This window comes from Odocoileus virginianus, chromosome 1 (assembly GCF_023699985.2).
Source record: "Odocoileus virginianus isolate 20LAN1187 ecotype Illinois chromosome 1, Ovbor_1.2, whole genome shotgun sequence".
NCBI lineage: Eukaryota > Metazoa > Chordata > Mammalia > Artiodactyla > Cervidae > Odocoileus > Odocoileus virginianus.
The window spans coordinates 62028213-62100301 of NC_069674.1; the positions used below are offsets into that span (position 1 = coordinate 62028213).

The following is a 72089-nucleotide window of genomic DNA, read 5'->3' on the forward strand; positions in this document are numbered from 1 at the left end:
TGAATGAAAAGGTAAGTAAACTTTGAATTATATTATTAACTAATTGCTTAACACAACCAAAATCTGAATGGGATGCTAGGGGAAATGAATATGTAGGATTAGATGTTTTTCCAAAGAATAAAGAGGATTATTGTAGGAGATGACATCCCTGGTAGCTCAGACAGTAAAGAATCTGCCTGCAATGTGGGACACTGGGGTTTGATCCCTGGGATAGGAAAATCCCTTGGAGAAGGGAATGGCAACCCACTCCAGTATTCTTGCCTGGAGAATTCCATGGACAGAGGAGCTGTCAGGCTGTACTTTATGGGGTCACAGAGTCAGACATGGCTGAGTGACCGACACTTTCACTTTCAGAGGAGATGAAGAAGGACTACAAGTCATACTCCATGACTCTGGTACTTAACATCTTTAAACCTCAGACAGTGCGTACCGCATGGAACTACGATGAAGGTAAAGTAAAATGTTTAAAGCTTCGGGCACAGTGCTTGGTGTTTTATAACTTGTCGCTCAATCTCAGATATTTCAATGTTGTTTTGATTCCTCTGGGCACTCAAAGAAATTATAGACCAAGGATCAACTTAAGGAGCGTAGCGATATCAGTAAGTCTTGTGATTTGTAGGGGCTGCTCTTTCTCAGTTGTGATCCCGTCTTCTGGCTATGAACTTTGCTCAAGGGAGCAGCACAGGGAGGAGCACCTCAGCCCTGAGGTCAGGCCGACCTTCGTGGCCCCAGCTGCGACTCCCATGAGCTGGAGGTTAATGACAGCGACGATGCTGGGCGTTTGGAGGGGAGAATTGCCCTGGGCAGAAATAAAGCTAACCTCAGCGGGGAGGAGACGGGAGGTGTGAGGAAATTCTCTCTGAAGATGAGACTTGGGCTCATTCCAGGGGGAAATGGGAACCTTTTCCTGTCAAGACAGAAGTGTGGCTTCCTGGGTGAAAAGGAAAGGGTTCCACTCCATGATTTTTGGGGGACGTATTCGAAAACAAAGTCAATGTGATTCAAATCACAGGGCACCTCTGAGTGAATGAAGTGGAATACTCGTAGAATTTTGAGTTGGCAACAAAGAGCATTCTTCCCAATATCCTAGTAGAGACAGGGATCATTATCAAGACTTTCTAAGGCTCTCTTCAAGCCTGCCATTAGCTCCCTGACCATCTGGTCTACCCCGTAACATCTCAACCCCCAGCTACTCAGTTCAGTACTCCACTGACTCTGGAACGCATGCTTTTCACTCCTTTCATATCAGGATTCTGGGCCTTGCTTCCAATTCTTCCTCCCCACAGCAGCCAGAGTACTTTCTAAAACAAAGCCTGAAGGTCTTATTTCCTTGTTAAAATGCCAATCCTTGGCTTTCCAGAGCTTTCAGGAAACAGTTTTCACTGGCTGCTAATATCACAATCCTGCAACATGGAAATGTGTATATATTACTTTTCTCTCCACCTTTCTGCACCACATAAACAGTTTTTCCTCTGTTCTTCTCCTACCTGGTGTATTTCACTCATCTTTCAGTAATTGCTCCTGCAGTCTTTTGGACCTTTTCCCCATCATCCATAAACTAGGTTAGATGCTCCTCCTCTGCCTACTGAATCCCCAGTGCCCCTGCTTACCACCAACCTTCCCAGGTCTCATTATCTTTTTATGTGTCCTTATCACTCATGGGTTTCTGTGTGCCTCAAGGGTCTTATTTATTTTATGTAGACAGTATCAGGTACTTGGTAAGTGGTGGGAAGGTTTTCCTAGATAAAAAGACAAATGAATGAATGCCTCATCGCTTGAGCCAGAATACATGCTGAAAAATCAGCCTCTGTTTAAGATGGTTTTCTATGAAATCCAGGATTTTTTTTTCCGTGGGTCTGACCTTCACAGGTTCTTGTTTCTTGGGTCTGACCTTCACAGGTTCACTTGTTTGTCTCCCCATATGTCTTTTTTTCTAATTATTTATGGCAGCAAGCCTTTTCAGTCATTCTAGATTTGATTTCCTTAATTTATCCTTACTCCCATCCTTAGGATATTTATTGTGTAGCCAAAAGGGCAAAGGGAAATTTTTATGCAGGTCATGCCTTCACCTGAATAAGAATTCTTCATGGCAATGAAGTCAGCCTCCTTCTAAAGAGATTAAAAGCCTTATATCTAGAGAGTCATTTAATAAGATGTGAACATTCATATGTTGTCTTGCTGACTTTTAAAGGTAATTAAAGTTGTAAGTCGGCTAACAGTGAAGGTTCTTCATTGATAAGGAATGATTGTTGTTCAGAAACACTCTGGAAGGTGACTAGTTAGAGAAGAAACTGTCCCAAAATCTACCAAGCAAGTATCTGTGACATAACCAGGCAGCAAGCTCATAAATCAAATTTATCTCACACAGTCATCATGCTCAGTGAAGTTTTGAAGGTTAAACATTTCGGTTCTTAATTTCTTTTATTATTTTAAGTCAGATTATGTATAGATTTTGGTTAAAGGATTAGATATATTGCTAAATCAATAACATTTTTACCTATGAGATAAAAATTTAAAATATTGAGTTTTAAAAATACTTAGGGAAGATATCTATTTTTATCCTTGTTATTGGTAAAGGAACAATCAGAAACTATAGGATTTCATGATTTATTGGTCTTAAGAGATAGTGATTAAAGGCTGTTTCTTTGCCACTATCTTTAGAATAGTGTATTTATACTGCTGTCCCCATTCACAGCTCGTGTTGTCATAATAATTGATAAAGTGTTTATAATACATCTTTAAAAAAAAAAAGTAATGTTGATTTCCTCCCTCCACTCCCTTTCCTGTCCATTCCCCTCATGGTTTTCCATTCTTTAAGTCTCTCTCTAGAAGTGTACCCTGAAATGGAGAAGTGAAACAAATATTCTGTAATAATCAAGCAATTTTTTCTTCTATTGTGCCAATTTATTTTTAACTAGAATTTTCCTTGTATTTTCCCTCAGTTGTGTCCTTCCCACTGTTAATGTTAGCAAAAGCTGAGAATATTGAAAAAAGCTTAACACATCTGGTTGCCACTTTCTGGGAATGTAAAAGTCTACCATGCCTTTTCAAATATTCTGCTTTGGGTATTATTCATTTACTTTTTAATTATTAGCATTTGTATCTTTTCCCCTTATCCTTACATGTTACTTAAACATTCAAAGGAAATATTCCCTCACTGCCAATCTGAAGAGCTTCTTTTTGAAGACATGAGCAGCATGGGGAGCCCCAGCATATGCTGAATTGAGCCAATCTAAATAGTTGGCAGTTGGCTGCTGTCAGAAGTAATTTTAAATCATACTGTATTTGCTTTTCAAAAACAAGTGAAACATGTATTAGTAGCTTTTCCCCAAACAGTGCTCATAGGAGTCTCTTAATTTATAACTGTGCCAATTTTTTTCATTTATCTATATAAGTATTTCCTTACAGTAAACCTTGAGATTTGTGTGATGCAATATAATTGGAGAAGGAGAGATACTTCACAAAGTGGAAGCATGTGACCAGGTGCTGAATGCTTTGGAGAATTTCCATGCATCCATCACCTCAGATCGGGCTGAATCCCAGGGAGCTTCTGTCTTCAAAACTGAAGTCTTTGCATTTAACCAGCAACCAACTGGAAAGTTTTTGTGGCTTTTTTATTAATTTTAAATTTTTAAATTATCAGAGTTCCCCAGTTATTTTTTTCTTCTTTTTAAAATTACATATCAGAACAAAAGAGATACCTACTCTTATAGACATGCATATACTTTAAAGTAGCACAGAATGGGATGAAATACCTCAATCTTTGTTGCTGCAGTCTCTTCCTTTTAGTAATTTTGCTTTAGGCTCAGAACTTAGCTTTCTGATAATCATGTTGGTACCCAATTTTATTTTAATGTATAAATTAACATTTCTCATTTACCTGGTTGAAGAATAATATTAAGCACTGGAAGTTTTTAGAAGAAATGGATAGAAGTACAAGTGGGTCTTTCCAAGTTAATTTTGCTTTACATTAGGCTCATAGTCTCAGGAAATTGATCATGGATGTCCATTTCAATCGGAGTTCGGTTTGTTTTAGACTGACCAAAAGTTGCTACCTTCTAGTAACTAACTAGCAAGTCATCCTGAAAAAGTAGATCACCCCAGTGATTTCTCTGAGAGATAATTCAAATGTCCAAATGCGAGCTTTTTGATTTTCACCTAAAAGACTCAGGATTAAATCCAGGTTTTTACTATTTTGAAGGATACCAAGTCTATTGTTCTAAGGTAAAATGTCTTTATTTTAAAAATAGGTGTCAGTAAAAATGGGCCTATCCGTTTTGATAAGTACGGGGTAATTCCTTTCCTGGTGATATGTGACAATCACGAACATTTCTCCTGATATCTTTATGTGTTGATGAATTAGCCAATTTGCACTGGTAAGCCATGTCTGATCCAGTTATTTCAGTCACCTTAATAATCAATGCAGATCACTGCATCATCGATTCAGCAGTAGAGATGGGAATTAATCATAAAGACAGTTCCTGGGCTGTGGTCAAATGCTCTGCCCACAAATAGATGTGGTCTCATGACAAGGATTCTTTTCACGGGACTGCTTCTCAAGTTCCTCCTTTTTGGTCTTCCTTCTGTTGGTGTAGCTACACTCCAGTTCAAGTATGAAAACATCATAAGCAACATTGTGTTGATGACATCACACTTGGATGACAACTGATTTGAACTTTAGGATAGATAACCTGGTTTTTTAAAAAACCATCCAAAATAATAGTTTTAAAAATATTAAGTCTTTACAATGACTTGATAGGCTTTTTTTTCCCTTTCCTGATCTGTGAAAATAGTTGATAGTAAATACTTGCTAAGCATGCAGACACACTTGTACAAACACGCTTGATCTGTTTGATAACTTCCATTGTTTTTGACAGACAATATATTTGAAATACAGAATTGGTGATTTTCTAAAGATTCTTTTTTCTCAAGTTTGTGGTCTTCCTGGGGCTAACACTTTTTGTATGGCTTTTCCTCCAGTGCCTGCAAGGGTAATTGTTGCCTGAATCTTTGCATGGCCACATATACTGTCAGGTGACCTTTAGGCCCGCTGGCACAACAGTCCTTAAAAGCAACTGAATTCTCCCTGTAAAGTTTGAGCCTGGACAAAGGGTTTGAAATCTGAAGACATCTATAGCTACTTTGATACCTGTGACTTAAAAATATTCTTTCCTCAGTGAACTTGAAGTAAGTGACTAAGTGAAACTGAGAGTCTATTTGAAAAGTTTCCTATTGTGAGTAAAATATGTGAGAAGAAAGGACTTTATGGAAAAATATGATACCACAGGATGTTTTTCAAAGTTTTAGTTCCACTGAACACCACATGAGAAGGCGAAATTCCCCTGGAGAAGGCTGAAACCCACTCTGACATCTGCCTAGCCTGAAGCAGTGTTTTGCAGGTTTCTTCACCTACCCTGAGTTTAACCAAGGGGCGTGCATTGACTTTTTGGTGGGGTGTTCAGTAAATTTATATTGTGTAGAATAAATAGTTTGCCATATTCTAGAAAAGGCCTTTTGAATTTAGCAAAGCTTCATGGGATGCGCTGTTCATACTGGTCATAACAGGACAAAATTCCAGTTGGGGGCTTTATACCTGGAATGCTCTCAGCTGTCTTGCCTGATCATGCTTTGTGTACCTTCTTCTTCCAGGTCTATATATTAAAGGGCCTGACTTTTCTTTAGCCTGAAGAGATAGTAGTTTATAATGACAGTTAAGTGTAAAATGTACCTTGTGTTTATTCTGTGCATAGCACTAAGCTTAGGTGTTTTTCTTTCTTTCACATATTCATGGAAGTAACAGAAGCAATGTGAAGGGCACAAACACAGTTAATGGTCACAAGCCTTGGACCTGAGACAGTTGGATGCTTAAGGGCAAAAATCTGAAGATTATTAAACTTGAGAGCTGCAGCCTTGGGAAGGCACCTTTACCCAGCCCTTATTACCTGCTCCTTATTCCCTTTTCACAGTGTTGCCGTCATTTGTTTCCCTTCTGGTACAACCAGCCACTAACAGAGTAAATTACAAGCCCAAGAAGTAAGATAACTAGTCAAGCCAATTGGGCTGTTTTAAATGTAACTAGAGGAATTTTTTTTTTCTTTCAAAAAAAAAAAAGGTTTGATTTTTTTTTTTTAATCTACAAGCCAAATTATCAGTTGTTTCTTTGAAATGAACATTTCAATTGGTTGAGTGAACTAGGCCATTTTTATACATGGCTGTTACTCTGAGTTTGATGGAGTAACATTTTTTTTTTTTATTGGCTGCACTGGGTCTTCCTTGCTGCCTGAGGGCTTTCTCTAGTTGTAGAGAGTGGGGGCTATTCTCTCGTTGTGGTGTGTTGGCTTCTCGTTGCTTTAGCTTCTCTTGTTGAGGAGTTACAGGCTCAGGTCAATAACTGTGGTTCATGGGCTTAGTTGCCCTGCAGCTGTGGAATCTTCCTGGAGCAGGGATTGAACTACGTCCTCCACATTGGCAGGCAAATTCTAATCCACTAGACGATCACCAGGGAAGCCAGGAGTGACATCTTTTAAAATTCAAAATCTTCCATGAGAGCTAAACAACCAGGCAGACATCTCTTCTTACCTCGCTGCTTTGTTTGCTCTCCTCACCACCAAGACTACGTGATTTTCCCACTTTGGCAATTTATCCATGTTTTTCTATCTCCTCCTCCTCATCTTTCCTGATTAGTAAAGCTTCTGTGGATCAAGTTTCACTACATCTAAAGAACTTTATTTCTTTGTGTGTTTTGCAATTTTCCATTGTGAGCCAAGTCCAGCAGAATCTTATTTGTGGGCATCTTTGAGGACCTGAGTTAGAGGTAAGTCAGTCTTTTGCAAGAGGATTTACATTGTTTTGGCTGAGTGTCCTGAACTGCTAATCTACCTGGGAACAATTTATATTACTTCTTGGTTTGGGATTCCCCAGATTTGAAAGGAAGTATAATTTGATCCCCAAATTCAAATAAAGGAAACCTAAATTCATAGATTCTCAGAAGACTTTACCCAGGACTCAGGCCTCATCTCCATTTGCCAGTGGAAGGATTTTTTTCTTAGTCCCCATTTTATTGACTTTCTAGGGCCCAACTTTACATTGGGAGTCTCATTTCTAACTCTCCACTCTGTGTGAAGACCTAAGGTATTGTTCCTATCCTTATGACGCTCTTGGTTATCATTAATGGCAAGTTCTCAAAATTGGAGTCAGCTTCCATTTGTCACTCTGGTTAAAAATTCTCCTTCATCTTGGGATCCTGGAAGTTACGTTTAATTTATTGCAAGCCCAGCTCTGCATTTAAAAAAAAAAAAAAAAAGCATTTTATACACCATTTCTAGGTTTTCTCTGTTAGTAAGATTTTAAGGCTATGCAGCCGGTCATATTGCCAGAAAATAGAGGTTCACAGATGCTTAGAATATTTTCAGACTAAAACTACTCAAGTTGTTCTCCCAGCTTTAAAAAGCCTCAGGATATAAAATCTGTGTGAAAAGAATCTATAGAACACTATAGCATTTATGTGATGTAGTTGAGGCTGTTATGAATCTTATGTAGCTGGCTATCAGATGGTATATATTAGTTGAGTCTGTTTGCTTATTCTCTTGAAATTCGTGGATTGTTTCTTGTTTTGCTTATGTATGTCCCGTTGTGCCTAGGACAGTGTCAAGTATGTGTTAGTTGTTTAATAAACATTGATTGCTTGATTGAAGCAATCATCACCTTCTTTCTTGTGAGTTGAGAAAACCATTGTTGCCATCACTTTTTCTGTCCTTTCTTTTTATTTAAACATTTGAATTTTTCCCCTTCCAGTGGAAGGTACTGAATACTTATGATTCAGTAATCCCTCATCCTACTGAGGGCAGTCTTTTGCAAGCAATTAGTATGGAAACTAAAGACCTAATCTAATCTTTTTACCTCTCTCTCATTATTGACTGATGTAACCCTGGACATTTCAGTGTTCTAAATTTTGGTTATGTTTAGTCCAGTTATTTTAATAGCTGTGATCAGATTTTTCAAAAAGGGTTTTTGAATAGAAAGGTAAAGATGATCACTTGTGAAGAGTAGACAAATGCTTTTTGAAGATAACCAGTGCAAAGGCCTAGTTTTATGTGCCAGTTAACCTACAAGAGCTTAGAAATTCTGAAACACATGTGATGCACACCATCAAATAGGGGATTTCTGAAATTATAGTTGTATGCTAATTAGTCATTTTAAGCTGTGGTTTTTTGAAGCAGTAAATGATCCTAAACCCTCTGTCTCAGTGAGGGGGAAAAAAAAAAACTTTGAAGTCGGGGGCTGTTAGTCACCAATATAGGAACTGCCATTTTTCTAAACCTGAATAGAAATGAATTCAATAAAAAGAGACATAATGACAGATTTATAAAAGTAACGTTCCTTCACATAATGGGTTTCCTATTCTAATGTTTCTTTACTATAATCCTTTAAAATTATGCAAAAAATTATTATTAAGTGTTAGTAAAGAATTCATTAAAAGATTAATAGTTCTGGTTTACCAATTCATTTACTAGGTCAGTTAATTATTTAGTTCATTAATTCTATAAATGTCAGACTTACCATGAACTCTAGTGATTTGCATAAGTAAGGTTATAGTTCTAGTGGTAATCACAGTCTAACAACTTCAAATAAGAATTTGCTATCATATATACATTTCAAATAATTTTTTTTCTTCCAAACCAACAGGGGAAATCCAACAGCTGAGAAATCGTAACAATGTAATCTAGTTATTCAACCTCCAACTTTGTCCATTAAAAGAACCATGATGGGTGGCTGTAATGAAAAAAAAGAATCTCCAAAACACAGGGCAGAAATAGCTTCTAGATTAAGCAATAGGCAGGCCTATACTTTTGAGATACATGCATTTCTTTTAAAAAATATTTCTCTCAATGAAGAGCTCTGAAGTATTCTAGGTACCCATATTTTATTTATTAAAAACAGTTATTCACTGGGAAAGCTTGAGGAGAAGCAACATCTCATCATAAGGGTCCTAGAGCAGAGCTGGCAGTTCAGTCTTATGAATATCATTTACACCATGCTAATGCAATCACATCACTCACAGGCACTGTTTACATTTACTACAAGAGAATCTATACAATATAAATTGGCACATTATTAGATTTAACAATGGAATTGGTATAAATAGCCATCAGCTGTTGTTTAAACTTCCCCAAAAGTCACCTGGACAATTCATAGAATAAGATTTTCTTTCTGTTTTTTTTTTTTCTTTTTCCTTTGTGCAGTTTAACATTATCTTAGCAAGTTTGAATACAGTCTTCTGTTTAATAGAGAAAATGAAATATTTGGAAGCTTTGGGCTCTGTAAGGGTAATATATAAGCACTTTTTGAGGGTGAAATTCTTTTCCTAAGGCCCTCTAGGAGAAGTACAATCGTTTGTTTTAGGCATGTTCCTCAGTGATAGCCCATTGGTTTTTCCTGTGACAGCACTCTATGTACTCAGAGTTTCAGATTTGTTAACAGTTACTAAGAGGGTGTTGATAAAACGGAAAAAGCAATGAAGAGTTAAACATGAAGAAGTAAAGAGAAATCAGGTTCTATTAGGATAATATTTTATATCACAGGCTACAGAAAAAATGATTACAGTCATTCACAGATGAGGTTATAAACTGCCATTTCTACAAATACGTGAGACTATGTATGTTTTCTTAGCTAAGCATATATGTTTGTGAAGGTAATAAAATCACGAGAAATGGAAACCTGCTTTCAGAGTTGTACTCTGCTTTAAAAAAGAAGCAGTAACCCAGTAACATACATATGTGTGTGGTCATTTGCTGACAAAAGTATCTGCATTTGATTTTATTGAAGGAACAACAGAAATTGATGTTTCTGAGGAAAAGTTGGTGAGGGAGGCTCCTCATTTGGGTCACTCAATTTGCCGAAGATCTGGGAATTAATTTGCAGAATCAAAGCTCAAGCTGATGTTATCAGTTAGGAAGTTATCATCTATAAGAAACAGAACCACAAATCAAATGATCTTAAATAACAGCAATGTATTACTTTCGCCTGTTAAGTCAGGAGGTGGGGAAGTCTTCAAGATTTTCAAGGCAGAAGTTTCAAAAACCATTGAGCCCTCAGGTTGCTTTCCATGTCTCTTTGTTTCAGACATCTTTATTGTGACAGCTTTACAGTTATGAACATAACATAGCTAAGTAGTCCTGGCAACACATTCAGACATAGCGTCTCCCTCAGAGTAGATGGGGAGCATCACTTCTTTATCTCTCTTTTAGAAACAATCCATTCTGCAGATTCCATGTGTGCCTTCTAGGACATTGGTCACACACCTTACCACCTCCCTCCCTTGCCCGAATTCCAGTCACAGGCAAAGGCAACCAGACCCCCTTGATTTGTCTAGAACAGTCAGGGTTCAATTAGGGTCATCCTTTCCTGAGTAAAGTCTGGCTTTGCCCTCAAGGAGAAGGGAATTGGCATTGGGAGACACCTCAGAGATTCTTATATCTGTTATCTCAAAGAATCTTCGGGGAATTCTGGACTTGTGAGCCACGGCTCTTGGTCATTTGCCATGTGACCTTCATCTGGGGAAACGTGGTCCTTGAAAAGTTATCAGGAGAGTATGGTTCCATAAAGCTTGGGCCATTTCATCTCCAAAGGGAATGGTAGCAAGGGAGCTTTTGTAACTGCCAGCATAGGATAGTGGAAGGCGTGTTGACCTTGGCCGTAAAGTCACCTTAGCTTGAATCATTTTTCCTGCACTTAGCAGTGGATTCATTGGCCAAAGCAAGAATATCTCTGAATGTCAGTCCCCTTATCTGTACAAAGTAGGTAATAGTACCATCCTCACAGGGTTGGTTCAAGGATTCAGAAATGTAGATTAAACTGTTTTGTAAACTGTAAAGCTCAGGACTGTGTAATTGAAAGGTATGATTATCTAATGAGCCAGTCAGCGTTACCTCTGCATGTCACACTTTTCCAGCCGTTTAGTCTTGTTTTCCTGCTGGCTCACCAAAGTAGCTTCCTGCTGTCTCATTACCACCTCATGTTTAACATGGCAAAGATCAAGATTTTAATTTTTTACCGGAACATACTCTTCTCTTTTCAACTCTGCAGTCCCTGTGGGGAATATTACTCCAATGCCGATCACACAGGCCTGAGTCTGAGCCCGTTTTAGAATTTGCTCTTCAATCTCTCCTGTCTCAACCATGAGTTCATTAAATCCTGCCACTTCTCTAATTTTTAGCCTACCCCTGCCCTCCCAGAAAAACAAGTATCTAGTTCAGGTATCTAGTTCAGGTTCCTGTGATTTAATACATAAACCTTCTGCAACCTTTTCATCAGATTTGCTTCTTCAACTTTATGTGAAATCTCCTCGATTCCTCCAGCATCTCTCTTCCCACTCTATGCACCTGACCAGCTTGCAGTTGTATAACAACATAGGAATGACTGGAGGGTGGGATTTCTCCCTCCCTTCTGGGGTTCTTTTGGCTAGTCTAGTATTAAATTGACACAAGACAGGTTAACTGGAGAAAAAAATTAATTTGTGTATACGGTGGTCTTACAGAAATAGGACCTAAGAAGTGGCCAAAGCAGGAAGCTTTTATACTTTTCATAGATAAAAGAAAGAAGTTTGTGAAGAGCTGACAAAATGAAAAAGCTTAGGCTTGGGTGCTTAGTGAAGAATCTAAACAGAATTTTGTGCTTGGAGAAGTACATTAGTAAAGAAGCAACAGGGTTTGTAAATATATAGGCTGTTCCCCCGATGCTTTATCTCTGCTGATAAGGACATCTCTCTGTCTCCTGGTGTGGGCAGGATACTCTTCACAGAGACAGTTTATGTTCTGCTTTCATGAAGACAGAGAGGAAGGTCAAAGTCATCTTCTTCCATTGGCTGCTGCTTAAGAAAATTTAATTCAAAATAACCAGTATGTCACTTAGGCATATTTGGGGGCAACCTGCCCTAAGCCCCAAAATTATTGAATGAAGAAGCCTGAAGTTGGCATTTCACACTTGGGAAGCAGAGCCATTCAGCAAATCTGGGCCGGTGAGTTCTTTGAGAACTTTCTTCCCCCTTTGTTTTGCATTGGGGAGGATGAGCAGGAGAAGTCCTAATCAGTCTTTGGGGAAATGAAGAAATTCGAAGGAAATAAGAACATCCTCTCTGTTCCAAGCTTTTGAATCAGTTCAGTTCAGTTGCTCAGTCATGTCCAACTCTTTGTGACCCCATGGACTGCAGCACACCAGGCTTCCCTGTCCTTCACCATCTCCCAGAGCTTGCTCAAACTCATATCCATCGAGTCAGTGATGCCATCCAACCCACCTCATCCTCTGTCGCCCCCTTCTCCTCCCGCCTTCAATCTTTCCCAGAATCACAGTCTTTTCCAGTGAGTCAGTTCTTCTGATTAAGTGGCAAAAGTATTGGAGTTTCAGCTTCAATATCAGTCCTTCCAATGAATATTCAGTACTGATCTCCTTTAGGATTGACTGATTGGATCTCCTTGCAGGCCAAGGGACTCAAGAGTCTTCTCCAACACCACAGTTCAAAAGCATCAATTCTTCAGCACTCAGCTTTCTTTATAGTATAATTCTCACAACCATCCATGACTACTGGAAAAACCATAACTTTGACTAGATGGGACCTTTGTCAGCAAAGTAATGTCTCTGCTTTTTAATATGCTGTCTAGGTTGGTCATAGATTTTCTTCCAAGGAGCAAGCATCTTTTAATTTCATGGCTGCAGTCACCATCTGCATGATTTTGAAGCCCAAGAAAATAAAGTTTGTCACTGTTTCCCCATCTATTTGCCACGAAGTGATGGGACCAGATGCCGTTATCTTTGTTTTTTGAATGTTGAGTAAAGCAGCTTTTTCACTCTCCTCTTTCACTTTCATCAAGAGACCCTTCAGTTCCTCTTCACTTTCTGCCATAAGGGTGGTAACATCTGTGTATCTGAGGATATTGATATTTCTCCTGGAAATCCTGATTCCAGCTTGTGCTTTATCCAGCCTGGCATTTCACATGATGTACTCTGCATATAAATTAAATGAACAGGGTGATAATATACAGCCTTGACATACTCCTTTCCCAATTTGGAACCAGTCCATTGTTCCATGTTAGGTTCTTACTGTTGCTTCTTGATCTGCATACAGAATTCTCAGGAGGCAGATAAGGTGGTCTGGTATTCCCATCTTTTTAAGAATTTTCCATAGTTTGTTGTGATCTACACAGTCAAAGGTTTTGAATACTCATTTAGAAACTCTAGGATGGGACAGGAGTACCTCCTACTCCCAAGGTAAGATTGGAAAAAAAAAAAACAAAAAAAGAGAGATTGAGATAATGTTTGCTTTGAGGAAGTGGTGGATATGAATTACAATGATAGAGACACATTTGACCTACAGTTTGGATAGGGGGAGAGCTTTGGAGACAGTAAGGAATTTATCCTAATTCATAATGGAATGACTTGGTGAGTATAATGGCAAGGAAAAGTCCTGAATGGAAAAGGGGAGTTTGACCATGGCATTGAGCTGTGATTGAACTAGAGGCAGGTCACCTGGAAAGTATAAGACATACATGGCAAGTTATAAGCGGGAAAAGGGAAGATATGGAATGGACCATGGAGATGTATGATCGCTCAGACTGTTATATGCAGAATGAAAGGCAGTGACAAAATAAACTCAGATTTCAGAAATTGAGAGGAAGGAATGGACAAGGAGTAGGACAAATATATGTTAAGTACACACTATATTCTTTAATTACATCATCTAATTAAATCTTTATAGCAATTCTGTCAGCTAGGCATTATTATTATAGTTGTTAACAGATGAGAACAATCTTGCTCAAAGCCGACAGAGCTGGAAATTGGCCTGACTCCAGGCACTTGCAAATTGCTGCCGAGTCTCTCAATTAATATATTATGTGATCATCTTTATAGTAAATGCATGGGACAAGCAACATCAGGTGATTTTAGATTTAAAGGGACTAATGCTCAGAGTGGTTGAGTGCCTTGCCCAAGGCCACACAGCTTGTTTTCTTTGAATCTGGAGTTTAAAATCACATCAGCTTGGCTTCTAAGCTCACTAAATTATGCCAGATATAACAAGAAAACAAACAAACAAACAGAAAAACATCTACTTCTGCTTTATTGACTATGCCAAAGCCTGTAACTGTGTGGATCACAATAAACTGTGGAAAATTCTGAAAGAGATAGGAATACCAGACCACCTGACCTGCCTCTTGAGAAATCTGTATGAAGGTCAAGAGGCAACAGTTAGAGCAGGACATGGAACAATGGACTCATTCCAAATTGGGAAAGGAGTACATCAAGGCTGTATATTGTCATGCTGCTTATTTAACTCATATACAGAGTATATCATGCAAAATTCCTGGCTGGATAAAGCACAAGGTAGAATCTAGATTGCCAGGATAAACACCGGTAACCTCATATATGCAGATGACACCACCCTCATAGCCGAAAATGAAGAAGAACTAGAGAGTCTCTTGATGAAGATGAAAGAGGAGAGTGAAAAAGCTGGCTTAAAACAACATTCAAGAAACTAGGATAATGGCGTCTGGTCCCATCAGTTCATGGCAAATAGATAGGGAAAAAGTAGACAGACTTTATGTTTTGGGGCTCTAAAATCACTGCAGATGTTGACTGCAGCCATGAAATTAAAAGACACTTGCTCCTTGGAAGAAAAGCTATGACAAACCTAGACAGCATATTAAAAAGCAGACATTTTACTTTGCCAACAAAGATCTGTGTAGTGAAAACTGGTTTTTCAGTAGTCATGGATGGATGTGAGAGTTGGACTGTAAAGAAGCCTGAGTGCCAAAGAATTGATGCTTTTGAACTGTGGTGTCCGAGAAGACTCTTGAAAATCTCTTGGACTGCAAGGAGATCAAACCAGTCAATCCTAACGGAAGTCAATCCTGAAAATTTATTGGAAGGACTGATGCTGAAGCTGAAGCTCCAATACTTTGGCCACCTGATGGAAAGAGCTGACTCACTGGAAAAGAGCTGATGAATTTCCTGATGGTGGAAAGATTGAAGGCAGAAGGAGTTGGATGCTGTCACTGACTCCCTCCACATGCATGAGTTTGAGCAAGCTTTGGGAGATGGTGAAGGATAGGGAAGCTGTGGTGTGCTGTAGTCCGTGGGATCGCAGGGACATGACTGAGTAACTGAACAGCAACAAAGCCAGATTGATAAGAAAGAAATTGTAGTACAATGTGATCGGTGTCAGAAGTGTGTGTGATTCATTATGTGGATAGAAGGAATTCGGTGATTAATTTTGCCTGGGGCAAAATTTCAAACAATGGGTAAATGGGGTGTAGGAACTGAGGGAGAGTGTTCTAGAATGTCTAGTAATATGAAAGAGGAGGGTGACGTAGAATTTGGGAACAGATAGTCTTTGAAGTGTTTTAAAGGCTGGAGTGGAATGATGAGTAGGATGTCTCTGGAAGCTGAGTGATGAGGAAAGAGAAATAGGATGGGGTATGGGCTGTACTAGTTTTAAAGAGACTAGTTAATAAATGATTGGCACCAAATTAGTATAATGATCAGAAGGCTAAATTAAAACAGGAGCAGTAGCCCTAGCAAATAGAGGCCTGTAAATGGATGTTTTCAAGGAAGAAGAAGTAAAGTTTGTTCCTGGGGATGAAGCAGGAGGGAAGAGCACACATCTATAATTCTGTGTTTGTTGCTATCCCATTCACACCAATTCTTCAAATATCAGCAAGCATTTGACTCATGAGATCTCACTTGATAATTTATATATTGAAGTACATTTTCTTTCATTGTACATTACTTTCTTTTTGTATCAATATTAGAACCAGAGCACTATTTTGATTTTTAAAATTGTTTGTAGGTGAGTTATGTTATCTGTGAATTTTGTAGCAGTATAGTAATGGAAGTGTTGCCAAAATGTATTATGGAAAGGCGTATTGGTTCTTAGAAGGTTACAATTCACTGGACTAGAAGAAAGAGAAGGCCAGTTCAGATTTATCAGTAGCCTGGAAAGGTAAATGGTGCTATGTGTTAGATTCCTGAATTTCAATCAAGTGTTCTCTTAATCTGGTCTTGGTGAGGAGTTGAATGATTTTTGGTAAGCTTTAATATTCTAAAGGCCCTATAACATACTCTTAAAATGTTGGTCAATTTGGTTCTTCATTTTTCTCCCCAACTATATTACAGAGCTTATGGTGTGTGTGTGTGTGTGTGTGTGTGTGTGTGCACGCGCGCGCGGGTTTGTAAAACACATGGGTTCCTGTCAAACTGTTTACATCAACCATAGCTACTTGCCTTGATCTATTCCTTGGCCCTCACTGTGTTATTGACAGCCTCACTGCTAAAGAACCACATTCCTTTTTCTTTCCTTGGTCAGTTTCAAAGCATCCTGTAATAGTAACATTGCACTTCTCAATGACCATGTCTTAGCTATAGACAGGGTGACCCTAAAATTTGTCATTCAAATTTAATGCTTTTGAGAATGGAAAGTGATGCTATTAATAACTACTTATGGGCAATAAGAATAAATTGGGACTCTCCTGGAAAGCCAGGATATATAGTCATCTTACTTTCCAGGTGTGGTGAAGGATTTGTAGTTATTTTTTCATTATGAATGTGACTGACCACTTTTTCCTAGAGCAAATGGTAACTCAAAACAAGCCATTTCCAGAAAATTAACTGTTTTTAAAAAATTCTTTTCTGCCTTCCCTGGGTCTTTGTTGCTGTGTGCGGGCTTTCTCTAGTTGAGGCGAATGTGGCTACTGTCCAGCTGTGATGCGCGGGCTTCTCCCTGCAGCGGCCGGCCTTGCTGCTGCGTGCGGCCGGTTGCGTGTGCGGCTCAGTGGTTGTGGCGTGTGGGCTCCGGAGCACAGGCTTAGGAGTTGTGGTGCCTGGGCTTAGTTGCTCCACAGCATGTGGGATCTTCCTGGCCAGGGGTCAAAACTGTGTCCTCTCTATTGGTAGGCAGATTCTTAATCACTGGATCACCAAGGAAGTCCCAGAAAATTAACTCTTGAAGCCAGGGGCCATCAAATTCATCCTTGCATCTCCAGGATTCAGTTTATATATGGGAAACAGTCAAGAGATTTGTATCAGCTTCTAATTAACCACTCCACCTGATGTCAAAAGCATCACCCAGTGATTAGAAGACCTAATAGTGCTAATAAATAGCTTCCACCTCCCAGATTCAAAAAGAATGTTTAATACAGTCGTGTAGAGTTTTTTTTTGTTTTTGTTTTTTTAGGAAATTCAAGGTGTAATACTTTTACCAAAAAACCAAGACTCTGAAGAAAAAGAAACACAATAGTCAAAATCTGGTCCTTTCCTTAAAGCCTGACGCCAAACTAAACCCTCCCAGAGCAGCACTTCTCAAACTTCATGTATGTATGTATCACTTGGAGCTCTTGTTGAAATGGAGATTCCAGTTCATAGTTTGGATACAGTCTGAGACTGTGTGTTTTAATAAGCTCCCAGGAACACCAGTACTGCTGGTCCCCAGACCACACTCTAAGCAGCAAAGGCCTTAGAGTATTTCAAATCCAGTCTAGGTATTCACTTCCTGCTTTTAATTGTTTGCTTTCTCTCACGTGGCCAAGCACTCCTCTGAGGCCTTCAAGTATTTCATTGATCTATCTGTCCCCAGGCCTTAGCACTGCACCTGGCATGGCTCTGTGTCTGCCATATGGTAGCAGCTCAATATAATTTTTTCAACCTGTGTAGTCTTACAGAACCGTTAGCCAGTAAATCACTCCTAAAGAAGGACCCAGTGGATGATACTGCCTTGTCTTTGTGTATAATACACCCAACTTTCAGCATATTCTTTTCCCTTTCAAAGCCAATTTCTGATTCAATTTTACTTTTAGAAAACAACTTCCACTGAATTGGATGGCCTGTCTCCAGACTCCAGCTAGTAAGTAAGCCCTGCTCAGCTTTAAGCCCTTGACTAGGAATGTTGCCTAGACCCAAACTAAACCATCAATTCAAGAAACTGCTCTTTATGCATTTGCATATTCTGGATATTTCATATAAAGGTAATCATAAAATGTGTGACATTTGGTGTCCAATGCTAACTATATTTCTTGTTGAACTGTCTCTCTTGTTGATCGTGTGAATTTTTGAAATTATGACCAATTCTTGGTAAAGTTCTGAACAAAACCTAAATCAATTTTCTCCTTGAGTTACACACTAGTTGTAAATCTGGGAAATCTGTATGTATTAATCCATGTGTAGACACTTGGTTCTTATTGTACAATAGAATTTTTTGTCATAGATTATTCAACTACATGAATGTCTCTTAGGAATTTGATAGTACTCTGGGACATGGAACAATCATCATGTCTCATGAATCACAAGGTTTTTTTTCTCCTTGGTCCCACTTACACAATGCCAATTGAACCACCATTTGTTTTCCAGGCAAAACATTGCTATAAAAAAATCTATAACATGTTCCCCACTCTGATTGAGAACTGCTGCTTACTTAGCTCAAGAGCTGAAGCACCTGCTTTTCTTCCTTAATGCTCATTCCTTTATCAGTGCCCTTGTTCTTGGCCCTTGTTTCTTTTAGGTATTTACCCATGAATTATTATTTTTCAGATAGCTTCAGCCTCTCCATTTGTGGACTTTGCTTTGGCATCTAGCTACTGTCTCTGTCTCTCTTATATTTAACAAGCAAGTGCATGAGTGAAATGAGTTATATTCTAATGTTAGCTTTCTGTTCACCTCCCACTCCACGCCCTTCAGACTCTGCCACCATGTCAGCAAGTGGTCTGTTAAAGGCTCCAATGCACTGACTTCTCCATCCCCGAGCCCTTTATCCCACCAATCCTTGACTTTCTTACTTGAGATCTCTATGGATTCTGATACTGTGCTCTCCTGGCTCCCCAGCCCTCTCTAACTTACTATATTGCAGTCTTCTTTGCTGCCTCCATCCTCCAGGCATACCTTAAATGTTTGGTGGAATTGTCTATCTTTGTCCACAGGCTCATGATTCCCGCAGATCTATTTTCTACTAGGTATTTCTCCAAACTTTCAGATTCTGGCGTCCCAGACCTGCACAATCCAACTGCTTGTAGTCATTCCCATCTGGTTCTCCCACAGTGACATTAAAAAATACAATTGCAAGTTAATGATCAACACATTTGAATCTTTGCTTACTACCTTCCTTCTGGTTCTCTCTTACCCTCATTATTTTGTTTATAACACCATCCAATTTGTTTTCTTGACAGAAAACAAAGTCAATCTGACTAGCTTTCTGAATTGTTCTTAATTTTTTGCTAATCCTAAATAGATATTAAAAGAGATTATGGAGATCAAGATTTTCCAATGGGATTTCCAAAAGACTGTCTTTCCCCTAGTCAGGAATTTTTCTTTCTCTGACCCCATTGTGGCTCAGCATTTTGTTCTGTGAATATTTTCCCTAATGCATGCAATGCACATTTTTCTCATTTAATGTAAAATTCTCAGTACTTTTTTTTAACAACTTTTAAAATATGGTATCCAAGATAGATTGCTGTCTTTTCAGAGAACAGTACTGATTTCAAGGCACAGTGTGATGTGATAAGTAGATTTATATATGATATTTACTGCATTCAAATATTGGTCCTGCTACCTAGTTACTTTATTGGCAAATATGGGCAATTAATTTAATCTCTCCAAGCCTCTGTTTTCTTATCTGTGAAGTAAGGTAATTGATAGGTCATATTCTTTAGGATTCTTGTTAGGAATAAATTACAGTTGATCCCTAAACACTATGGGTTTGACCTGTGCAGGGTTACTTATACATACATTTTTTTTCAGTGTTAAATACTACAGTACTACATGATCCACGGTTGGTTGAACCCACAGTATCAGAATTGAGTATACGGTGGAACCACACATACAACCACATATAAAATTATTGAATATTTGTGGATTTTTATCTTCAAGGAGAGTGAGCACTCCCAACTCCCCATTGTTCAAGGGTCAACTGTAGTTAATGTGGTTAAATATACAGTCTGGCATGAAATCAGATGGGCTAAAAAAAAAAGTTGTGTATATAGCAAAACTGATAGAAACAAACCAGGCTTTAGCAGTATGTAGTCCTGATATGAGTGTATAATTCTAAGAGGAAGTCTGCATATTATTTTCTGACTTGGTAATGCTGACTTGTATTTCAGCTTACTCCTGCTAATGGATTGGGACCAGATGAAGTGTGGTACTTGAAACTTTGCTGCTTGTAGATACCTTTTCCTGGGTGTCCCCATGGCTCCCTAGAGCTCACTTCCTCTGGGTCTCTGCTCCACTGACTGCTTAGTGCACAGTCTTCTCCTCTTTCCTCCTGTGCACCTATGGTTTGTGTCCATTTTCACCCTTCTATATATCCCCTGACATTACGTGGGTTTATTGTATGTGATCTATTAAACAAATATTTAGTCTGTCATCCACAACTAAAACTTTTCTTCCACAAGACTAGTGTCTTTTCTGTCCACTGATGTATCCCTAGACCCTAAAACAGTGCCTGGCACATAGAAATTGCCCACCAAATATTTGTTCATCAAGTTTAGTAAGATCATAGCAAAACTCAGTGAATTCTGGAGAACAAATTGGTTCTCCTTTTTTGTATAACGCGTAAAGAGCAACGGTTCTTAACCTGGGGTCAGTAGATAAAATTCAGCATGCCCTTGAACTTGAGTGGAGAAAAAAAATTCATCTCCTTGCACTAACCCCTAATTGAAATTTAGTGTTTATTTTTAGTGAATGTAGGCAACAAAGAGCAATAGTATTATAGGTACCTATCATTTTGTTATCAGTAGATATAACAGATATTTTTATACCACATTATAGTTGCTGCAAATGTCTCAAAACATTGTTTACATTCATTATACTTCAAAATTATAGTACTTATGAGACCTGTCTCTTGATAGTGACATTTAATATAATATAAAGAAGCACATTTATTACTATATCAGAGAAATCATAATTGGATTCTTCAAAATCCTTATTTTATGCAATTAAGAAACCTCCTTCTGAGGAAGCATCTATCACTTTTACTAGATCATCAAAGGAATCCATAGCACACAGAATAAACTAAGAACCTTTGTATAGAAACCTAGGAAGGGAGATGATTTATTTGTCCAGTTTGTATAACTAGTAAGTGGCAGTTACGGAACTAGAACCCAGATCAGGTCTTTTTGTATATCCTTGTTGCTCTTTGCTGTCAGCTTTGTAAGGGAAGGGGATGCTCATACACAGTGGCAGAAGAGGTGCTTCCTGGAGTTTTGCAGCACAGTGGCCTTGACAGAGTTTAATCCTGTGTCTACTACTCTTTCTCAACACCTGTTTCATAAATCTTTTGTACTTATTCATATGGAAAGAATAGTTAATTATTCCACATTCTCTTCCATCTAACTAGTATGTGGGTCAGTCAGCATTGCCCATTCCAGCCACCTGGGTTAAGTCATGCCAGAATGTGAGGATTAAAAAAATATCAAACTTGAGGAAAGCATCTCTCACTGGATGAAAGTTACAGCTCTTGGTTGTAATTTCTTAACTCTTTGGGTCACTGGAGATTTCATGGTCTGTGCTCTTGTTGATGTCCTGTCCAAATTCTCTTGAGTGTAATTATTTTCTGTTGACCTCTGTCCTGCATTTGTTTCACTTGGATATAACATCCTTCACTTAGGGTTCTAAATTGTTTTGTGGCATTTATATGCATAGTTAAACAGTTGGCACGTATCAGTGTAGATTTTTTTATTTCAAAGATACAAGCTCATGTATATTTCATATTACAGTTGAGTATATAATAATTCTAAAGTACACATAGAAAAGTGAATTAATAACTAAGAGACATGGATATAAAATACAGGGTAAATATATGTATGCGCACACACATACATATTTATTTCTGACTGAATTATGGAACTGAGACTTGGATCTGCGTTATCAAATTCCAAGGTATGATACTCACATTGTCTTCTAACACATATGTGATGGTGGAAGCATTAAGCTATAGTCATACACAAATATGTGGTGTGTGGGGGTGTGAGAAGTTGGAAAACATAAGCTGGAAAATCAAGAAAAATTCTTTAAAGATGATTTTTAAGGATAGTTATTAATGCACATTGTAGTAATGCATTAATTTACTCCTTGAAGAATGTTTCAACATAGGAGATCCAGACCTTTGGTGGAGAAATGACTAGGCATTTGCCTGCAACTCCTGCCTAATTGTGCAACCATAATTGTTTGATTTTAAAGGGGAAATTTCTCTGAATTATCAGCTAGCAAGCTGGAGGAACCAGTAGGACATTTGATTGTATAAAGACAGGAACTGTTCCGGGGGTATAGTACAATGGGTGCCTTGTGGGGATGAGTCGCTTGTGGGATGATGGCTTGGCCTAAATGAAGTTCACTGGCCTATTTGTACTTCCTTCTTACACAAATGCAGCATGCGTCTGTGCATTCTTGGTTTCAGAGTCAGCCTTTCCTTATCAGGTACACCCTTTTCCTACCTTACAGACCAGTCTAGCTCACTAAAGGGCACTGAAATGACTGGTTAGGATGTGACTTTACCTGCTATGCAGTAGTGATTTCTCCCCTTGTGTCTTCCAACAGTCACTTCTTTCAACGTCATTTCTTCAGCTGGAAATAATTAATGTTGGTCATGGCATTAATGTTGGTCATGGCCTAGTCTCTCTTCTCTGTAAGAACCACTCTGTGTCCTGGGTTTTATTTTGATTAAAGAAACCCTTAAGTAAGCTAGGGAACCATTTTCTAGGTGTTTGGACTCCATCCCCCCTCTCAAGTGAAAGGATTAACTCAACCATCCCCCAGTTATCCATCATCAAAATATCCTCATGGAGTGCCCTCCGTGGGCAAGTCAGGGTGACACCAAATTTCTTTCCTTAAGGCACCATGTCCATAAAAAGTTAGCTGGAGAAGCCACATGAGTTCAAAGGGTCATTGGAAGTTGGCATTAATTGGTAAATGTTCATGAAGGAATTGAAAACATTAGCAGCTAGAAATTCCATGTTTATGAAGGATGGAAAAAATCTGCTTAGTAGTAAAAGACATTTAAATGGATCTAATAATGACACAGAGAGAGTACTTAATAATTTATTAAAAGATGTCCTCAAATATAATATATATATAAACATATGTAAACATTATATATACACACATATATAAACATTTTTATATATACGTAAATATTATATGTATATATACATACACACATACAATCAGCTATTAAAGAACCCATTTAGTTTGGGAAAAGGAGAGCAATGTTTAGAATCAAACTGACTCTCTCTGAGAAGTCTTTCCTTCCTGGGACCTGTCACTTCAGGATAACCCTTGTGTATTGTTCAGTACCCAGTAACTTTTACCCTATTCATAGAGTCAACTTAAAAGATGAGGAAAATATAGACTGTAAGACAATGTTCAGTGTTAAAAATGGAAAGGTTAACAAAGTCTTTTCTGCCCAATGCCTCGGGTTAGTTCACTTTGCATATTTTTTTTTCTTGTAAAAGAAATAGATTCAAAGAAGTGCAGAAACAGGGGAAATGAGCTTTTAAGTAGGTGGTGGAAGAAAAACCACACTGATAAAAATTATAAACAGTACTAAGAGGGCTCTGAATGCCCGACGAGGCATGTTTACCAGAAGAAAGATCAAGTTGGCTGGCACCTCTCAAATGTGCATACTCAGGAGTTAGGGACACATGTGCTTTTGTGTGTTTTCTCAGAGGAGTTTTTCAGATGCCTGTCTTTTCTAATCACAGGAGTATTTTTAAATTGAACGTAAGGGATTTCCATACAGGACATAGAGATGTAAAGGTCCATTAGAAAGTTATCTGATATTTAAATGCAAGAAGACATTAAAATCCCACTACCTTTTCCATAGTTTGTTTTCTTTATTTGAAGCAGTTGGGAACTTTAAAAAAAACTGATTTTTTTATTTTTTTATAACCCTTTCAAGGAGTTCATTTTTGGACTGAGCTCAAACATACAGTCAGTAAGCCAAAAAATGGACTATTTTCACAAAGAGTTGAGTGATGGAAAGCAGAAACTGTCATGGAAAGTGTTATGTGAATACTCTCATTTAAAAAAAAAAAAGAATGTAGATTGGAAGTAGGCATTTCTTTACTTTTTAAAAACCCTGGCAAGTTATTTCCCTTTGGAGAATGATCATTGGAGCTAATTTGCTTGCATTCCAAATATTATGGATCTTGTGACAGTATGCAAGCTTTTTTTTTTTTTGACAAGTTTCTGCCTGGTCTGTGGGCAAACTCTGAACATGTCTGAAGCAAAAGTCAAGGTTTTTCGTACTGTAACTGGAATGACTATCTTCTTCATTTTGATTGACAGGCTTTTGTAATGTGTAATTTACTTACTAATGTAAATTTTGAATATAATTTATATGTATACTTCCGTTAGCTCCCACTAAAATATGGCAGTAAGTTATATTCTTTGACGGACTATTCATAAATTATTTCAGCAGCTGTTGAAAAGCATAGGGCAGTGGTTCTCAAAGTTTGGTCCCCCTTCAGCATCACCTGGGAACTGGTTAGAAATGCAGATTCTCAGTCCCTAACCCAGGTTACCAAATCAGAAACTCTGGGGGTGGATCCCAGCAATTTGTGATTTTAGAAGCTATCTTGGAAGGGCTAACCATTGAGAACCTATGCTACAGAATATCATAAGAGTTGCAGGCATAAGGCGAGCAGAACTACTTACTATTCTAAAAAGAAGCCCAAATATCTTTTGGAAAAACTTTTATCTTTGAGCAAATTTGCCTGAATAAAAGGCCATCCAATCAGTGATGGCTTTAACATTTTCACATTCATTCAACATAATCTAAGTGTTTGAGAATTCCTTAAATATTCATCATATGGATTGTTTAATATGGGATGATTCTGACATGCTAGCTACTATTAATTTTCCAGATGCTAGTTTTGGATGCAGTGAGATTCAGCAAAAAATTTTAGTTCTGTTAAACAAAGCTCTAAGAAGATCTCTGTTAACTTCAGCATTTGAGAAATATCCCTAAAGTGAGGATTAATGGTAATATCACAATGACTGAAAAATTATGGGATTACTCCACTTGAAAACAATCTTCCTTCTGTCATTTGTAATTCTCTTCACATAACTTAGAAAAAAGGATCTGAGAAACACTGTCAGATAATATCTATATTCTGACTGTAATAAATATATATAAAACCCTTACAATTATATTTAATAAATGCCACTTTATTATGCTGAGACTCCATTTCTCTTGGCAAGCTTTCATTGATCTCTATGGCCAAAAAGAAGGAAAAGAAAAGCAGAGTTGCAGGATAGAAAGAAGAGTCAGGGAATGCAATCTCTAAACCTAGTTCTGCCATGGACACCGTGCAGATGTGAATAAGACGTGACCTCTCAAGGTCTCTGTTTTCTCCTCTGTGAAACGGAAAGGTGAATTAAGATCTCCGAATCCTTCTTCAATTAGCTCTTGTAGTGTAACAGACTGTTATAAACATGGGGCTTAAAACAGCAACTATTCACTATTTCTTATGAGCTGGTAAATGTTCTGGGTGGTTCTCTGATCTCAGTTGGTTTGACCAGTCTCAGCTGGACTTACTTTGTAGGACAGGGGAGTGGCTGGAAACTGACCAGTCGTGATGGCCTCGTGAGGTTTTTCATCCTCCAGGAGGCAATCTGGGCTTGTTCTCATGCCCATGGCAGGGTTCCAAGAAGACAGAAGCATGCAGTCTTTTGAGGCAGAATTCTGAACTGGCACAACAATGTAGCTGCCACATTCTATTGGCCAAAGCAGGTCACAAGGCAGAGAGATTCAAAATGTGGGGAAATAGATCCCACTTTCAATAGAAGACACCACAGAACTGCATGGCAGAAGGGATGCTACAAGAAAAAGAATTGAGGAAGTTTTGCCGTAAGGCCACCTTCCTGGTTTTACAATACTGTGAAGTATCAGGAAATATAAAGCTATAGAATGCTCACTGTGGAGTGTTCGGGTATACAGAAGTACTTAGAAAAATGAAAGATTCAGAAAGGATATAACATATTTGTAAAAACTGGAGTAAGCATGTTTTAAGCAATGCTTCTCTTTAATTATTGTCTGAGTTTCATATAAAGTCTGCTTCATCAACTGGATAAATATTTGACTGCTGTTCAGTAAATTGCATTAGTTTACTTTAACTGTATGCTCAGCCTTATTCAGGCATCCTACATTAGGCAATGTAGTGTGTAATGCATCTCTGCAGGTGACCAGAGCTATTCTCTGTATGAGGTAAATTAAAACTCATATTTTAAAAATTAAACATTCTTGCACTTCATGATTTCAATATTTAATTATAACCTGTGTCAAGGCCTAATCTCTGACTGAGTCAGGCATGAAATTAACCAAAAAAAAAAAAAAAAAAAAAGAAAAGAAAAGCAAATAGCAGTTCTTCTACACTGTAAAAATAATGTGGTTTCTTTAGTTGCACAGTGATGTTTATATCCATTTTATAAAGATGACTCCAGTAGCCAGTAAGTTGGGAGACTAAGTTACCATATGTGGTAACAGTGACCTGTTCAGAAAAATCAGTAACCTGAACTGTTGTTTATTAATTTTCACAGGAAAACAAATCTGTTTTTAAAAGGATAAATTATCGACCTTATTTAAAAAGACGATAGACAATCAAGTGACTGTGTTGATATCCAAAGTAGAACAAAAATGAAATATATCCATTAGTGCATTTGTTAAAACTGTCTTGTTTTTCTCCATTTATACTTTCTGTTGGTTTTTCAAAAATTTCTTGTATGAAAAAAATCCACACAGCTCTTTTAAGGAATATATACTTACAAATATAATAGTAAATATTTGTTGCAAATTTTCTTATCTACAAAGATTTTCATATAATTAAAAGGTTATATTGATCAGGAGAGGGATATACCACCTTAGAGGAGGCAATTGTTTGGAGGTTAGTTAGTAAAACTGGATAGAGGTAGGCCAGTGAATTCACAGCATCATGTACAGGTTACCAAGTCTTGGTGATGAAACAGGTAAGTTAAGAAGGATGATCACATTATTTTCTTCACCACAAGAGTGAGATGAACTGAAATGCTTCTGACGTTTAACAGCATGAAACAGAAGGTTTAATTGAACCTTGTTGATTTGTTTCCTTGGTTTAATGAGTCCCTTGCCATGCGGTCCTATTGTATGAAAAAGTCACGGGTAAATTAAATAGTAAGCAGGCGTGGAGGCATATATCTCTGTAGGTCTGCCTTAGGAGATGGGTTTGTACAGTAAGCAAAGGAGGTGAGCACAAAGGGATGAATTTGTATATAAACAGGTTGTTCCAAGCCTGGGTGATCAAGGACAGTTTGGATTCTGCAGTCTTGATGCTTCTTCACTAAGTTTGGTTGCAAACATGCCACCACTGATTTTATATATATTATGAATATAAATGTATACATATGAAAAAGATTCAATATCTACAACAGTTAAAATAGTTAATATGTAACAAATATTACCCAATAAAAATTAGCAAAACTTAGTAAGAATCTAAATGTTATTATGAAAATACAGATTTAAACAATGAAATATAATTTCATACCCAATATGTAGGCAATAATACAAAATACTGTATCTTGTACAAGATGTTGAGAAATAAGAACTCCCAAAACATTTTGGAGAGGAATTTGATGATATCGAGTAAACGTGAAAATTTCCATATCCTTACATCCTGCTTTGTCGTACCTTTGTTCTAGATTGTTTATCATAAATTCATCTTAACAGTAAAAATTTGGAAATAGCAAAAAATATCTTTAGCTGTACTAATAGATTGTGGTAATTCTTATGTGAGATAATATATAGTGATTAAGTACATTAGAGCTATATATATATGAATATGGATAAGATAATGAAAGTCTTCAGCAAATATAAAAATGTTGTAAAATGATGTGCATGGTAGGAAATGATTAATGACATTTAGGAACATGCAGTTCTATTCATGGATACATATTCTTGAAATGTATTAAAATGTTCATGGAATTGTAAACGCAAAATTGAACTACTTCCCTTCCTTCCTCCTCCCCACATTCCATTTCTACCTTCCTTCTTTCCCCTCTCCTTCCTTCCTTTTTCTTTCCTTTTCAAGTGAAACTGTAATGTTTTTTTAAATATCTGAAGAAATATTATTAAAGGTTCAATTTTGTTAAAGATGGGTGTAGTAAAAAAGTGTTTATCTTGTTTTCCATGTATTTTATAATTTAAGAAAAATATTATTTCTAATTTTTTTTTCAGATTTAATGATTATCCCATATTGGTGAATCTTTAACATTTGTAGGTTCCTCCCCTTCACTCCCCAATTAGGTTTCTGCCTTGTATCTAACCAGTTAGGACCCAAACAAGCACATATGGTAAATGCCTGTTTCAATGCCATGTTATAAACTACTTATAGAGTGAGTAACAGTTCTGGCTTTAGCATCTATATTATAAAGTATTCTACTGTATTTTGAATTTGGCATTCAGAAGTTGGCTCCTCTGGGTAAATAAAAGGGTGAGTCATTACATAATGTTTTCATGCCAGGAATATAAGGAAAACTGCCTACTGGTTTTTTTCAATATTTATACTATTAGTCAAAGATATTTCAATTAAAAACTGAGATGTGCTCTCTACTCTATGAAAATCAATATTACGTCTGTAAAAGCCTTGACCCAATAATCAAACTGGTTTGGTGAATATTCTTATGTGATTTACCACTGATGAGTGACATCTTCATTGATGTTCCTCTTCTTTACAGTTACATACTCACAATGGGTGCTTTTGTCTATAGTAACTACCCTGATCACACTAACACATAACTGTCTGCTTGTAAATTTAGCAGTGGGAAAATCCTGGCTGTAAAATCCAGGCAACCCAATGGGAGATGAGACAAGTACCTGAGTCAACAAGAATCACTCGATCAGGTGGGAGATGGTGGCTACTTAGCTTCCCTCCCAATAAATCTTTTATTGTCAAGTTTATGGAAAAACTGATTTGTCACAAACCTTTATCTAATAATTTTGATGGGACATATAATTTATTAGCATGTATTCCTGTGGTAAGTTCTGTAGTAACACATTATCTTAGAGAATTTGTAAAGCCCTCTAAGTTGTGTGTCTTGCAGATGAGAAAACTAAAGATTGGGTTTAAAAAATTACCTGTTTAAACAGTAAGGAAGTGGAAATGTGGATTTCACCTGGCAAGGCTGGTTTGAAAATCCACATACTTAACCTCTTCCCAGTGCTTTCTTCCAGTATTACTGCATTAGCAACAGTGAAACTCTCTACTATAGCAAAATACAGTATTACTGCTTATCATGTAATGTTGGAAATTTTTAGTGCCAAATCCTAGGACAAACAGTTTATGAAAGGAAAGGGAAAAGAAGTGAAAGAGATAAAATAATGAATCCCAGGAGCCAACTCTTTATCAAGGCAATACAATAATAAAGGAACAACCTTGTTTGCACCTTTGCCATTTCCTCTCAAAGAATGTGTTGCTCAGATCCTATTTTCATAAGCTGTCTCTGATACTTAAATTTGCACTCAAAAATACCTACATACACGAACAAGCTTTTGCAGTTTTTAAATTTGTGATTAATAATAAACTTTAAAACTACAAGTATTCATAACATACTTCCTACATGGGGTTCCAGATAGTATCTGTTTCAAGGTTTCTGGAATAAGTCAGGAAGACCAAGATGAGACCATCAAGTTCTGATAGGGTCCAAATGACCAATTCATCTCTTTCCTTTGGAGACTTGCGAATTGTAGTTATCAGTCTCTGGTTTAATCTGAATCAGTTGTTCTTTCATTCACAATTTGGGATTCACAATGAAAATACTAACTTCTGGTGCTTATGTTATATCTGTGTCTCAAATTTTAGGTTGCTACTCATTAATGGTTTAGGGAAAACTAGTAGTTGTCAAATTAGTAAGATAGCAACCAACATTAAGAAAGAAAATAAAAGGAAAATAGAATATGATAAATATCTTAGTATATGACTTATCATAAAGGCTTTCCTGGTGGCTCAGATGATAAAGAATCTGACTGAAGTGCAGGAGATTTGGATTCGATCCCTGGTTCGGGGAGATCCTCTGGAGAAGGGAATAGCAACCCATTCCAATATTCTTACCTGGAGGATTCTGTGGACAGAAGAGCCTGGTGCGCTATATAGTCCATGAGGCTCAAGGAGTCAGACATGACTAAGCAACTGGCATTTTCACTTTTCAAGGGTACATGAATTCAAGTATTATCTCAGATATATATGGATCTGGAATTCAATGTAAAATGTTTTCCTTACTGTATACCATGATCAAAAGTCAGAATTAGCTGGATCTAATAAAAACATTTGGCTCTCTTTCAATCAGGTAAAGTCATAAGCACCTCCTCAGACCAGTGGATTACTGTTATTTGAAGACAGTTAAATAACCGTTGATTCATGAGAAATCTAATTAGAAAGCTGATAGAGATATTTCATCTGCTATGATTTCTACCTCCTCCCCCATTTTCAGATAGAAAATTCCTCAAATGACTGTCCTAATTTGTGACAATACAGTAATTTTTCGGAAGCTTAAATTGTTATTTTTACCACTAAGCTTTAGTCTATTGAATGGAGAAAAATAGTCAAGTCAATTGTTTTGTATAACATGGAAAACAGAGCATTTGGATGGATTTCATCATTTTTTTGGTTAGCTATTTTGACTCCAGGAAGACATAATTTAAATGTTATCTTTAACCACCAAAATAATCACCTCAAGTACTCATAATAACTAACACATATAAGCAAATTACTTATTTGATTACTTATAAGCAAAAGTTGTGCTAATTCCCATTGTAGCTGGATTGTAAGAATCATGGAGGCAGGCATTCAAAACACAATTCCCGGGCCCCGTCCCTGGACCCTATAATTCACTTCTGTTACGGGGCCCGGGAACTTCTTACTTAGAAACATCTTTGATAATACTTGTTCTTTCCCTGGTGGCTCAAATGGTAAAGCGTCTGCCTACAATGCAGGAGACCCGGGTTTGATCCCTGGGTTGGGAAGATTCCCTGGAGAAGGAAATGGCAACCCACTCCAGTACTCTTGCCTGGAAAATCCTGTGGACGGAGGAGCCTGGTGGGCTGCAGTCCATGGGGTCTCAAAGAGTTGGACATGACTGAGCGACTTCACACACATACACACACCTGGGGCCCAGGAGCTTCTTACTTAGAAACATCTTTGCCAATACTTGTTCTTTCTTTTTAAGTTAAAAAAAAATTGTTTTAGTATAGTAGATGTGAAGTGGTTTCTGTGGCTTTGATTTGTGTATACCTTATAGCTAATTTGCTCAGCATCTTTTCATGTGCTTTTTGGCCATTTGTATATCATATCTTTAGAGAAGTATTGATTAAAATCCTACATTTACCTTTTGAATTCTCCATATCTCTTTCTGCACTTAGCCCTCTTTTTCCCTGTCTTCCTCATATGCAGTTATAATGGTAACTGTAATGCCAGGCACAGGGCTAAGCACTTTAAATAAATATGTTCTTTAATTCTATTAGGTTTTATTTCCATTTTAAAGAAAAGAAAACTGAGGCCCAGAGAAGGTTAAATTGAATGTGGTTCATTAAAAACCAAGAAGCAGAGACTGATTTCAAAGTCAGTTCTCTCTGGTGTGAAAGTCCATGCTCTTAACCTCTGCATTGGAGGTCTACAGACTAGCTTCTGTTGCTGGCTTATGCAGGGAAATTATGTTTTAGCTATGTACCATCTTATACATTTTTAATAGTAAGTTTAAGTGACTGAAAAGTATGCAATTTTCCACATATTGTAAATATTATCATTTTAGAACATAACTGTTAAGTCAGTCTTTAAATGTTTCTAAGGGACTCTAAATGCCATGGTGATATGGTATCCAGAACCACTGATTTAAAAAATTCATGGACAGTTTTTTTTTGCTTGAAATTGTATTTTTATTATATTACTTCCCCTGAATGTTATCATAATATAACATTTTTCATGCTTGAAATTCTTTTATTGATCACTCAGACTTTCTGTATCAAAAATATGAATATAAATTAAAATTGAATTTTAAATAATTTCTTATAAATATAAAGCTGTCAGTGTTAAGGATTCCTTCTGATTGTGTTGTTATTATAATTATTAGTATAGCAGTCAGCTGTTAAAATCAAAAATAGATTACAGATTTTGAAAACTTATCAATAACTATAACAAGTAAATTTACATTGGAAATACACCTTTTTAGTAGGATAGATGAAGCTATTTTGATACCTTGATTAAAGGAGAATTTGTGCATAACAGTTTCTCAACTTGTCCCTTTGACATTCCAGAGGATTGTATTTATAAAATAATGCAACAAATAATGCAACAAAAATAAACAACAGATATGACATGTGAAAAGAATGCTTTTTCATTGTTGGTTTTCAGTTGGGTGGAGCTAATTTGAAAGGAGTTGTAGGGAAGGAAACCTGACTGGTGTGCTGCCTCTATCACATACACGAGCCCTCTAAAATAGGGCAAGTTTAGAAAAGGACACATATAGCAATAATGGACCTGGAAATTGATTATTTCAAAATGATTCATCCATCTTACTCTTTACAAGTGCTCTGTGTACCCTGGGGGGTTGAAGACCACTATACTGCCCTAGATTAGTACGTGAGGGACTGACCTCTCAAGGCTCTGGTCCAGCCCCACTAGTGGACCCCAGAAAAATAGACAAGACTGTCTGCTAAGAAGTTTGCACATGTGATCTTGTGTCATTGTTGGAATAACTTGGCAAGCTAGGATTATGTTTAGCATATAGAGAGAGTAATTTGTCTAGATTACAGAAATTTTATGTGGCTGAGCAAAAATTTGAACTCATTCTCTTTTTCCTTAATTCTTTATTAGACTCATATCAACTAGAAGCAATATAATTCAATTCAAATAATTCTTGTTTTTTTTCAGACTTTCACACTACCATTACTTTGTCTTCTTTTTAATTCACAGAAGGAGCGATGACCTGAACCTAAGTGTGTCTGTGTTTGATAGACTCTGAGGAGAGGTTTTTTTTTTTTTTTTTAGGAGAGTGTTTTGAATAGAGAAGATTTCTGGTATTCACCATCTGCCTTAGGCCATGGACCACTCTCTGGACAATTTCAGTATGAAGGTGGGCAAAGTCACATACTAATTTTGAAAGGGTGCAGAGATGAGGACCTTTTGCTCACACTTTTCTAAAGTATAAGATTGTGACTCAGATTTTATGTGGGAGAGAAAAGTGTCCATGGTTGGGTGGCAGGGCAGGTGGGGGTTGGGGGGGCAGTGTCACTGGATAAAAACATTTTCTTTTTTTAAAGTGAGATCATTGTGAAACCAAATCACTAAAATTTTGGATAGTTTCATTTCTTTCTAAGAACTCAGATTTTAAAAGTATATATGAGACCTGACTATGTAATTTATTCATGGTTTATAAGGTAATGTTAGGTTTAGCTTTCATTCTATAAATAGAGCAATAAAAGCACAGACCAACACCTTTCAGTTACCCTGTAAGTAACTTCATGGTTAGATGTATCTGGTATACTGAGCATAAAGCCATTTTCTATCACATAATGAAAATATTTGGAAAACCACTAAAGCGATGAGAGTTACAGAACTCTTAAAACTGTAATTGTCTGATTCCATTATTAGAGTGGAAAGTATTTGGAAATGTTTTCATTTCCAAGTAAATGGTAGGGTATCATTCGAGATTACTAATTGATTGTCCCACCCCTTTTCTTTAAAGTATAATGAGGTCAAAAAGAGAAAAAGGAAAATTTTAAAAGGAGTGCCTTTTTTGATGTATTTCTTTAGGTGACAGGTGAGTAAACAAAAATTATTAAAAATTTCATAAACAGGCAAGATGTTTGTAGAAAAATAATACTTGAATAGTTCCTTCCCCCAAATCTTGCATGAACTTTATAAAGAAAATAAACACATACACAAATAGAACATGAGCCTCTTGCTTGTTAGGTAAAGCATTAATTACAGAAAACTTTTTTTTTTTTTTAAGAATTCCTTTCTTAGACACTGCTGGTGTTTCTTCCTGCTATCTTTTGCATCTTGCCTCTTAGATAATTTCACTGCTTGTTAGAGGCTTTATTACAAAGCAGCCAGGCTTGAAACAATGAGTTGAAACCAACTTTGCTACTTTTTAAATACATTGTAGGAACAGGATCAGAGAAAGGTAGAATAGGAGAGTTTTGGATTATGAGTAGACTTCAATTATCTGAATTACCTGGACATCCCTTATCCAAGCAACACAAATTTAATTATGGCTTACTTCCCTATTCCTCCATAAATTTGTAGAAAAGCCCAGGAAAAAGGCGAGGCATATTCATGAACCAAGAACTTGGTTGAACACACAGAAAGAGAAAAAAAATAGCAGCTTAACATTAGCTTTTATTCTGGAAAAATCCACTTAGTGAAGCTACTTTGAAAGAAGGATAAACACTGGCGGATAAATTGGTCCATCATGGGACGGGTTTTACAAGATAAGTGAACACTTGCTTCTTTGAATCCAAGAGCTATGCTGCAGCCTGACAAATCCTAGGCCCAGTGTATCAAACAGCCGCAACAGGTTCCTTGGAGAGCTCACAAATGACATTTCTTTACGTGCAACTTGATAAGTGTAATTCCCCATCTCCAACTTTTCCTGTATTGCTTCATATCTAATCTGATTCTTTCTTCAAGAATTGTTTTATGCCTCTTAATGTATTGTGGGGAATTTGCTTTTAGGCTCTTGGGTAACAAGGGGAAAATGAATTGCAGTCTAGTAGAATCTTGACAATATAACCATTACATAGTGAGTGCTACAGCCAACAAGGAAAAGAAAGATGAAGAGAGCAGTGTTTGATTCTGGTAAATTGTATCAATCACAATTTTGCTTCTGTAGAATAAATAGAGTATATGAAATAGCTGAGGATAATCTATTAGTTGTTTACTCAGTTGAGCAGCAGAAGGAAGTCATTCGGTTCTGGAAGAACTATGAGTGTCCTTTCCAAAAAGATACAATTACTGTTATTTTGCAAACAATTATTAGATACATTTAATAAATGATACTTACCAGACAACACTTACAAAGTATGTCCCTGTCAATAAGAAAAATGCACAACTCTTCTGGTGAGAAAGCTACTTTTTTTTAAAATTTCTAAGATCAGAGAAATGACTGACCAAAAAATAGTAATTTCACCTTTTGAAATACTGAATTTCTAAAGTCATTAAGCCTCTGTTATGTTATATATATATTAGATATATATGTATATATATATTAGATATATAATATCTAATAATTACTGTGTAAGTACAGTTCAGTGGAAAGAAAATATTCTTTGCATAAACAGTCCAAGGAATATCACAAAACATTTCAATTTTTTGCCCTATTCAGGCACTTTGTGGTTCTTACAGTGTGAACCTTGGATCAGTATCTTGAAGCCCATTTCCTTTCTGATCTACCTCCTCCTTGTTTTCTGCAAAATCACACTTGGTCTCTAGTCCTCTGCCCTCAAGAGAAAGTCTGTCTTTCCTTTGATGAAAGAGAAATAACGATAAACCATTTAGTGTTTTCTTTCTAATTTTGACCACCTCTCAGGAGAATAATGTCTGGGTTACTATATAAGTCTGTCTCTACTGATTTATCAAATGTGGGAAGGTCAAGGAAAGAAAATGGGGAGAAGAAAGAAAATCTCATCTTGCCAAATAACTCATAAACTAACATTTTAAGCATATATACCATATTTTTAAACTTGACTGCAATTTTAAAGTATCTTAAAATTTCCATGCATGTTTAAGAACCTACAAATAATATATATAGTAATGAAAATTCAAGATGAATATAGAACTAAAATAGTATCATTTGACTTAAATTTTACTTAAAAATTATTTTTAAAGCATTATTAACTTAAAAATAATGTATCTATTCTAAGATGTTTCTGTTCCAGTGATGATAATCATTATAGCTAATATTATTGACCAGCTAATATGTGCCTGATACAGTTCTATACACTTCACAGTTATTTCATAATAGCAAATTAAATAAATGGTCATTATTCTAAGATACTGGGTCTGGGTGAGCTTAAAATATGTGGCTTGTGTTTTTCTAATTTTTTCTGGGATTGGAACCTGATTACTGGAGCTCAAGGGGTAAAAGGTCAGTTTGTGAAACTCTTGGGTTTATTACTCTTCTTAACATTTCTCTGGAGACTGGAGTTGAGGAAAAGAAATCCTATGCTAATCTTCACTTGCTCGCATTCATTTCTGAAACTCTTGAAAACATTGTTATTCTGGAGATGAAGCGATCTTTTATGTGACTATTCCAACTGGTTAAGCATCTGTAAGCAAATAATTAACATGCTTGTAATTCAGTAATTCCACAGCTTGTAGAATAATGTGTCAGTATCCACTCTGGAATGAATGTTGTTTATGCCAGTTTTAGTAAATCTTTGGTTCTGGTATCCTGGACTGCATCTCCTTCCACCAATTATCAGGACACATATATCCCATGAATTTAAGCTGAACACACTTTCTTGGTATCTATGATTTGTCTAATCCTTCTTAAAACATTGAAACTTTTTTTGAGCTGTCTAAAGATCTTTTCAATAGCAAGAATTTAACTTGGAAATTCCAAAATGTACAAAGAAGACATTATGTAAAGATATTCCTTTAGAATATAAAAACAAAGATAAAATTACACATTAAATTCCTAAATGAAATATCTATTGCTATGGATGCATGGTATTAATTGAAGCAGTGTAAAATAGCCAGAAGGCATGGTTTCTTGAATAGCACTGTACTAATAGGCTGCTTTTGTGCATGCAGCATTGCTTCAGTCATGTCCAACTCTTTTTGGCCCCAAGGACACTGTAGCCCACTAGGCTCCTCTGTCCATGGGATTCTCAGGCAAGAATACTGGAGTGGGTTGTCATTTCCTCCTCCCGGGGATCTTCCTGACTCAGGAATCAGACCTACTTCTCTTATGTCTCCTGCATTGCAGGTGTGTTCTTTACCACTAGCGCCACTTGGGAAGGATGATTTTAGTTGCATCTTAAATTTAAATTTGCTCAAATGGTTAAAAAAAAATCATTGGGTCATCTTTCCCCTCTCTCTTCAGCTAGATATCTGTTTCCAGGAGAATGCCAGGTACTGATTAAGTTAAATTTAGGTTTTTAAGACCAATCACAATGAAAGGGAAATGGATTTTGCTGACTGGTTTATGTCAGTCTTAGACCACATCAGGAGCTGGGGGTAGCATCACTTTTACCCAGAAACATTCTATTTCACAATGAGTAGACTTGATGATCGAGGTAGAGCCGTGATGTCCAGTACATCTGTATTTTTAATATTGGAAGTTTATTGCTGAGGAATTTTTCTCATCTGTCTCATATTTTTGGATCAAAGAAAAATATAAGCAAGTATTATTGAAAGATTTGAAAGTCTAAATAAAAAAAAAAAAAAAAAGCTATCTGCAGTTGTTAGAGACAGTCCTCCTTGGATCACTTGTTTCTGCATGTCTCAGGGACAGAGGCACTGATTGCCTTTGTTCCACATCACCTTTTCAAAGAGGTTTATATAGTAAACATCCTTGGAAAATGGAGATAGTATCACCCTCTGTGGCAAAGGTCAGGTATGCTTACTGCCCTTTATAAAATATGTAGATACCCTAAACTTGGGGTCCCTCACTGTTTGGCACCACCTGGCCTACTTTTCATTGCTCTGTGGGGTTGGAACTTGGGGAACTGGCACAAATACTGATAAACACTGGCTGCTGATATTGCCATCAGTAATATATGGTTCTTTATCTCTGACCAGGATTCTCCTTTCTTCTACCAGCATCTATGAACCTGTGGCAAGGTAACCTGTTAGCCTGCAAGTAGGGTAAATTTCAGACTTCACAGTTCTTAACTGCCAAATATGATTAATATGTGAAATAGACAAGTATTCCACCTTTCATACTTCCTTTAGTAGATACATGTAGAACTTATACCCTCTACTAAAACTGCTATATGGAAGTAATAAAATTACTATATTTGCTGATTTTCCTGGACTGCTAGCATTTCCAGGAGACTGCTACATCAAAAGAGTCACTCTCCACTCAAGCAGAATGAATTCCAATCCAAGGTTCCTTTTATTAAGCCCACACCACACTTTTTGTATCATTTCATTATTGGGCTGGAAGAATTAGGCAAAAGAAAAATCCTCACTGACAGTTTTTCCCTGTGTATAGACTCTCGAAACAAAGTCTTACCAGGACTCCTGGCGTTGTTCTAGGTAGTGCTTTAAGTTTTAGCAAAGGAAATACTTTGAGGCCCACTTTTTGTTTCAACAGTACCTGCCTTGCTTTGTTTTTCAATTAATTTTAGAAGCAACTGGCCTGAGATTTGATTTGTGCCTGAGTTCAACTACTTAAGCTTACTTATAGCTTTGAATAACTGATCTTGCAATTTTACACTTAATATCCTAATACTATATAAGTTGGTTTACATAGTTAAATCACTGTGACCATACTTTTCTCAATTAGTAACGAATAATTTGATAGGCTTGCTTTCACTGTAACCCTCTTCTACATGGAACAAAAGAGAGGCAATTTCTCTTTGGGCATCTAAATGCTGCCTTCTGTGTACTGTCTCCATTTACCTCTCTACGTCTTCTGAGCAAGCTTTCTTTTGGATTCCTAATGACCTCCCACCCCTACTTACTCATTTCTCTCCCTTCAAAAATCAACTTTCAGAGCTTACACAAGTGTAAATTGTTAATAATGCTTAGTATTACCACAAAACATCTCCTTTCATGTACTGCTCAAACCCTAGTCATAAGCATGGATTTTTAATTACAGAAACACAAATTATAAATATCAGAAGAGCTTTCAGGGCTTGGGGGAGTATTCCTGGTACCCAGAAAACACACCATGTAACATCTACTTTTAACTTCTAATGATAATATAATCTCACCTTATCTCAATTTTTCCTTCTATAAAATGAAAATACTGTTCTCTGCTTGTACTTATATGATAATAAAGATTAAAACAAAAGGTTTGAGTAGAAATAAAGTATAATGTTTTAAGCCTTGATTCTCTCCTAGAGGAAATTACCATTCTTTATGTCTAAAAAATTTCTTTAAAAAAGGTAATAGAGCTTTGCTTTTAGTTTGTGCTATATGACCCCATGGACTGTAGCCTGCCAGGCTCCTCTGTCCATGGCAAGATACTAGAGTGAGTTGCAATTTTCTACCCCAGGAGATCTTTCTGACACAGGGATTGAACCAGTATCTCTTGTGTCTCCTGCTTTGGCAGGTGGGCTCTTTACTACTGTGCCACCTGGGAAGCACTTTGTGCTGCAGTTTGTGGCTTGAATCTTTCTTTGCAGGAAGGTGTATTCCTGCCAGGCAGGCTCTCTGGCTGCCCAGGAGTGGGATGCTTGCTCTTGAAATTGAGAATTCAGTTGTTGTTGTTTTCTTCTTTTGTCTGCACCATGCAGCATGCAGGCATGCAGGATCTTAGTTCCCTGAACAGAGATCAAACCTGCAGCCCCTGCAGTAGAAACACAGAGTCTTAACCATTGGACTACCAGCGATGTCTGGAGAATTCAGCTTTTGATAATTTCACAGACAACCTGTTCTTTCGTGAGTCTTGAGATTTAATAGATACTGGGATGCAATTACTGGCAAAGGTTAACAACAAATACAAAATAAAATGATCAGTGCTCAGGTATGCAACTTAATTGAGGTCATTATTGGAGGCAGAGTATAGTATAAATGGTTAGGGCACAGGCTCTGGAGTCTAACTGCTGAGATCACATCTCGGGTATGCCGTTTGTTAGCTACGTGACCTTGGGCAAGTCACCCAACCACTCTGTGCCCCAGTGTCACCCACTATAAATTCAGAATGAGAGCACTTGCAGAATTGCTATGAAAATCAAATGAGTTAGCACACATAAAGTATTTAGTACAAAATGAACACATTATAAATATTGGTAAATAATAATAATTGAAAAAATAATAAACCATGGAGAAAGAGAAGAAAGTTTCAAATATAGACCAAAGTCCTGGAGGATAAAATCTGATTTTTAAAAAAGCAACATTAGTATGTTGATGTTTATCGATGTTTGTAATGAACCACAGCCTTGCCTTCTTTGAATTCACAAGAATAAAGAAAATTTATATTAGACATTTACTCTGTAGTCCTGAATGTAATAAAACTGAGCATAAAATGTTTTAAACGTGTTGATAATTCTCATATTAGTCTCATATCTTTTATCTGAATGAGATAATGTACAATTTTACATACCTGTTATTGTGCCACATAGACTACAGATGCCCAGTAAATTCATAGATGTTCATGGCCACCCATGCAGAAATGAAATATTTAACTACAAGAATATCTTGTGCTTAAGAAGCTATTTGCTGACATCTCTTCCTCTGATATTTGGTGAACATGCAAAGTGATTTATGCACAGCAACTTGAAGGAAATGCTCCCATAGTGACTTTCAGAATATTTTGAGAATACTAGTAATACATATTTTAAAAGTGCTTTCTACTGTGAAGTTTTTCAATTTTTTGTTTGTTTTATCATGTAAAAGCACATCGGGCAAACTAATCATCTGGGGAACTCCTTAGTTTATCTCATCAAAAGCAGTTAGAGTCTATGGTATCTATTTTTAATAATAAAGCATATAAATTATGGTATGTATTAATTATGGTTATTAATTTAACTTTTGTTAAAGGAAAGATTCATTGTTATGCTTTTCATGTAGAACAGTCCTTTATTACTTTTAACTAACATTAAACATTTCCATAGTAGAAATTTAGTTTGGTTCAGTTACAGCAGTTATTAAAGAAAATTATGCATTTGTTTTGTATTTATATAAAACTAACTAGAGTTGCCCCTTTTGGTAATAAAACCAGATACATCTGAGTTCTAATTTGCCAAAGAGATGAACAAAAGGATGACAACTTGTGTTCCAAGTGATTTTTTTATTTTCAAAAGAGTTTCTTTATTTTATTTTTTTTTATTTTTTTTTTTTTTTTAAATTTTTATTAGTTGGAGGCTAATTACTTTACATCATTACAGTAGTTTTTGTTATACATTGATATGAATTAGCCATGGATTTACATGTATTCCCCATCCCAGTCCCCCCTCCCACCTCCCTCTCCACCCGATCCCTCTGGGTCTTCCCAGTGCACCAGGCCCGAGCACTTGTCTCATGTACCCAACCTGAGCTGGTTATCCGTTTCACCCTAGATAATACACATGTTTCAATGCTGTTCTCCTGAAACATCCCACCCTTGCCTTCTCCCAGAGTCCACAAGTCTGTTCCATACATCTGAGTCTCTTTTTCTGTTTTGCATATAGGGTTATCGTTACCATCTTTCTAAAGTCCATATATATGTGTTAGTATACTGTAATGGTCTTTATCTTTCTGGCTTACTTCGCTCTGTATAATGGGCTCCAGTTTCATCCATCTCATTAGAAGTGATTCAAATGAATTCTTTTTAATGGCTGAGTAATATTCCATGGTGTATATGTACCACAGCTTCCTCATCCATTCGTCTGCTGATGGGCATCTGGGTTGCTTCCATGTTCTGGCTATTATAAACAGTGCTGCGATGAACATTGGGGTGCATGTGGCTCTTTCAGATCTGGTTTCCTTGGTGTGTATGCCCAGAAGTGGGATTGCTGGGTCATATGGCAGTTCTATTTCCAGCTTTTTAAGAAATCTCCACACTGTTTTCCATAGTGGCTGTACTAATTTGCATTCCCACCAACAGTGTAAGAGGGTTCCTTTTTCTCCACACCCTCTCCAGCATTTATTGCTTGTAGACTTTTGGATAGCAGCCATCCTGACTGGCGTATAATGGTACCTCATTGTGGTTTTGATTTGCATTTCTCTGATAATGAGTGATGTTGAGCATCTTTTCATGTGTTTGTTAGCCATCTGTATGTCTTCCTTGGAGAAATGTCTGTTGAGTTCTTTGGCCCATTTTTTGATTGGGTCATTTATTTTTCTGGAGTTGAGCTGGAGGAGTTGCTTGTATATTTTTGAGATTAATCCTTTGTCTGTTGCTTCATTTGCTATTATTTTCTCCCAATCTGAGGGCTGTCTTTTCACCTTGCTTATAGTTTCCTTTGTTGTGCAAAAGCTTTTAAGTTTCATTAGGTCCCATTTGTTTATTTTTGCTTTTATTTCTGAAATTCTGGGATGTGGGTCATAGAGGATCCTGCTGTGATTTATGTCAGAGAGTGTTTTGCCTATGTTCTCCTCTAGGAGTTTGATAGTTTCTGGTCTTACATTTAGATCTTTAATCCATTTTGAGTTTATTTTTGTGTATGGTGTTAGAAAGTGTTCTAGTTTCATTCTTTTACAGGTGGTTGACCAGTTTTCCCAGCACCACTTGTTAAAGAGGTTATCTTTTTTCCATTGTATATCCTTGCCTCCTTTGTCGAAAATAAGGTGACCATAGGTTCGTGGACTTATCTCTGGGTTTTCTATTCTGTTCCATTGATCTATATTTCTGTCTTTGTGCCAGTACCATACTGTCTTGATGACTGTGGCTTTGTAGTAGAGTCTGAAGTCAGGCAGATTGATTCCTCCAGTTCCATTCTTCTTTCTCAGGATTACTTTGGCTATTCGAGGTTTTTTGTATTTCCATACAAATTGTGAAATTATTTGTTCTAGTTCTGTGAAAAATACTGTTGGTAGTTTGATAGGGATTGCATTGAATCTATAGATTACTTTGGGTAGTATAGCCATTTTGACAATATTGATTCTTCCAATCCATGAACATGGTATATTTCTCCATCTATTAGTTGCCCTCCTATTACATGTCAGCATTAGTTGCAGATCACTCTTCTCAACAAAATTTAGTGGGCCAAGAAATCTAAACCTTACATGTTAGATGTCACTGCTAATTAGAGTTCAATCATGTATAAAGTTATAATGTAAGTCAATGGGAAATTATAATTTCCAGACTTAATTTGCATATTACATATATGATGTAAAATGAAGAAGGTTCATACCATGTGCCTTTAAAATCAGATTTGAGGGACAGAATGTTAGGATATACTGAAGAATTCAGTTATCGGAGGGAAAATTACATCAGTGGTTCCATCTCTAGCTGCAGTTGGTATTATGTTAACAAGTTATGTGAACATCAATATCCAAATATATTTTTACATGCTTAGTGTTAAATAATTAATAAATAGGCACGTTTGCTGATTGAATGATGAAAACAGCCTCTCACCTGACTGATAACTTAGCCATTAAAAAAAATATTTGGGGTAGAAGTTTTATGCAAAAGCAATTTTTTTTCACTGGTGCATATTGGCTAGGCTGCTTTGACATTCAAATGCATGACAGTTAGAATTAATTTTATAAAAATTGGGAACTAGAACCAAACAACATAATCACATTTAACATTATTGATTATATCTGAAGTAAACTACATAGCTGAGGGTTAGAAAAATTAAAGTTTGCTTTGTCAAGTGATAATTCACTCTATTCTATATGATTGTGAAATTTCTAATTTTTTAGCTTCATTCCAAGGCTAGTAGAATTCTTCCTACACATCTCAGTTCTTCCAGAAATTTTAATTGGCATACCTAAACAAGGAAAGCAAAACTGTATGTATGGTAATTTGTTTGTTAACTTAGTTTTTTGTTTGCTTCTCCAAATATTCCTATGTGTTTTGTATAAGTGTAAATAATACTCTATTATCTTTTGAAAACTATATATGTATATATATAGTTACCATAGTCATGTATAACATATATGGTTAGAATTTTTCACCCAAATAGGAATACATAATCTTAAAATATGACCAGCTTGCTTCCATGCACAATCAAATCTGTGAGTATCTAATTTGGGTGCTAAAATAAAATTTCTATGTACAATACTATCCATGTATTGTGATCCTTTTGTTATCATATTTTCTCAGAGAATGTATTTATTACACGTGTCAGGGCTCAAGGTCATTAATAATTATGAGGGCTATTATAAGATCAATTTCATTTGCTAGTAATGTTGAATTACTAGGAAAACAGTACGTTGAAAATTATGAGATGTGCTTCTAATTTTTTTGCAAAATTGATCCTTTATGTGTGTGTGGACTTCAGTAGTTGCAGCACGTGGACTCAGTAGTTGCTGCTCCAGGGCCCTAGAGCACAGGCTCTGTAGCTGTGGCACATGGACTTAGCTGCCCCCAGCATGTGGGATTTTCCCAGACCAGGGATCAAACCCATTTCTCTTGCACTGGCAGGCGGATTCTTTACCACTGAGCCACCAGGGAAGCCCCTGAATTTATTATCTGTAGATTTTTTTATTATGGCCATTCTGCTTGGTGTGAGGTGATATCACATTCTGGTTTTGATTTCTTTTTCTCTACTAGTAATGTAGAGCATCTCTTCATGTGTCTGTTGGCCATCTGTATATCTTCTTTGGAGAAATGTCTATTTAGACCTTTTGCTCATTTTTTGAATGATTTTTTTGTTTGTTTTGTTTTTATTGAGCTGTGTGAGCTGTTTGTATATTTTGGAAATAAAGTGTTTGTTAGTTGTATCATTTGCAAATATTTTCTTCCAGTCCATAGATTGTCCTTTTGTCTTGTTTCTGGTTTCCTTTGTTGTGCAAAAGTTTATAAGTTTGATTTCTTTATTTTTGTTTTTATTTCTTTTGCTTTGGGAGGCTGACACAAGAAATATTTCTATGGTTTATGTCAGAGAATGTTGTGCCTGTGTTCTCTTCTGGGAGTTTTATAGTGTCATGTCTTATATTGAAGTATTTAAGCCATTCTGAGTTTATTTTTGTCTGTGAGGGTATGTTCTAACTTCATTGATTTACATGCAGCTGTCCAACTTTCCCAACACCACTTGCTGAAGAGACTGATTTTTCTCTTTGTGTATTCTTGCCTTCATTGTTGGAGATGAATTCACTGTAGGCATGTGGGTTTATTTCTGAGCTGTCTATTCTGTTCCATTGATCCGTATATCTTTTTTTTTTTTTTTTTGGCCAATATCATGCTATTTTGCTTACACAGCTTTGTAATATTGTCTCAAGTCTGGGAGGGTTATGTCTCCCATTTTGTGCTTTTTCCTTAGGATTGGAAACATGAAAGAGTTCTGGGGAGGGACCTGACCTAAGGACTCTAAGATTTTTCTTTTTTCCTACTTGGTAAAAGTCTTCTGTCACACTGTATATAAAATACATCCACTCTTCCAGAAAAATTATCAGACTGTACAGTTTGATTTTCTTCAGAGCATTAACCAACATTAATTAACCATCCTCACTTTTATACATATCTTCAGTTCAGTTGCTCAGTTGTGTCCGACTCTTAGCGACGCCATGACCCACAGCACGCCAGGCATCCCTGTCCATCACCAACCCCCGGAGTCCACCCAAACCCATGTCCATTGAGTCAGTGATGCCATCCAACCATCTCATCTTCTGTTGTCCCCTTCTCCGCCTGCCCTCAATCTTTCCCAGCATCAGGGTCTTTTCAAATGAGTCAGCTCTTTGCATCAGGTGGCCAAAGTATTGGTGTTTCAGCTTCAAAATCAGTCCTTCCAATGAACACTCAGGACTGATCTCCTTTAGGATGGACTGGTTGGATCTCCTTGCAGTCCAAGGGACTCTTAAGAGTCCTCTCCAACACCACAGTTCAAAAGCATCCATTCTTCAGCACTTAGCTTTCTTTATAGTCCAACTGTCACATCCATAAGGACTACCGGACAAACCATAGCCTTGACTAGACGAACTTTTGTTGACAAAGTAATGTCTCTGCTTTTTAATATGCTATCTCGGTTGGTCATAACTTTCCTTCCAAGGAGTAAGGGTCTTTTAATTTCATGGCTGCTACCACCATCTGCAGTCATTTTGGAGCCCCCAAAAATAAAGTCTGCCACTGTTTCCACTGTTTCCCCATCTATTTCCCATAAGGTGATGGGACCAGATGCCATGATCTTAGTTTTCTGAATGTTGAGCTTTAACCCAACTTTTTCACTCTCCTCTTTCACTTTCATCAAGAGGCTCTTTAGTTCCTTTTCACTTTCTGCCATAAGGGTGGTGTCATCTGCATATCTGAGGTTATTGATATTTCTCCCAGCAGTCTTGATTCCGGCTTGTGCTTCTTCCAGTCCAGTGTTTCTCATGCTGTATTCTGCAATAAGTTAAATAAGCTGGGTGACAATATACAGCCTTGACGTACTCCTTTTCCTATTTGGAGCCAGTCTGTTGTTCCATGTCCAGTTCTAACTGTTGCTTCCTGACTTGCATACAGGTTTCTCAAGAGGCAGGCAGGTCCCCATCTCTTTCAGAATTTTCCACAGTTTATTGTGATCCACACAGTCAAAGGCTTTGGCATAGTCAATAAAGCAGAAGTAGATGTTTTTCTGGAACTCTCTTACTTTTTCGATGGTCCAGTGAATGTTGGCAATTTGATCTCTTGTTCCTCTGCCTTTTCTAAAACCAGCTTCAACATTTGGAAGTTCATGGTTCATGTATTGCTAAAGCCTGGCTTGGACAATGTTGAGCCTTACTTTACTAGCGTGTGAGATGAGTGCATTGTGCAGTAGTTTGAGCATTCTTTGGCATTGCCTTTCTTTAGGGTTGAAATGAAAACTGACCTTTTCCAGTTGTGTGGCCAGTGCTGTTTTCCAAATTTGCTGGCATATTGAGTGCAGCACTTTCATAGCATCATCTTTTAGGATTTGAAATAGCTCAACTGAAATTCCATTACCTTCACTAGCTTTGTTTGTACATATCTTAACCTAATCTTTTTTTTGCCCCCCAATTAACATGTAAATACCATGAAATCAGTAAACATGCCAGTCTTCTTCAGGCACATATGAATCAAGAACAGATGGACATAAAACAAAATCAACAATAAGAACAATAAAAGCAGTTTCATATCCTACAAATAAAATAGCCCAACACTGCTTTCTAATTCACTGATTCCTTCTTTACCAAGGTCACATCTCAAGTTTATCATGACTGTTAAGGAAGTTTAAAAATGCTATTATTTCAATTATTGGAATTTTATTTTTAGGATTTGTGATTATTGTTATTGCTCTGTGTCCATCTGCTCTTCTTTTGTATTTGACTGTAAAAGAGAGTGAAAAAGTTGTCTTAAAACTCAACATTCAAAAAAAAACCCAAAAACTCAACATTCAGAAAACTAAGATCATGGCATCTGGTCCCATCATTTCATGGCAAATAGATGGGGAAACTGTGGAAACACAGTGACACAGACTTTACTTTTCTGGGCTCCAAAATCACTGCAGATGCTGATTGCAGCCATGAAATTAAAAGACACTTACTCCTTGGAAGAAAAGTTATGACCAACCTAGACAGCATATTAAAAAGCAGAGACATGACTTTGCCAATAAAGGTCTATCTAGTCAAAGCTATGGTTTTCCCAGTAAGCATGTATGGATGTGACAGTTCGACTATAAAGAAAGCTGAGTGCTGAAGAATTGATGCTTTTGAACTGTGGTGTTGGAGAAGACTCTTGAGTGTCCCTTGGACAGCAAGGAGATCCAACCAGTCCATCCTAAAAATCAGTCCTGCATGTTCATTGGAAGGACTGATGTTGAAGCTGAAACTCCAATACTTTGGTCACCTGATGTGAAGAACTGACTTTTGAAAAGACCCTTATGCTGGGAAAGATTGAGGGCAGGAGGAGAAGGGGATGACAGAAGATGAGATAGTTGGATGGCATCAGCGACTCAACGGACATGAGTTTGAGTAAACTCTGGGAGTTGGTGATTGACAGGGAGGCCTGGTGTGCTGCAGTCCATGGGGTTGCAAAGATTCCTACACAACTGAGCAACTGAACTGAGCTGAACTGACAGTTAAGTATCCTGGTTTGACAGCATTTGCACTTTATTTGGAGAAGCAAACAAAAAACTAAGTTAAGAAACAAATTACCATGAACATTCCAAATGGTAATTAGTGCTTTGAAGAAAATAAAAGCAGTATAGTGATGGGTAGTATGGGCTTGGAAAAGGGCGTGGACTTTATGTAGAGAGACAGCAGAAAAGTTGTACAAAGCCAAAGATGGAAGCAGAGCCCTCTCAGAGTCTTTAGGGCATATTCTCCCGGTAGAGCTCTGTCTTTCCCCTCAGGTCTGATTTGCTGCTATTAGAAGGTCAGTTTACTTACCTCCAATACTTCAGGAAGTCTTACTTGTCCATCATGCGTACTCCCATTCTTAGAGGGCTTCCCAGGTGGTTCAGTGGTAAAGAACCCACCTGCCACTGCAGGAGATGCAGGAGATGTGGCTTCCGTCCCTCAGCTGGGAATATGCCCTGGAGACAGATATGGCAGCACACTTCAGTAGTTTTGTCTGGAAAATTCCATGGGCACAGGAATGTGGTGGGCTACAGTCCATGGGGTTGCAAAGAGTCAGACATGACTGAGCACACATGTAAGGAAGCAAGCATTCTTCTTGGAGCTACATGAAGTGGAATAAACCAGCCATTTTCAAAGGAGAAAACAATTTTCAGAAAGTCAGCTCACAAGACTGACCACCATTTATGCAGAGAAATTCATTAACTGACGGAGAGGATGGTCTCCATGACAGAATAGAAAGCAATTTTATAGTCAAGTTTTACAACTGAAAAACCTTTACTCTCTCTTCCCCCGGAAATAAAAACTAAATTCAAACCTAAGATACAAGGGCAGTGTTTTCTAAAATATTTTTCTCACACCTAGAGCTCAAGGTATATTATTAGTTTAAAACACAGATTCCTAGTCCCAAGCCAGACTTAATAGTTCTGGGAATGGAACCTAGGAATCTATATTTTTGTCAGTTATCCACAGTGAAACTTTGCAAGTATAAATTTCATAACCACTATCAAATAGTGACTCTTTGTATTTTAAGGTATCTATTATTCAAATTTATTTCCTATGATTTATATTTCACATAAGCTAAAGTTTAATCATATAGTGAAATGACTATGGTAAACTAACAAAATTACTCAGAAGTTTAAACTGAGATGAATTATAAAATAGTGGGCCATTCAGTTTTCTTACTAGAGCTTTCAAAGCTATGAATTAGACAGGGAGGCCTCTAGTCATAAAAATGTATATTACTGCCTTCTGATGAATGCAAGATACTTACTAATTCTATTGTGAGACATTTTCATAACATGTTCAAGTTTCATTTTGAGTTGAAAGAGTTAAGTATTTGAAGCACCTAACGGCAGATCTAATTCTCAAACAAACCATCTATAATGTAAAACAGAGGATTCAAATCTTCTCCCTTTATGGTGAGATTCTTTTTTTAACTAAGTTCCATTTTCTTAGTGCAAAGTACCCGGTAACCCCCCAAAAAAAACAAAGTGAAATTCCTGAAGTACTGAGTAAAGCCAGGTTCATGACTGCTGTCAGAGTTTGCCTTCTAGTGGAGTGACACATCATAATCAATAAAAATCACAAATAAACATACAGTTATAAATTGACTTTGTCTACAGTTAATAATCTAAATTTTCTATGAACTCCATCTGACAAAAGTGAATCCAAAGTAATCAGGCCCTTCCATGTGACAATAAAAATTACTACAGGGATTGTCAGCCCCATATTTTGTTTTGACTTAGTTTAATATTTATCTCCTAAAAGTGTCATGTTTCTCTCTCTGTCACATAATTTATCTGTAAGAACATCTGTTGTGTGTGTGTGAGACGTCTGTGAAATGATTAATTTGATGAAAGGTTTTGGAAATAGCTAATAACAGCAATGAGCCTGTAGGGCATGATCAGTCAGTGATGTGGTTAGAAATGGTCTTCAGTATTCCTCAAGGATCTCATGGGTTGAGAATTTTATTCTGTTGGAAAGTAAAGCAGTAGTTTTATTTTTGTTCCTGGTATTCCAAGACTCAGCTAGCTTTTCCAAAATGGGGAGTTTCACCATCCAGTTTAAACCAGGTCTCCTGAAAACAAGGTGGCAGGATCCTGTTGTGGAGTGAAGAGGCCGTTGCTTGTGCCTATGAACTTCAGCCACGAGTCTGTGGAATTTCAGCTTTAGCAGAAGTGTTAGATCGTTTAAATTTTGTAGAAGCAATGATTTGTGTTTTTAAAAATTGCATCCACTTATTTATAAAACGTGAAAATTATGAGACTTGGGCTTGCCTGTCTTAATATCTTTGACTCAGAATAAACATGCCAACTAGAGGAAACAACTGCATCAGGAATGATTATGAATAAATGAGTGTGCTAGGGTGATGAGCCACCTCTGGACCAGTCGCCTAGTGGCAGTTCCTATCTTGTTGCACATCCACTCACACAGCTGATACCGTGAGATGCACACTTACCCTGCCTAGCACACACATCCTGAGTGCTAAGTTATGGATACTCAGGAAGAGCACTGGGAGGGCACGTGGCATTTCTGTGTCAGCTGAGACGAGAGGTTTGACCCAGGCCGTCAGTTGGCACTGACTCAGGTGTTCTAGGCTGCCTTCAACAATGTGATGTGATAGCAACAGTAAAAGCCGGGTCAGGGGAGAACTTGGGTTTTACAACTCCACAATTAAAAAAAGAGTTTGAACCTGTCAACACACCTTCCAGACTTTCTCATAACCTGCTTCCTAAGTTATGATCCCAGAGGAAAATCGGCTGGAGAGAACTGTTCAGCTGTCCAGTGTTTGTACTGGGGGACAGGTACCTAGGGCCTGGCCATTTCTCTCTCTCCCTATTATGTACAGTTCAGCATTTGTATAATTTATTTCTTCATACATATTTCATTATTATTAATCATCGTAAATAAGTTGCATCTTTTAATGACATAGAGGTTGAAGAAATAGACTGTGTCTGTGTGTGACAGAGCTGCACAGTCATCGTTAAGGGGGTTTATTATTTTGGGGAGAAAAGCAAGTAAAAAAGACTCAGCTCAGTAGTCAAAAGTGCAATTTGGGGTTTATTGTGCAAAAACCTAAAGTGGAAACGGTTCTGAAACTGTTTAACATATATGTAATTCAAACAAGCTTCTTTACAAGGCCTTCAGTGCGTTCATGCTAGTACAACAAAGTTCTCTGCTCAAGTTTCTCCTTTCAAGCTTCCTAGTTCAAGCACAACATGAATACCTTGGCCATAGGAACTCAGTGAAGCAGCAAACACTGAGCTCATATCTCTCCTACAAGTAGCAGGATTCTGGAAGCCTCCTTTTGCTCCCTTCAGAGGCAGTTAATAGTTTTGAATACACCTGGAGATTATTAATCCTGGGAGCGACCTCCAAGCAGCAGGTCACATTTCACTTTGGTAAGAAACCAATAAAAGAATATTTTTTAATGTAGGCAATTTTTATTTTAAGATTTTTGCCTGAAAACTATTCTACCTTCCTTTGGCAAAGAAATAAAAATTTCCAGGCTAGGGAGCTTCAATGTATCCTATGAATATTACATTTTTACCTCGATTTAACTGTTTCAAACAGGAAAAAAAAAAAAAAGAGCTTGAAAACCCGCGTCAGGCAGGGTGGTTTTGTTCTCTGGAGTTTACCTGGAGAGATGGCCACCGTGGAAACGGCCAGTATGCATCAAGAAAGGCACTCTTTTCAAGGCTGCTGTGTGATCACTGACTCACAGTCTCACCAGCTCAGCATGGACTTAGGTACTTTTGATTTCTGGTTTGAGTCATAATTGAAGAATGGACAGAATGTATCATCAACTTGGTAAGGTGACTTCAAACTCTTAAAAATTGGTGCTCTCACTTAAAATTTAAATGCAGATTTCTTACCGCACTGTATAATAGGGTTTACTATAAATCAATGCTCTTAACCCTGGCTGCACATTAGTATCCCTAAGGGAGCTTTTAAAACAGTAGGAATGTCCAGTCCCGCCCAGTATCTGATTTTAATTGATCTGATGTGAGGCTCAGAAATTTTTTTTAAAAGCTTTCTGGATGATTCTAATGTGCAGCCTGAGGTTGAGAACAACTGCTCTAAAAGCAGAATAAATATGGAAATTATTTTGATCATTTGCCCAAGTATATTTTACGTTTTAGTTTTTGGTACCTAGGGAGGGCATTCACTGATATATTACAACATCTTGAATCTTAGTTTAGAGAGTTTTGAGACAATGAATTGTTTGTATTTTTTTTTATTCTCTCCATTTTTGTGTTTTATTTTCTTTTCCCCTGTCTCTTCAGCACACACACACACCCTAACATCACCCCACACACAAATAGGCATACACAAGCACCTTGGTGTTATAATTGTTGTTGTTGTTTTACTTTGGAAATGTATAAAATGTGAAAGTACTTTGTATTTCATTCAGGTTAACCAAAAATTTATTCCTTGTCTTACTTCGGTCATCCTTTGTTCACCAAGCAAACACTGGTAGAGCATCGTGTAATTAAGAAGTGGGGGAAAAAATTTCCTGACGCATGACAACAGTAGATGATAATTGACACTTAAAAATATAGTACCATGCATAATATCGATATTTATCTCAATTCCCAGGAGAAGCAAGGAACTGAGGTAAATATGTTAAAAATTCACCTAAATTGTCCTATCGATTATAATGAGCATGAGAACTTTTTTGTTTGAAGTATTTGGGTAATTTCGTTTATTTTTGACTAAATTAAATGCCCAGAAGTAATATTAGTAGTCAAATCAAAGAGAAGGTGAAATAATGTCTGATTCATATTAAAGGAGAAAAATAAATCTTCTGGATTCGTAGAGAAGGAATGTCCCTTGAAAGTCAAGTCCATTTGCCTTCATTTTAGAAATAAGGAAATTGAGGCTAAGAGAATTTCCAGTTTTTCTCTTGTAATTTCTTTGCTTATATTAAGAGCAAAAGCAACTGGCTTCTCTAACAGACAAAAGCAGAGTTTAAAAGTTAGAGAAGTTTATAATTAAGTGATTTATTTTGTTATGAGCCCAAATTAAATGATATCCACATGGCTCTGTCACTTAATCTTGTACCTGTGATGGATTTTAAACTGTAAGGAAAAAGTGAATATAGCCATCCGAAGATGTTAATATCAACAAAATTAGAAGTATTTGAAAATCTCTTACAACTCATGATGTATGAATGTGTTACCATGTAATTATCTAGAGCTCTGTACCTTGAAATAGAGAGAAGGTAAGTGCCTGTGATTAGGCCTCATTATACATACTAAACCTATTACAACACATCTCATCTCAAAATGGGTTTATAGTAATAAATAGTCGTATCAAAAAATGTATACGAAAAGTAAATATTTGACTTAAAAACTATAATGGTAAAATAAATTTAATCACAAATATGTTAGATAAATAGGTCCTATCTGCTAACAAATGCTAAAATAAAAACATGAGATGTTTGATATATGATCACACACTGATTTTTTTTCCCTTTCATTAATACTAAATGTTCAAGAGTTTGGTACTGTATTTCACTCTCTAATTGAACATTTTAATGTCCAAATGACAGAAACTTCAAATATATTGTTACCATAGTGAGCATTATTTAAAATATTTTAAACATCATGCATATCCAGGCAGAGACTTTTATTCAACAGCATGAATAAAAGATATACTTTCATTTGCCAGTGAGATTTGGGCAAAGAATATTAAAACTGCTGAAAGACATTGTTTCTTGGTGTTCTGGAATATAGCTAGAAACACTTAAAAGACCCTAATGAAATGGTCTTCATCTTGGAGATCTAAATAAAACGTCAAAATAAGGTTAAAAGTTCCCCAAGTCTCTGAGACACAAATATTGAAATACTCTGAGAAATTTTATTTAATTGGTGTCTGGCACCTACTCAACTGTGAATTATTTACATGGATCCATGTGAAAATCTGGGTATAGATACAGAACTAAAGACTTTTGAGAGTCCTTAGGAACAAGGTAGAAATGAGGTCAGGATTATTTTTTCATTTTGATTTGGAATAGAATCTTGGACCCATTCTGGAATATTCCAGGAGCCCAAACAAAGCCTGGAATAAGACTGACTTCTGGGGGAATTTACAGCAGAGTCATCAAGAGATGGGCTTTGGGATCCTGCAGACTTAAATCCTAGTCTGAAACCTAGCTTCTTTACTAGTAACTTTAAGATATTGACTAAATTACTTAATCTTTGTAAGCCATTGTTTTCTCATCTGTTAAACAGTAACATCTATTTTAAAAGGTTATTGTGCAGATAAGGTCAATCTATATAGAGGGCTTTGCGTAGCACCCACCACAATAATAAATGTACAATTCTGTCATTCAACATATGCTTCTGTGGATCAGTAGGATGGGCTACACAATTTTTGGCACCCAGCAGAAAATTAAAATGTGGGTTCCTTGTCCAAAAATCAGGGAAATTTCCATTAAAAGTATGAACTATAAAGTCTTTTCTTTCTTCACTCTTCTTTCTTTTGATGTGTCATTATTTTTTGTTTTTTTTTTTTGTTTTTGTTTTGTCTTTTTGAAATTGTTTTAATTAATAAAAAATGAAAATATTTAATTACCATGAATTTTACTCATCATTATGTTGTACAGTGTCAATTTTAAATGAAAGTGTAAGAGCATTTAATCCATAGCCAGACTTCCCAAAACTTGCATTTCATGCTAATTAATATTTCATAGCTCATATATGCATATACTTTGCTTTTAATAAAACAGTAGAAATATTGCACAGAACTAATTCAAGTGTTTTTAGTTCACTTCTTAATATGTGCACATTCTATTAGCACTGTCTCCTTTTGTCCTTAGTAAAGGAGGACCAAAGAGAGAAGGAACTGTGTTTTTCCTTATCTTCCCTTTCCTTGTACGTAATTTTCTGTGTTAAGTGATGGACTAGGGAAGTAACATGGTAATAGGTTGCCTGGACCATTCATGTTTCTTAGAATGCCATTGTTCTTTGTTCCATTTTTGAAGCGAATTCTGGCTTAGATAGAAAGTGTGGTCTCCTGGGGTGGTCAACGCCCTATAGTAAGTAAATAAGAAATTCACTTAATTGTGATAACTTTGAGTCTTCTTGAATACCATGTATGTGGATCTGTCAGAATTTTCTGCTCATGGGACATCACAAACATAATATGAGAATGGGGCAGCAAAGAAGACATATTTTGAGTTAATTTCTTCTACTCACAGCATGCTTCATTGTCCCATTACCCTTTACTTAAAAAGCACAAGTTCAAAGATAAACTTATTATTGTCTAGATGGTGTCAGCAGTGTTAACCTAAGCAGAAGACCAAGTGAAGTTGCACAGGTTATGTACCTATAAAGCCAGCCCTTTGGATCAGGTATTGTTTTATGTGCTGAGAAACCATGCTAACCGTTCAGTCCATGCCATTGTTTCATGGAACTTACTAAGAAATGAATAGATAAGTGAAGAAAATTCAGAAGATGACAGTGTAATTAAGAAAATAAAATAGGAAGAAGTGTTGGTTGAATGTTACAGGTCAGTGATTGGATGGGCCACGTTAGATAGGGTTATTAAGAAAGACTTATCTCCTGAGCTGACATTTGAGCAGATACCTGCATGACAAATCATGCTATACAAAGATGTGAGGGAAGCAAGTTCCTGGCAGAAGGAAAAACAGGCACTGTGTTTCTAAGTGGAGAATGTGCTTGGTGAATTTCATTGCTGCTCATAGCGCTATGTCTGGAATGAGCTGGCACCTCTCTACTTAAAGTGTGGTCCCAGGACCAGCACCATCAGCATCACTTCGGAGCTTTTTCAAATGTAAGAATTACATCCCCCTTTCCAAAATGGCTAAATGAAAATCTTCACAGGCAAAATTCTACATTTTTAACAAGACCTTGGTGGTTTTGTTTGCACATTAATGTTTGAAAGGGACTTCTCTAAAGGACCAGAATGTGTGAAATCTAATGAATCAGTGAGATGAGCTTGGAGAGGATTTTGGGGGTAGATCTTACAGACTTATCAACCAGAGAAAGGAATTTAACTTTTATTCTAAATGTGAAAAACTATGGAACAGTTTTAAAGGAGAGTACTTTTGAGGGCCATGAAGATTTTTTAGGCTTGGGAACCACAGAAAGGGTACAGAAATGCTTAAAAAGAAAAAAGAGAGAGAGAGATGTGAGACCAGTTTACCACTTTCCAAATTAGGGTTTCTCACTGCTGGAAATGGCATACCATAATATGTGTGCACGCTCAGTCATGTCCAACTCTTTGTAGATCCCATGGACTATAGCCTGCCAGGTTCCACTGTCCATAGAATTTTCCAGGGCAGAATACTGGCATTGGTTGCCATTTCCGACTCCAAGAGATCTTCCTGACTCAGGATCAGACCCATGGCTCTTGTGTCTCCCACTTTGGCAGGTGGATTCTTTACCACTTGTGAAGCCCAGATGTGGCATAGAACAACCATATACCTCACCCAGGGGTTCTGATCCTACACACAGAACAAAGAACAATGGCTCATTGTGTCACTGTATTGTTTTACATTTACATTTCTCTCTTTTCTACTAGCCAAAAATTCTTCCATAGCATAAACCACATTTTGACCTTCTTTTTACCCTAAGGTCCTTGTGTGTGCAATTATGTATTTATTGATTTATGTTGATTGAGAAAGTGTGATGCAAAGATTCAGGGAATTTAGATGTTCTTACACAATATTAGCCTATCAGCTCTCCTTCATTTTCTCATTCTGTGGGCATATCAACATAAATAATGCAGTAGTAGGAGAAAAATGATGAAATATTTGAACCTGTGACTTTTAGTTGAATAACCAATATATACTTAATTTTTTAAAGCTTTTTTAAAGGAGACTTTTTACAATTCTTTGATACTATTTTGGAACTAAGCATTTGTTCTCTGAAATGTGTTACAAGGGCCTAAGAGGGCAGTACTGAGAGGCCTATACACAAACCATGCAAATGACAAATGGCTGTCTTCCCTGTTATCCTCTGTCCTTGGACCTGTTTTCAGAACCTCTTGCCATCTTCTTAGACTCTTGGTTCCTAAACTTAGAATCCACCCTTGTCTGGAAAAATCCAAGAGGTTCTCGTGTTGCTACTTCCAACTCTGCCCATGGGAAACTTGACTTCCCCTGCCCAGGAGGAGGGACAGGGTCTTATATGCTATTTTCAGTTGTCTCTACTAGTGATTAAAAGCCGAGTTACAGTCAAAGTTGTAATCCAGTATATAAAACTATAAAGGACTATATAAGAATAATTAGTTACTATTTTTTTATTTATGAAATATGACAATATTTTGTTTCTCACTGGTTGATTGACATGTTAAACCTCCCTGGCCTCCCTGTTTACCCTATTTGAAAGAGGATTATGACTTTTTTTTAAATTAGTGAATCATAGTTTGATTAGATAGTCTGAATCACATTGTACTATATAAACTTTTATTAAATCTAATTTGATTTCACTGCTGACAACATAGAGAACAAAACAAGTTGGCTATCAATTTATTTATTAATGTGCCAGTACTGGAAGTTCCTTTGATTTTACTTAAAAAATTATACTTTAAAGCTGAATCTCTTTGAGTCATCCTTTAAAATATTATAACAGGCTCTCTTTTCATTAGTGAAAGTTTTGGTTTGCCAACATGGGTTCACTGTGAGCACATAATCATGTTAGTAACCTGTGAGTAAGTGTCAAACATTCTGTGCTGAAACAGGGTGCCAACTGTGATTGGCTTAATGGATGCCTCTTCCTGTTCCGGACATCCATCATCTCTGGCTGCCTTCACCAAAGGACTAGGACTTTTCTTCCTTTTTAGCCCAGTCACTAGGTACAATAAACATATTTCTCTTGGAGATTTTATCAGTGTCAGATTATGAACACAAAATCCCTCAGGCAAAAGATAATCTTTCACATGGTTAAGAGGTTTTTTAACATATATATATATATATATATATATATGCATATAACATATATATATATATGCAATATATAAATATATTGCATTGAGTCTTCATTGCTACATGCGGGTATTCTCTAGTTGCAGTGAGTGGGGGCTCCTCTTGTTGTGGTCCAGGGCACATGTGCTTCAGTAGTTGCAGCTTACAGGCTCAGTAGTTGTGGCACATGGCCTTAGTTGCTCCATGGCATGTGGAAGCTTCCAGGACCAGGCATCAAATCCATGTCTCCTGCATTGACAGGCAGATTCTTATGCACTGTACCACCAGGGAAGTTCAGGAATTTTATTTATTTATTTTGCAATATAAATAGAAGATTGAGATGTCTTGCTATTCTAGCCATCAGAGGTCTGTGTACCTTTGCTTTCTGGTGCCAGATTTTTTTAATCTGGCTCCTCAGGACTTTGTATACATCAGATTTTAAACATTACAAAAATAGAAATCATATCTATAAGCAGTAAATTACTAGAAGAAAACAATAAGCATCAGAAGATGCGCCAACCTCACCTAGCTATGTATGCCACCAGTGTAAAATCCTGAACGTATGACAATCCTTTGTGTTCCATTTACTTACACAACAGCTACTCTGAGTACTTGCAAATCTGTCACTATCTCTTGTATGACTTGTAAAGCTACACAACTTCTACCCCTTTACTGAGAAATTTTACTGCTGAGGTCATTTAACTTCATGCTAGATTCTGGACCACATCTTTTTTCTCTTGGAGTGAAAATATAATTGGTTACAGGGTGAGTCCTGAATCAAGACGTGCTTGGGTCCTCTGACTTGCAGCCTGGAATCTTACTTTCGTACCTGAACCTCTACAGTGACTGGAATCATTTTCCTTGGGCCCATATTTTTCTGCTAAAGCTTCCCTGTGCCCATTTTTTCAAGTCAATCCCAGTCCACCTAACTTTCCCCACTCCCTAGCAAATGCTGTCACTTCCTTGAGTGCCCATGCAAGTTTAACAAGAACTGATTCTTAGACTTAGTTCTGTCACTTCAGCTAACAGTACTCATGTCCTTACTGTCTTGTGTGGTTCTAGACTTATCTTTAGTTGAACATTCCCATTTCCTTACATTGAACACTAATCCTTGGCCTCTCTCCCAGGATCAGTTCCCTACCCTCTATCTAAATATATGAATATAGCTGGATTTTTTGTGGTCAGGCTCTTTTCACACTCGTCCTATTGCTTGTGTTTGAACTATGAAGAGGTAGAGGGATTCTGGTCTTCCCTGGTGGCTCAGTGGTAAAGAATTTGTCTGCAATGCAGGAGATATGAGTTCAATCCCTGGGTCAGGAAGTTCCCCTGGAGACGGAAATGGCATCCCATTCCAGTATTCTTTCTGGAAAATCCCATGGACAGAGAAACCCTGCAGGCTACAGTCCGTGGGGTCACAAGAGTTGGACAAGCACTTTTTCTAAATACCAGACACAAAAAATAACTGGTGAACATGTTTTTGTGCTTAAAAAATTATTTCCCTGTTTAGATACAAAAAAGATCAAGATAGCTTGTGACCTTAAAACAATAAAGATGATTGGAAATAAAAACACAACAGGAAATAGTGGTTTGGAGCAGAAGTCAAGAACCATAGCTAGTAGACGCAAAAAAAGAATTCTGTGGCATGATGTAATTTATATTGTTTCTGATCCTTAAAGTCACTCTGAAGACTCAAGTAGTTTTCTCTTGTACTGATTAAAAGGAAGGACACCATGTTAAATCTAAAGAGAGAAAAGATGACTGATATTTAGTGAATATCTATTTGGGCATGATTTCATCTAGGACACTTCTCCATTGTTCAAACACATTCTACCAAGAGATATCTACAAACCTCAATCCTAGCACTTACCGAAATTATACATTTGTTCCTCTGTGCCCTGCTAAACAATAAGCTCCTTGAATATAGAGATTTCTTAATCATCTTTTCTTATCATTCATTTTTCTGTTCAAATGTTTACCTCCTAGATGGTATTATTTCTGGCTATTGTTTCTAAAGCAGCCATATTACCCAAAGTCACCCACTCATTCTGCTTTAGTTTCTTCATAGTGCCTATCACTTACTTGAATTTATATTGAATTAGACCTTGGTTTCCTTGTTTATTTTCTGAATATTTTATTAAAATATAAGCTATGAGAATAAGGAATTTGTCAGCCTGGTTCAAAGATTTAACCTTAGTCTTTAAGAGTGACTAATATATAGTGTTTACTCAAAATAAATACTGGTTCAATGATGAATTAATTTTTTATACCTGATCCCACCACAAAGCATAGTTATGTAATAGATACTCTAAATATTTGTTGAATTGAACTGAACTTCCAAAATTATCCTACTGGCGAGGAAACAGTAATGAAGAAAATTAAGTAATTTTCTGAAGGTCACATAGTAAGTGGAGAATCTAGAACAGGAACCCACGTGTGTGCAGACATTGTGTATCAAGCAATACTGCTTCAGAGATCTGTGAGAATAAAGTCCAGGCATGTGGATGTCTGGTGGTGTAGCTTAATATAGGATGAAGCTTAGAGAATTTTGAGAGTGAATAGTTATTCTCAAATGAGTTTTATACAATGATAGAATGAAAGCCAATTCATGAATTACTTCTTTGTATTATTAACTGAAAAAAAAATTCATAGGCTTTACCAAGGACATGTGAGTGAATATTACGTTATTATTAAGTTAATATTATGTTGTAAAAGTTGAACTCAAACTATATTTTCTTTCAGTGGTCCAGCTTGCACATGGAAGTGAACCAAGTGAGTACCTTTTAGAAGGACTAAATTTTTTTCTTAAAAGGACCCTTGAAATTGCACCAGTTCTTGAAAATACTGTACTTGATGTAAAATGCTTCATTATGCAACACGGAAAAGGAATTTATACTAAAAAAATTTAATGACAGATTTTAATAATGGAAGTGAGTTGACCAGAAATGTGTCTACGTGCCCTGTGAAAGATTTAATTATTTTGAAAGGTAGTTTATCATGATGGCCAATAATGATGAGTGGGCTGCAAAATGCAGCCAAAGTAGGTGAATGAATTGACCTGGTGAATGAGACTTTTGGTATTTGTTTACCTGAATAATAACATTTACCAAATATACATGGTAATAATTTTTACTAAGCTGCTGCTTCTGACAATAATTAATAACTACTGTCAGCTGCTTCTGAAAGTCTGCTCTTAGTTAGACATAATAAAAAACATACATTATGAGAATGATTCATGAATTCCTGGTGTAGTGGAAATAACATGTGCTATAGAGTCAGTCCAGTTCTAACTGTTGCTTCCTGACCTGCAGATAGTTTTTTCAAGAGGCAGGTCAGGTGGTCTGGTATTCCCATCTCTTTCAGAATTTTCTACAGTTTATTGTGAACCACACAGTCAAAGGCTTTGGCATAGTAAAAAAAAAAAACAGAAATAGATGTTTTTCTGGAACTCTCTTGCTTTTTTGATGATCCAGCGGATGTTGGCAATTTGATCTCTGGTTCCTCTGCTTTTTCTAAAACCAGCTTGAACATCTGGAAGTTCACAGTTCATGTATTGCTGAACCCTGGCTTGGAGAATTTTGAGCATTAGTTTACTAGCATGTGAGATGAGTGCAATTGTGCGGTAGTTTGAGCATTCTTTGGCATCGCCTTTCTTTGGGACATAGAACAACAGACTGGTTCCAAATAGGAAAAGGAGTACGTCAAGGCTGTATATTGTCACCCTACTTATTTAACTTATATGCAGAGTACATCATGAGAAACGCTGGGCTGGAAGAAGCCCAAGCTGGAATCAAGATTACGGGGAGAAATATCAATAACCTCAGATATGCAGATGACACCACCCTTATGGCAGAAAGTGAAGAGGAACTAAAAAGCCTCTTAATGAAAGTGGAAGAGGAGAGTGAAAAAGTTGGCTTAAAGCTCAACATTTAGAAAACTAAGATCATGGCATCTGGTCCCATCACTTCATGGCAAATAGATGGGGAAACAGTGGCTGACTTTATTTTGGGGGGCTCCAGAATCACTGCAGATGGTGATTGCAGCCATAAAATTAAAAGACACTTACTACTTGGAAGGAAAGTTATGACCAGCCTAGACAGCATATTAAAAAGCAGAGACATTACTTTGTCAACAAAGGTTTGTCTAGTCAAGGCTATGGTTTTTCCAGTGGTCATGTATGGATGTGAGAGTTAGACCATGAAGAAAGCTGAGCACCAAAGAATTGATGCTTTTGAACTGTGGTGTTGGAGAAGACTCTTGAGAGTCCCTTGGACTGCAAGGAGATCCAACCAGTCCATCCTAAAGGAGATCAGTCCTGGGTGTTCATTGGAAGGCCTGATGCTGAAGCTGAAACTCCAATACTTTGGCCACCTCATGTGAAGAGTTGACTCATTGGAAAAGACCCTGATGCTGGGAGGGATTGGGGGCAGGAGTAGAAGGGGACGACAGAGGATGAGATGGCTGGATGACATCACCGACTCGATAACTTGAGTTTGAGTAATCTCCAGAAGTTCATGATGGACAGGAAGGCCTGGCATGCTGCGATTCACGGGGTTGCAAAGAGTCGGACACGACTGAGCGACTGAACTGAACTGAACTGATAGAGTCAGTCCGACCTAGTTTGAAATTTTAATTATGCCACTTACTAGAGGAAGTTACCTCTCTTCTTCATAAAGTTGTGAAAAGGAACTGGAGTAATATATATGGAGTATCTACCTAAATACCTACCTAAATCAGTAGGTAGATTCAACAACTCTTTTGTAGTCTAGACACAAACTCCGCATTGTGTGCTCTGAGTTGACTCAAGCTAGAACATTAGTAAAGTATTTGATCTTCATTTGTATCTCTTTAAGAACATGAAAAATACTCTAATTCAGAGCTCACTTTAATATTTCCTAAACACTCTTTTGTTTTCTACATATTTTTTAAGTTCCTACAGCTTCTCTGATGCCTGCCATTTAACACTCTTATCTCTCAAATAACAGCAACAATCAAACCATATATTTTTCTACACTGAGTTCATGTAATTACTGAATTTGTTTCATTCATGATTGCATGTGTGTGTGCATGCTCAGTCTCATCAGCCATATCTGACTATTTGGGACCCTGTGGACTGTAGCCCACCAGGCTTTTCTGTCCATGGGATTTTCCAGGCAGGAATACTGGAGTGGGTTGCTATGCCCTCCTCCAGGGGATCTTCCCAACCCAGGGGTTGACTCGTGTCTCCTGCATTGCAGGCAGATTCTTTACCACTGAAGACACCAGGGGAGCCTGGTGTCTGCTAAATGCTGGGGGCAAGTATCCAGTTGCTTATAGGGAATTTCATTGTGATACCTTCTGTTTAATAAAATTAAATCAAGGCATTCAGCCTTCAATCCAAACCTGGGCTTCATAGGGTTGCTGGAAGTTTTATTTGAGCTTCTCCTAAGCTACCAATGAGTAGAAAACCCTTCCCATCTGCCAAATTCTTCCCAATATCTTGACTCCAAGCTCCATCTCTCAAACTTGTTTTTGCTGTATGGCCAAGATAGTCACAGAGAAAATCAGAGAGTTACAAAGAAGTCCAAGGTTGCTTAATAAATCTTAGCTAGAATTTGTTTCTTCTTCTTCAGTTTTGAGGTAGAACAAGACCAGTCCTGCAAGTTGTGTTCTTCTGTCTGCTGATGAAAGGCTTATAGTGAACACAGAGCTGGAGCACTTCCAACCTTCTTACTGATTTTCAGCTATAGATCCCAGCCCCTATCCACTCTGCTGTATATTTGTTCTATGTAATGTCTTCCAAAGAGATCAAGTCAAGATCCCTTTATATCAGAGAATCCTCCCAATACATCCTTACTCAACCTCTGCCATTTCTCAGCATTTACAAGCCAACATTTTTGCAGCATCTGAATTCCATGAGTAGCTAAGATTTTAAGTCTCTGCTCCCATCCCAGGCCCAGTGTTGCCTGAAATTCTTTGTTTCTGGCAGGAAGTAGCCACTGTGAGTAGTTCCAAAGCCTACTTAGTTGCAGACCACAAGATGGCAGCCATGTTCCGGGCCTTTCACTTCTGCAGAAGAGTTGGGCAGCATCCCTGCACCAGTGTGAGTTGCTCTGATACTGTGTCTTCTTTCCATCAAAGCTATATGCCTATAGATATTGAGTTTAAAATTAATTTTCACTTCACAACTTCATGAGCAAATTTTGAAAGTTGTACATGATGTCATAAAGATCTAATTTTCTTCCTAAAAGAGCCATTCTTTCTTCCTAAAATATCCAAGCATTCTTTCTCCAAAACAGAAATTCAACATCTGTGTTGTGTCACCATGTCTTTGAATGTTGAAGTTGGATTCTTAGACCCATAACATTTAATATTTGGACAATGGGCACATTTTCCCCTACAGAATTCCAGCAGTAAGGTGGATGCTTTCTCTGACTCAAGCCTAGGTGGTAATGTTTTAATCTGAGATGTATTTAAGCATATCACTGAAAAGTAAACTCTTTAAGGAACATCCAAGACATAAGAGCTAGGATCCAATAAGAACCCACCATTTTTTTCTTGCTTTAACGAGAAATACTTGATATATAATGCTGTATAAGTTTGAGGTATATAACATTATGACTTGGTGCACATATATATTGTAAAATGACAACCCCAACTTGGTTAGTTAACACATCCATCACCTCACATAACTACTTTTTTATGTGGTGGGAACATTTAAGATCTACTCTCTTAGAAACTTTCAAGTATATAATTCATTGTTAACTATAATCACCAAGCTGTACATTGCCTCTCCAGAAATCACTCATCATAGAAGTGAAAGTTTGTGACCTTGGCCCAACATCATCTCATTTCCCGGAACCACCAGTCCCTAGCAACTACCATTCTACTCTCTGTTTCTCTTAGTTTGGCTGTTTTAAAAATAGATTCCACATGTAATTGAGACCATGCAGTGTTTAGGGTCCCACCATTAGTAGAGTTGTATTCAAGGAAGTACAGTAACATTTTCAGAAATCCTTTCGTTTGTATTTACCTTGCACCCTATCATCTACTTCCACCAGGAAATGTTAATAGTTGACTTAGAAAAAATGTATATCTATATTCTGAACCCATGTCAAGATTTCATATTACTCTTCAAAGAGCAGGATGATTCTTAACTCCTTTGCTCTCAGAACAAGTTTGAAGTCCTTTGTCCTAAACTCTTCAGTTACCAGATTTATAATCACCTTACTCCTCCTACACAGTTTCCCTTCTTTTCCACTCCTCTCTGTGTCTTCAGCTAAGGTACTGGCGGTGTTTATTATTACTCTCAGATAAGGGACAGAGATCTGTTCTTCCTCAGTGCATGGTGGATCCAGAGTATACCTCTTTTCCTGCTCCCTCTCTGGTCAATGGATGCAGCACGCGTGGATGTGGCATGCATGCACACCGCTCAGCTGTGTTGCAGCTCCACAGTGGTGCTGTCCTATCTCCTTTTCATTTATCCTCTTTCATTTACTTTCTTTTTTTATGGCTATTTCTCTTTTGAACTTTTTTTTTTTTTTTGGTTAATAGTTGCAAAAAGGAATGGAACTACATTGGTTTAATATGAAATACTAGGTTATGGAATAATGGTTTCCAAACTCAAGTTCACTACCAGAATCCTAGTGAAAAGTTAAAGACTACATCTTGGCAGGTCCATTCTCATAGACTAGTAGGTCTTGTGTGAAGTTCAGATACCTGTATTTAAAAAGAAAAAATACTCTATGGATGATTCTAGTGGTTGAACCCTGTTTAAAGCCTTTTAGCTTTCAATTCCTAGCACCTAACTCAGGGCCTAGTTAGTAGATGTTAAACATGTATCATTGCACAGTTATTAGTTAATTGATAGTGTAGCAAATAGGATTGATAGTTGGTGACATTGGCCACTATGTTGTAAGATCAGAAACTTCATTCCTCAAGGAAGTGCTTCCTTACTATGAAAAATTTGGAGAAAATCTGAGTTCATTAGCAATAAACACGTTTACTTACAGCAGAGCTTCTCAGATCTTTTAAGATGCTAGGTGAGCTTGGAATCTTCAGGGGTTTTGTATATCATCAAGCTTAGTTGACTCAGCATCCATCCCTTTCAAGTTACTTTTCCTTATTTTATTTTACTTCGGGGAGAATCTTCGTGGACCTGTGTTATGCAGAAGACAGTTCGGAGAAAGCTACTCTAAGACTGGGTTGAACATTGACAAGGCTGTCTGATGGTATACATCTGTGTGGGTTCTTTAGATCAAATCCTTTCTACTTTGACTGAACTTGGAATTACCTGGGGGATTTTTAAAACTCAGGGATGACTGGGTGTCACCCGAAGCCAACCTAATCAAAATCTCTAGCAGTAAGGCCAAGTACTAGAATTAAAAAAATTCTCAGATGATTCTTGTGCTGATGAGGTTGAAAACCATTGCTTAGGAAACAAAATGCTAGCTATATTCTAAGTTATTGGCTACCAGTAATAGTTAACATTTATTGTTGACTTTGTGCTAAGCATTTTCCTCCTATGTTCTTTAACTAAATCTTCACGGGTTTTTTTTTTTTTTTAAATAATGCAGTTCCCATTATAATCCCCATTTACAAATGATAAAACTAAGGCACTAGGGGGAAAGAGCAGTTTGCCAAAACATGCAGGCTATAAGTTAGGGGCTTCGTGTCTAGGCACTGTGATTCCAGAACTTGGGCATCTAACCAGTACTTCACTGAACTCTTCTTTGGACAGACTCTATATGATTAAAACTAATATATTATCTTCACTCACTATACAAAAATGCTAGCAGGAAATAAAATCAACTCTAGTGCTAAGTTCTACCCACAAAATCAAACACTTTAGTATTTTGACCATAGTAATATATTTTTGTGTTTTTTAATGTACTCCATCAGAGAACTTCTGTTAATAATTGCACACATAGAACATAACAAAAGTTGCTCCCCATTGTCCCTCCCACATTTGACAGTGAAATATGGAATTGATTTTGGCCAAATCTTCATGCGAGTAAAAAGATATTAAGGCTGATTCAGGTAGTCAAAATAACTCAGCTCTACTTTCTCTTGGGTCATAAAATTGTATCTGCTGAATTCACATCAACTAAGTATTAAAAAAAAATCCCTTAATCTAATTATCATTCCCTATTATTGTCAAACCTCAGTTGAATGGACTCCAAATAATGGAACTTTTAAATAATTGAGGGCATTTTTAAACATTTTATTTCTTTATTGAGAAATAAAGGAAGAACAAGTAATTTGAAATCAGGAGCCTTCAAAAGGTGCATGGCTATTGTTCCTTCTGTTGAAATTCTATTCCAATAATTATCTGCATATTTAAATAGTGTTGGTTTTCTCTTGGAATCCTTTAGAAATCAATACAGAGCTGGCTGGTATGCCCTCAGAACCAGGAAGACAGCTAATCTCCTGTTTGGAATTTGGGACATGCCAACTTGTATTATTGTTTATTCTTCTTTCTCTCTTAAAAATCCGCACTGTTACTTCACTTGGATATTAAGGCCCTGCGTTCTATGCATTCCTTCTATTTTGATTCTTAGCTCCTAGCAATGAACACAGAAGGATGGTTGGGTTCTGTAGGCGTCCAGAACTAATCTCCCGTGCAACTGCCTTTTACAGCTGTGACGCACAAGCAAATTGATATTCTGAAGGAATTTTAAGGTCATGAATCAATAAAAACTACTAGATTATTATTGACATATGTTTACTATGCAGTATTTACAATGCTATTCTCACTATTTGTTTTGAAATATGTAGGCTATAATGTGGTATCATTCTCTGTGTTTATACTATGTTAATGTTACAGGGTATATCCCCTCTCCCCAAATTCGTATTTGAAGCCCTAACCTCCAGTATCTCAAGATGTGACAGTATTTGGAAATAAGATCTTTAAAAAGGCATTTAAATTGAAGTGAGCTCATTAGGGTGGGCCCTCATCCAACATGACTGGTGTCTCTGCAGTCACACAGGAGATTGGGACACTAATAAGCTTAAAGAGAAGGCCATGTAAAGACACAGGGAGAAGACAGCCATCTGCAAACCAGAGTAGACATCTCAGAAGAAATCAAAGCTGCCAGCGTCTTGGCTTAGGACTTCTGGCTTCCAGAATTGTGAAAAATTTCATTCCTATTGTTTTAGTCTGTGATACTTTAAGACAGGCCTAGCAAACTAATACAATTAATTTAGCTTATTATAGTCCTATGAGCATACTTGGTGTTTCAGGTAAAATAGTAATGTGTTACATTTCTTTAGTACTTTTAATATTATTCAGTTTTCCAGCATCCCATATTGTTGTCTTTTTGGCTCTTCATAGCCCCAGGACAGAACATAAGGTAGATCTCTGTTCTAACTGCCTTTTCTAGAATGCAATTTAACCCTAAGTGAACAAAGCAAATGGTGACCTTCTTAATAAATAGGTGTGAGTCTATGTAAAGATGAATTTTTACCTGGGAACTTTTAAAAACTTTCTATTTTAAAATGAAAAAAGAGAAGATTTTTTTTCCCAAAATATAACAAAATATGGGTATTTAGGAATTAAGTCGAGTGGATTCTACTATCACTTAAAGCTCAGATGAGCCCTTGGAGGGCTGGGGTGCAGAGTCTGGTCCTCTTGGTAGTCAATGTCAGATCTAGAGACATGTGTGAACTCCTTGGGTTTTGAACATTAAAGACTAGGATGCTATACAAATTACCCGAAAACTTTTACTGATGTCAAACATAGTTTTTTTAATTGGCCTTCAAATATGTTATTGTAAAGGACTTCCACTCTGGATATCAATAAGTACCAATAATTTTAAAGAGTCTACTATTGTTGTGTAATAGACATTTTCTGTATTTAAGTATTTCATTTTCCCCCTCTCTGTTATGCAGTGTGTTTTAGTTTAGCCCTTTTCTCCTTTGACAGACTTCACATTTCTAAACTGAGCTCTGTAACTTTATCTCTTTAACTCCATAACTTATAAAATGGGTAGAATAATAAGCCATGCTTTAATTTAATAATAAAATTTTATAATAAATAATAACATTATGGTTATTAACAATTATGATTAATAATTAATAAAATTAAATTAAAATTTATTTAATTTAATAAAGCAGTATTTAATAATACTGTTTTCAGGTTGCAAAGAATGAAGCACAACACATATTTAATAGCTTTCTATTCATATTCTAGGAACTCCAATAATGTAAGTTTTATAACAACAATATCTTTCAATGGATCTCTATGTAACTATTTATGAATTCACATAAAGATAAATTAACTTGTGGATAATTTTCAATTTTCTTGAAGTACATCTTCAAAATATAATTAAAAGACTGTTAGGTAATATAAAGAAATGAGTATTTCAGATAATATAATGAAAGGCTTTTATGTGCAGTATTTTGTGCAAACTTCAGAAAAACTTTCTGAATAGGTATTCTTAACTCCTTTTTCAGTTCAGTTCAGTTCAGTCACTCTGTCATGTCTGATTCCTTGAGAAATTCCAAAGCAAATAAGAACATACTCTTTCTGTTCCAAGCCTTTGAATCAGTTCAGTTCAGTTGCTCAGTCATGTCCAACTCTTTGTGACCCCATGGACTGCAGCACGCCAGGCTTCCCAGTCCATCACTAACTCCTGGAGCTTGCTATCACTCCTTTCCATCACATCAGTGATGCCATCCAGCCATCTCATCCTCTGTCATCCCCTTCTCCTCCTTCCTTCAATCTTTCCAGCATCAGGGTCTTTTCCAATGCATCAGTTCTTTGCATCAGGTGGCCAAAGTATTTGAGCTTCAGCATCAATCCTTCAAATGAATATTCAAGACTGATTTCTTTTGAGATTGACTGGTTTGATCTCTTTGCTGTCCAAGGGACTCTCAAGAGTCTTCACCAACACCACAGTTCAATTCTGTGGTGTTCAGCCTTCTTTATGGTCCAACTCTCACACCCATACCTGACTACTGGAAAAACCATAGCTTTGACTAGGTGGACCTTTGTCTGCATGTAATGTCTGTTTTTAATATGCTGTCTAGGTTGGTCATAGCTTTTCTTCCAAGGAGCAAGTGTCTTTTAATTTCAAGGCTGTACCTCCATCTGCAGTGATTTTGGAGCCCAAGAAAATAAAGTCTCTCACTGTTTCCATTGTTTCCCCATCTATTTGCCATGAAGTGGTGGGACTGGATGCAATGATCTTTGTTTTTTGAATGTTGAGTTTTAAGCCAGGTTTTTCACTGTCCTCTTTCACTTTCCTCAAGCTGCTCTTTAGTTCCTCTTCACTTTCTGCCATAAGGGTGGTGTCATCTGCATATCTGAGATTACTGATATTTCTCCCAGCAATCTTGATTTCAGCTTGTTCTTCTCCAGTCCAGCATTTCTCATGATGTACTCTGCATATAAATTAAGTAAGCAGGGTGACAATATACAGCCTTGACATACCCTTTTCCCAATTTGCAATCAGTCTATTGTTCCATGTCCAGTTCTAACTGTTGCTTCCTGACCTGCATACAGATTTCTCTTCCATCTCTTGAAGAATTTTCCACAGTTTGTTGTGATCCACACAGTCAAAGGCTTCAGCATAATTAATAAAGCAGAAGTAGATGTTTTTATGGAATTCTTTTGCTTTTTCTATGATGTAAAGGATGTTGACAATTTGATCTCTGGTTCCTCTGCCTTTTCTAAACCCAGCTTGAACATCTGGAAGCTCTCAGTTCATGTACTGTTGAAGCCTGGCTTAGAGAATTTCGAGCATTACTTGCTAGCGTGTGAGATGAGTGCAATTGTGTGGTCATTTGAACATTCTTTGGCATTGCCTTTCTTAGGGTTTGGAATGAAAGCTGACCTTTGCCAGTCCTGTGGCTACTGCTGAGTTGTCCAAAATAGCTGGCAAATTGAGTGCAGCACTTTTACAGCATCATCTTTTAGGACTTGGAATAGCTCAACTGGAATTCCATCACCTCCACTAGTTTTGTTGGTAGTGATGCTTCCTAAGGTCCATTTGACTTTGCAGCCCAGGATGTCTTTTTTTCTCAGTTATTTGTAAGGCCTCCTCAGACAACCCTTTTGCCTTTTTGCATTTCTGTTTTTGGGGATGGTGTTGATCCCTGTCTCCTGTACAATGTCACGAAGCTTGGTCCATAGTTCTCTGGGCACTGTGTCTATCTGATCTAATCCCTTGAATCTGTTTCTCACTTCCACTGTATAATCGTAGGGATTTGATTTAGGTCATACTTGAATGGTATAGTGGTTTTCCCTGCTTTCTTCAATTTAAATCTGAATTTGGCAATAAGGAATTTATCATCTGAGCCACAGTCAGTTCCTGGTCTTATTTTTGCTGACTGTGAAGAGCTTCTCCATCTTTGGCTGCAAAAAATAGAATCAACCTGATTTTGGCATTGATCATCTAGTGATGTCCATGTGTAGAGTTGTCTCTTGTGTTGTTGGGAGAGGGTGTTTGCTCTGACCAGTGCCTTCTCTTGGCAAAACTCTGTTAACCTTTGCCCTGCTTCGTTTTGTACTCCAAGGCCAACGTTGCCTGTTACTCCAGGTAGCTCTTGACTTCCTACCTTTGCATTTCAGTCCCCTGTAATGAAAAGAACATCTTTTTGGTGTTAGTTCTAGAGGTCTTTAGGTCATTGCAGAACCATTCAACTTCACCTTCTTCGGCACTAGTGGTTGGGGCATAGACTTGAATTACTATAATATTGAATGGTTTGCCTTGGTTTGCCTTTTTATAGGTGTGACATCTGGGGCTCAGTAGAAACAACTATGACCTGTCTGGCAAAATCAGGTGTTAATGAAGCTGAGCTTTGCGCAGTGGCTATATCATAGTCAGTGAGGTCTATCTGTGGTACAATTATTGCTAATTAAAAAGCGTGCCACTACACCAAAAGAACTTGAAATGTAGTTGACGTTGTCAATGGTTGAGAGTCTCTGTGGAGACTGATTTTTTTTTAAAAAAAAGTAGTATTATAATTAGGGAAATTGAAGCTCAAACTCAGGTTTTTGTTTCAATCTAGTGCTGTTTCCACTATGCCATAGTTGGATTTCAGGGATTTTAACTGGCCATTCCTTCTTAAGTTCTAAAACAAATCATAAGATAAAAATCTTGTGCACTGTACTGTTTATTTCATTACCTTTTATTTTTCAATAAATAACAAACTGTAATGATGTACTTGGGGCTCTTAGCCTTTCCTGCTTGGGCGTCATATTGGTATTTCAACACCTAATTCTCTCCCACTCCTGAGGTTCCTCTTACAACACAGGCTTGTGTTAGCTGCCTCTTGGAGGGACATCATTAGACACTGAGAGAAAGTCTCTGGTAATGATGGGAACTTATTGTTCATTCCTTTAT

At 37.1% G+C, this 72089-nt stretch overlaps 2 long non-coding RNA genes and 1 other non-coding gene across 3 annotated transcripts in view; 2 read left to right on the top strand and 1 right to left on the bottom strand.

The window, feature by feature from the left end:
* Positions 1–27064: 27064 nt before the first annotated feature.
* On the bottom strand, positions 27065–30368 carry LOC139036720 (uncharacterized). The gene is made up of 2 exons (XR_011489558.1): positions 30111–30368; positions 27065–27144 (listed from the first exon to the last, which is right to left on the bottom strand). It is a non-coding gene; the product is annotated as an uncharacterized lncRNA (long non-coding RNA).
* Positions 30369–67328: 36960 nt separating this feature from the next.
* Positions 67329–72089, top strand: part of LOC110137300 (uncharacterized) — an 11365-nt gene continuing 6604 nt past the window's right edge. The window contains exon 1 of the long non-coding RNA XR_002313895.2: positions 67329–67422. This is a non-coding gene — a long non-coding RNA (uncharacterized lncRNA). The remainder of the gene's footprint in view (positions 67423–72089) is intronic.
* Positions 71541–71677, top strand: LOC139036675 (U4 spliceosomal RNA). The gene has a single exon (XR_011489504.1). It is a non-coding gene; the product is annotated as a U4 spliceosomal RNA (small nuclear RNA).